Source organism: Populus trichocarpa, chromosome 11 (assembly GCF_000002775.5).
Source record: "Populus trichocarpa isolate Nisqually-1 chromosome 11, P.trichocarpa_v4.1, whole genome shotgun sequence".
Taxonomy (NCBI): Eukaryota; Viridiplantae; Streptophyta; class Magnoliopsida; order Malpighiales; family Salicaceae; genus Populus; species Populus trichocarpa.
In genome coordinates, this window is record NC_037295.2 from 9,387,696 (window position 1) to 9,459,784 (window position 72,089).

The 72,089-nt window shown below is 34.2% G+C and overlaps 2 protein-coding genes and 1 non-coding gene across 3 annotated transcripts; 1 reads left to right on the forward strand and 2 right to left on the reverse strand.

The window, feature by feature from the left end:
- Positions 1 to 672: 672 nt before the first annotated feature.
- LOC112325711 (small nucleolar RNA R71) lies at positions 673 to 779 on the reverse strand. Its single transcript, XR_002979627.1, has one exon. It is a non-coding gene; the product is annotated as a small nucleolar RNA R71 (small nucleolar RNA).
- A 35,573-nt stretch (positions 780 to 36,352) lies between these two features.
- On the forward strand, positions 36,353 to 36,961 carry LOC112325710 (outer envelope membrane protein 7). The gene has a single exon (XM_024592605.2). The coding sequence runs from the start codon at positions 36,438 to 36,440 to the stop codon at positions 36,615 to 36,617; it is 180 nt and encodes a 59-aa protein (XP_024448373.1). The 5' UTR covers positions 36,353 to 36,437; the 3' UTR covers positions 36,618 to 36,961.
- Positions 36,962 to 37,953: 992 nt separating this feature from the next.
- LOC18103242 (cullin-4) lies at positions 37,954 to 48,622 on the reverse strand. The gene is made up of 17 exons (XM_006377542.3): positions 48,275 to 48,622; positions 47,309 to 47,424; positions 46,839 to 47,185; positions 46,143 to 46,323; positions 45,874 to 45,996; positions 45,494 to 45,781; positions 41,279 to 41,404; positions 41,040 to 41,141; positions 40,899 to 40,952; positions 39,999 to 40,105; positions 39,837 to 39,897; positions 39,627 to 39,758; positions 39,361 to 39,498; positions 39,168 to 39,248; positions 38,905 to 38,985; positions 38,710 to 38,790; positions 37,954 to 38,491 (listed from the first exon to the last, which is right to left on the reverse strand). The coding sequence occupies exons 1-17, from the start codon at positions 48,576 to 48,578 to the stop codon at positions 38,378 to 38,380; spliced, it is 2,436 nt and encodes an 811-aa protein (XP_006377604.1). The 5' UTR covers positions 48,579 to 48,622; the 3' UTR covers positions 37,954 to 38,377.
- Positions 48,623 to 72,089: the final 23,467 nt, after the last annotated feature.

A 72,089-nucleotide genomic window follows, 5' to 3' on the forward strand; every position in this document is an offset into this window, starting at 1 on the left:
AGGTATCGGGATTTTGTTTCCTGAAGGGAAACGACGTTTTAAACTGGATACTGGTAAACCACTATCCCCACCCTATCGAGGCCAAATTCCGCTATTTTCTAGGGTTTTTAGGCAATTTTAGTTTTCTAGCGTAGGATTTTCGTACAATTTGTGTTTTCAATCTCTTGTGTGGTTGGTTTCTTTTGTGTTTTCTTGATGATTTATGCCTGTAACCCGTTCTACTAACCAGAGTCAAGTGCAGGTGGATCTCGAAATAGAAAACACTTTACGCAGGTTACAAAAGGAAGCTCGTGTCAACACCATGGCTGTTGCACGACAACAAACACTCAAGGAGCTTGCTGCTCCTAATGTGGAAAATCAATCATTGTGCATAAACATCGACAATAATGTAAACTTCGATCTCAAATCTGGTTTTATACATTTGCTACCAACATTCAATTGGAACTTGCTGGTGAAGATCCTCATACTCATCTCAAGGAGTTCCATATGGTTTGCATTGGCATGAAACCGAATAGAGTTGACGAAGAACATGTTAAGTTGAAAGCTTTCCCTTTCTCTTTAAAAGGGGCAGCAAAGGCATGGTTTTTCTCTATTCTCCCAGGTTCCATTGGAACGTGGAATGCCATGAAGAAGATTTTCCTTGAAAAATATTTCCCAACATCTCGAGTTGCCAACATAAGGAAAGAAATATGTGGGGTTTGACAATCTCATGGAGAGACATTTTCTGAGTATTGGGAAAGATTTGAGCAACTATGCATTCAATGCCCTCACCATCAGATACCCGATCAACTGCTCATTCAATATCTCTATGAAGGACTGATGCCTACTGACCGTAGTATCATTGATGCGGCAAGTGGTGGGGCATTGGTAGATAAGACACTCGAGGCTGCACGCCAATTGATCTCAAAGATGGCAGCCAACTCGAAACAATTTGGCACGCGAGGAGACTTTGCAAACAAATGAGTAAATGAGGTAAGTATTTCTAACCTTGAAAATAAAGTTAATGATCTTACTTCTCTTGTGCGTTCTTTGGCTTGTGGCAATGTACATCAGGTGAAAGTTTGTAGCATATGTTCCTTACAAGAACATACCTCAGATATATGCCCAACAATGCAAGAAGATTACATTGAACAGGTTTATGTAGTTGATGGAGGATTCAACGGACAGCCCCAACGTAAATATGATCCCTTTTCCAACACGTATAATCCTAGATGGAGAGATTTTCCAAACTTATGCTATGGGAAACCACCTCAACAAGGCAATCAATGACGACAGTTCCATCCCCATGGATTTCAATCCCAACAGAATTATCAAGCGAGACAGCCCCCTCCATTCACAAACTCTAATGTTATGGGGTTGTCATCCAGTGATGATCTTCGTGAAATGATGAAAACTTTGGCTTCTAACACTGTGACCTTGCAACAAAATTTCATGTCTTTTCAACAGGAAACAAGGTCAAGTATTCACAACTTGGAGAAGCAAATGGGGCAAGTAGCTTCAAGTGTGGGGAAATTGGAAGCACAAATGAATGGAAAATTGCCCTCCCAAGCATTAAATCCAATAGAGAATGTTAGTGCGATCATGCTACGAAGTGGGAATGAACTTGAAGAGAAAAGGTCGAAACAAATTGAGATGGAGAAAGAAGAAGAGATAGAAACTGAATTGAGTATAAAGAAGGAACATCCTCCTCCTCCACAAACTGAAACATCAACCAACACTCCAAAGGTAACTCACTCAATGAATTCCAATTTTAAAACAATTCCACCCTTTCCTGTAAGTTCTTCTAGGTCAAAGAAAGAGGACAAAGAAAAAGAGATTTTAGAGGTTTTCAAGAAAGTAGAACTCAACATTCCTTTGCTTAATGCTATCAAGCAAATTCCCAAGTATGCCAAATTCTTGGAGTTGTTTACTACCAAGAGAGCTTTCAAACTGAAAGGTCATGAAATGGTAAGTATGGGTGAAGTTGTATCTGCTGTTGTTCAAAAGAATATGCCTTTGAAGCAAAAAGACCCAGGTGGGTTTACTATCCCATATGTTATTGGTAATGCTAGTTTCAAAAGGGCCTTGTGCGATTTAGGTGCATCCATTAGTGTTATGCCTAAACATGTTTATGATTCTTTTAGTCTTGAGCCTTTGAATAAAACTAGCATTGTAATACAACTTGCAGATCGTAGTTTTGTTTACCCACTTGGTGGGATAGAAGATGTCCTAGTCAAGATTGATAGTTTGGTCATTCCATTCGACTTTTATATTCTTGATATGGAACATGATTCTTGTGATTCATCAAACAACACTCCTATATTGTTTGGGAGACCATTCTTGAAAACTGTCAATACAAAAATTGATTGTGGTAAGGATACTTTGTTTATGGAGTTAGGAGATGAAAAAATTGAATTTAATTTTCATGATGCAATGACATATCCTTATAGCAATGTTTATTCTATCACATGTTATGACCAAGTTAATAAGTGTGTGCAGCAAGTTTGTGATTTTGATAGTGAGGTTGGATTAAGCGTAGCTTTGAGCTATGGCTATGATTTTACCAAGATAAAAGAGATGGAGAGGCATATATGTGTTCCCCGAAACATGCATGACTCAGCATTGGATTTGCAAGCTTTACAAATTGTCCTCCATGATGCAGGAGTCATTTACCCCATCACGGACAGTGAATGGGTGGCGCCTATCCTTTTGGTGCCTAAAAAAATTAGAATTACGTTGGAAGAAATACAAAATGATGCTTATGAGAATGCAAGGATTTATAAAGAAAAGACTAAGAGTCTTCATAACCGAATGATTACAAGAAAAGAGTTTAATGTTGGAGACAAAGTCCTTCTTTATCATTCGCGTTTGAAATTTTTTCCTGGAAAGTTGCGCTCTCGTTGGATTGGACCCTTTGTTGTTTCTAATGTTTTTCTTTATTGTGCAGTTGAAATTACAAGTTTAGAAACCAACAAAGTACTCAAGGTCAATGGGCATCGCTTGAAACCTTTCTATGAAGGTTGGACGGTAGAACTCACCGCTTTTGCGGAGTTAATTGAACCAATCTATAAACAATGAGCATGCAACATTTCAAGCTAATGACTTAAAACAAGCGCTTACTGGGAGGCAACCCAGCAAAAAAAAATTCAGATTTTCTTTCTTTTTCCTTATCTTTTATTTTTCTCGTTTTACTTTATTTTTATCATTCTCTTATATTCTTTTTCTTTTATTTCAACATTGAGGACAATGTTGTGTTTTAAGTGTGGGGGTATTGGGAGAATGTTGGTTTTCTTTGTTGTTAAAAAAAAACAAATTTCTATGTTTGATCTTTTGAACTCCTATTGGTTTATAAGAATGTGAGTATTACATATGAGAATTAATTGAGATAGATGGAGATATGAATCGAATGAAGGAGTGTGCATGCAAGTTTTAAGGTTTAATTGGTTTAGGGATCGACTTTGAGAATATGCCATGTTGACTTTATAGTGTTATACCAATGCAAGCTTTTGAGCCTTCAACATTATATTCTTTGATTGTGCATTCTTTCAATGATATGTATCTCTAGAACTTGCTTCATATCTTGTTGAGATTACATTCACATTACATATATACATGAAGATGATAAAGGCATTAGGAATTTTAACCACTTGAGCCAAAAAGCCAACCTAAAGCATATTATCCTTATTGAGCCCCTTTTGAGCTTGTTTATCTTTTCTTTGCTTTATCCATGTATAAGCCTTAACTTTTTATATGTTTTCCTTTTCCCCTGGCCAAGGATTAGTAGAGCATATACTTATGATATCTCATGGAATTATGGTTGGAAATTATGTGAAAAGAAAGAAGAAGTGATGCTTCATGAAAAGATGGGCAAAGTTTATGGTAGAACATATTCATTGATTGAATTTGAGAGATTTAAACACATAAGCCTTAAACATGTGAGTGTTGGAGTGTATATCAATGAGAGGACCTATCACTTTGGCATGGCATAGATTTCATTTAAATCCCAACGATTAATTGAGTTTTGAAGTTTGCATGTAAATAAATTCATGAAAATTTATGCTCTTTTTCCTTCTTAATTGTGTTCTTGTTTATAATGCATATATTCTGGGATATTGATGGGAGATTAGAAGATTAGTCATAGTGATTTAATTTAATTTAACTTCGATTTGATTTTACCTATCCTTTCTCGAGGACGAGCAAGAGCTAAGTGTGGCGGTATTTGATGCAACCATATTTTTCAATAGTTTCACCCACATTTAACTAGTGTTTTGCCTATGTTTTATATATAAAATGCCTTGATATTCTTTGTTTTATGTTTTGAAAGCACTTTTGGATGAAAGATGCAAAAAGGAGTAAATTGGAGATAATTGACAAATTTGACCTTCAATCGATGTTTTGTGCAGAGCATGAGCTCTAGAGGTTGAAATGAAGTGATTCCAGTGGCATTAAAAAGCTAACATCCATACATTTTTGGACATCTAAGGCAAGAAAATAAAATAAGAAAGAGCATGGAAATCGCAATCTACTAGTGTTGACCTTCAGCCATTCCAACTTGAATATCTGGAGCCACATAAGTCTAATTGATGCAAACTCAATTTTGTTGGATTCCTGACTCAAAGGTCTATAAACACTCCAAAGTTCAGCAAAAAACAATGTCATATGAGGGAGATATGATTTTTCAAAGATGACATTGAATTCTGCCAACAAACAGGTTTCGTGAAGAAACGAGTCCAAATTACGTTTCGAAGCATCTAAACCGATATCCAAGTTTTTATTTCAGCAATTTAGCTCCTCTAAGTCAAAGCTTGAAGATTTCATGCAAGGCTATTTCTCTTTTTTTAGGAAAATAGTTATTGAAGTACTTAAATGTAAACAGTCTACTTAAGGAAGGACTATTTTGTAAAATAGAGACTAGGGTTTCCTAGGATATAAAAAGAATGAGAGAAGAGAAGGGGGGCAGCCAGCCAAGAGGAGAAAAATGCCCCCCTCCTCTAAGAAACTCGAAATTATGCATTCTTCCTTCTTTTTGATTAGTTGTTCAACAAACATGCAAGGCTAAACACTTTTTCTTGGTTGCAAGGACACGGAAACCTTCGGATTTCAAGAACCGTGAGATTTATTTTACCTTTTCTTTTCAGTTTATATGATGAATATGTTTGTTCTCCTATGCTTATTTTTCCTATGATTGTTTATTTTAATTGCTAGAGCGGACTCTAAGTTATTATTGTAGACAATCTATTGCTAAGTTTGATATCAAAACCAGAGTTGTGGTATATGAACTTGTGAAGCAACTGAGTTTAATAATTGTGGCAGATCTACGTTATTAATCTTAGGGAGAACATTCAATCAAATCAAACATAGATTGTGGACAGTTATGTTTTCTTAATTAATCAACTTATCTAGTTCTTAAGGCTGCCATTGAATTAAATTACTAGTGCGGACACTGTGGTTGTTTGATGGTTAGGGTTAGTTATACGACGGATCCATTAACTAACCAATGTTAAGAAGAGATAAATATTCAGACTATAAATTGATGTTTCGTTTCCATGATTAGTTCTGATTTCTGTAGGTGGATGTGTGCTTGCAACCAAGGTTTGTTCTCTTGATAATTTTCTGATTTTATTAAATTTTGTTTGATAGTTTTCTGTTTTCTTTTGCTTTAGCCTAGATAACGCCCAAACCCCCCAAATTGCATATCATCTAGCATAAAAATCTGACTTGAACCTTCCTCGTGGAATCGACCATTTGCTTGCTCTATACTATCTTGTGTGTTGTGTTTGAAGCTAGAGTAATTAATTTGTGCGACCGCGACATCGTAACAACCAAACACATGGAACTGCTTTCTGTTCAACCTCAATTTCAATCACAATTTTAACCAAACATTTAATTTTTTAAAACAAACCTCAACAAAAATGATATTTATGAACTACTTTTTTGAAACCACAACCACAGAAGCAACCACAATACTAAACACACCCTAAGATGCATAAGATGAGCCTACTATCCTTGAATCAATGTATTGATGTGATAAGTATGAACAAAACATACTTTGATCAAATTTCAATTTCTAGTCTTTGGCTTTTCTAAGAAAGGAAAAACAAGTTTCAAACTATTAATTTTTTAAATAATTCTTTCATGATTAGTTTTGTAAGGAGTAATCATGTCAATAAAAGGAGTGTCAAGAATAACTGTATGATTAATATCATTAGTAATAACAAAGAATTTTTTAAGATAAAGCCTATTATTAAAAACAGATGCTTAAGTTTTGTATTCGATAACTAATTTTGTATTATTTGTTGTAGAAAGTTTTTCAGAAGTACTTTGTAAAAATCATTTTTGGAACTATTCTTTCTTTAATACAATTCAAATTTGCACTGTATCGAATAAGACAATAGTGTCTATTTTAAAATCATTTAAAAAAATTAATGTAGTTTCTACGATATACTTTTTTTAAGTAATTTGAGTTAAAACATAAAGTTGGATGTTGCTAATAAATCAATCTAGAAAAGTTATTCAGAAATGTCTGATATACTGGATTCAGTCTCAGATGTTTCAATCAAAAGGTTTTTGGATATGGTGAATGACTTCTTTTTTCAAATTGTAGTTCATATAGTTTTTGTATTGATTCGACAAAATCTAAAGGTATGGCTTTTTTTTGCCACATTTATAACATTTAATGTTTTTGGGGTCAAATTTGGGCTTAGGTTTTGATTTTGACTTAAAAGGTTTTATGGGCTTTTAATGGTCTTTTTGTAGTACAGCTCAATTTTGGTATATAAATGTTTTCTGTATTTATGGACTATTCTTTTGTGAGGTGGCTTATTTGGTTTTGAGTTGGTGGGTTTGGAGCATGAACCATTACAGGTTGGCTTCTGTAGGGATATATCAAATTATTGAAAAAAACTACCTAGGTCTTGTCTAGTTCTTTTCATCTCTCATTTAAGGTGTTTTTGAAGTTTGAGGTCTTGACAAATCTTAAGACTTTCTTTTCGGGTAAAATTGGCAAGCTCGTCGTATGTTAATTGGTCATAAGGGATTGTTTTGGAGATAAAAGTGTCTTCAATTTTGTTCCTGATTCTTTCTTCAAGAAGGGTTGACAAACAAGCAAAGAATTTTTCTTTCCAGAAAGGTTGGTTTCAATCTTCTCAAAGCATACTCGGGTAAGTAAAGTGTTTTTGTACCATTAGAAGTCATTGAGTTTTTTACATCTAAGGTTGGAAAGAAGTTCAACAATTTTGTCTTTAAGATGGGAAGGTTCTCCTACAAAATGTATAGAAATGGTTAAAATAAAGGTTGAGACTGCATCTTAGTTATGCGTTCAGTACATTAATTCATACAAAATACATCGTGATTTAGAATGCAACTACATGATTCCTTGCAAAAGTAGGTTCCTATGTATTGGGTTTCCTAGGCACCTCGTTGGTGTGACGTCCCTGCTGCAGTACAAAATATTTATAAGAATGCAATTACTTAATAATGGTAATAATAATAAACGGTCTAGTAGTTTAATGAAACATTAACATTATCCCATGTTTGAAGCGTGACATTTATAGTTCCTTCATGTACTTAGTATAAACAACATGTAGTACATATAGATGCACTAATTATTGCAATCAGCCATAATCTTAAATCCGGCTACCCTCTCAAGGCATCATTTGCCAAGGTTAACCGTTCACTCGCCCCGACCATCCACTTCAGATGCCATCAGCCAAAGCTAATCAACTGTTTGTCCCGGTCATCCATTCGGATGCCATTAGCCGAAGCTAATCATTCATTTATCCCGGTCATCCATTCGGATGCCATTAGCCGAAGCTAATCAACCACTTGTCAACATTTAAACATTTGGCAATCTGATATTTGTACTAACACAATACAGTAACATTCATGATAAAGTATTTCATTATTCAACGTTATGAAAAAGGAAGGTGAAAGTCACCTACTTGCTCCACCTGTGGGTTGTTCTTGTCTTGACAATGGTCCGATCCTGATCGCACCACCTAAGATATCAATGGTCACAAATCAGTACATTTGTATCTTTGAATCACATTTGTCACCAAACTTATTTCAAGAGTTCATATGTTCACATTCAAGTGTTCCACATTTTACACCATCATACCATGAAATTATTACTAGCATTTAAGTCATTTCTGCCCGAGAGGCCTATTGTAGAAATTGGCAGTGAAAACTGGTTCGCTGCAGGCTGCGCAATTCGGCAGTGAAAACTATTTCGCTGTTGGCACCACAATTCCGGCAGCAAATGCTACTCCCCTACAACCAACACAATTTCAACAACGAGTCACAAATTTGCTGCAAACAATACAACTTCGGCAGCAAATCACAATTTTGTTGTAGAACACACAATTCGTGCTGAATCACACATTCGCTGCAGTCAACTTAGTTTCGATAGCGAATCACAAATTCGCTGCAGACAATTCAGTTTCGACAGCGAATCACGAATTCGCTGCAGAACACACAATTCGGCAGCGAATGCCAATTCGCTGCAGACAACTCAGTTTTGATAGCGAATCAGATTTGCTGCCGACAACTCAACTTTAGTAGCGAATCACAAATTCGCTGCCCAACACACATTTCGACACCGAATGCTAATTCTTGGAGACAACTCAGTTTTGGTAGTGAATCATAGATTCGCTGCAGACAACTCAGTTTTGATTGCGAATCATAGATTCGCTGCAGACAACTCAACTTCGGCAGCGAATCACAAATTCACTGCAACACACACATTTCAGCAGCGAATGCTAATTTGCTGCAGATAACTCAGTTTCGGCAGCGAATCTGTGATTCCCTGCAGACAACTCAACTTTAGCAGTGAATCACAAATTCGCAGCACAACACACAATTCAGCAGCGAATGCTAATTCGCTGCAAACAACTTAGTTCCGATAACAAATCACAAATTCATTGCAGACAACTCAGTTTCGGCAGCGAATCACAAATTCGCTGCAGACAACTCAACTTCAACAGCGAATCACAAATTTTGCTGCAGAACACGCACTTCGACAGCGAAAGCTAATTCGCTGCAGACAACTCACTTTCGACAACTAATAACAAATTCGCTGCAGACAACTCGACTTCGAAAGCAAATCACAAATTACACTACAGAACACACGATTCGGCAGCGAATGCTAATTCGCTACAAGCAACTCAATTTCGATAGCGAATTTCAAATTCGCTGCAGACAATACAACCTCGACAGAGAATCCCAACTTTGTTGCAGGACACACCATTCAGCAGCGAATGTTAATTTTCTGCAAACAACTCAATTTCAGCAGTGAATTTCAAATTCGCTGCAAACAATACAATTTCGGCAGCGAATCCCAAATTCGCTGCAGAACACACAATTTGGCAGCAAATGTTAATTCGCTGCAATCAACTCAATTTCAGCAGCGAATTCAAATTCGCTGTAGAACACATGCATGCATTTTCAATTCCAGCACATAATATATCATCAAATCCCAACAGGGTTACATGGTTTTAACATGAACACACACATGCATCTTCTTACACAATGCATTCCGGCCAGTCCCATTGTTGTGGTCGACCCTCTACCAAGTTTTATTCTTTCTATTTTGTTGATTATCCTTAGTTAGATGCTCTAGAATTGGTCTCATTTCATCTTTGTTGCTTGTCCTCTTAGTTGTTTTCAGTTTCCTTTACAATTAGCCTAGGGGGTTTAGGTCAATTTATCTTAGGGATCCTTCATCACTTTCAGTTCTGGGTTTGAAGAACAAGGGGGCAAAATGAGACTACATGACCCATACCTTTCAACTCTAAGTAGGTCTGGACAGTTTGGTAGTATTTCTCCTCCATCTTTCTCTTGTTTTTCCTCTTCTTCTTCCTCTCTCGGTTCTCTTTTTCTTTTTCTTTTTTTTTCCTGTCAGTTTCTTCCCACTTGTTTCAGCCCCCTTTCCTTCCCCCTAGCAGCTGCCCAACCTTCATTCACAATCTCAACTCTCTCTCACATGTTCAAGAGGTATTATTTGCTAGTTTTGGTTTGAATTTTCGTTGGGAAGAAAGTGTAAAAGAGAGACATGCAACTAAACATGCAGCTGCTGCAGACAGACATTGGGAAGAGGAAAGGTCACCTTCTCTCTCTCTCCTTGCATTTATACTTCACATAAACTGAGGTGGGGTGTTTGGGGTTGGGTTAAAGGTGTTCTTATCCGTGTTTTGGTCTGTCTAAAACAGGTTTTACCCCTCCCTCCAAGCTCCTTAAGACAATCCAATTTGTTTCCCTAACTTTTAATAAAACTACGTCGCTGCCGATTTAGGAAGCAGTGAAAACTGCGTCGTTGCCAATTCAAGAAATTGACGGTGGAGTCATCAATTATATATATATATATATACACACACACAATACAATTCAAGTTCACAAAAATAACAATGCATAATTCAATTATTACATAATATCATCATATAAACTATATCTTGCATAATAATATCATATAATGTGAATCAAGTGAATGATTCCATTTCAACTATAAACATGCATGTTTAAATATATATACTTAGAATTCCAAACATTAAATTAAAGTCATACATCAACTTTACAGGTTAAATTGATTAATACTTAAAAGTGCATTTTTATCAAGGTTTTATATCATCATTTTGCACTTGAAGTATCAATAACTCCTTAACTAGAGCATGTTTTATAATAACAAGTCTGATAATATAAGATACCTTTAATTTATCATAAATATTCATTTTAAATACAGGCCTATCACATAAATCAAAGGATTGATTGATGAGTTTAACTACTGAAATTGAGAAGACAAAGAGAGTGCTAAGCTTAGAAAAGAGATGCTGGTTGAATTCAAATTGGAACACCATTCAGTTATTGGATCATAACTGGAGCTGTAGAACTTGGATTTAGGTCTGGTTTATATGGATAGAAAGCTAAGACATATGCCTAAAACTTTCATAAGAGTCCAAGATTCAAAAGGACCATTTTCAAGTTCAAATTGTAGCAACAACAGAGAAGTCGGAATCTGCTGTCTTGCAGCCCAGACACTGTTCAGTGTTCAGCCCATATCTCGAGTTCTAGAAGTCCAAATGACCTCATTCTTGTTTTGTTGGAAAGCTGAGATATTTTCCCAGAACTTTCATACAGACTATCTATTCAAATTCTAATGTTAACAATAACGTTTTCTACAGACAAGAAGATAAGGATTGTTACCAAGTCAAGAGGTGGCCACCCACTCAATAATTAGTCATCAAATCAATAGATCCAAATTTTGTCCTATAAAAGGAGGCATTTGCCATGTATTTAGGCATCTTGGTTTTCATATCAAGATCTTGCTCTTGCTCTCTTTCTTTGTATTTTGTAATGTTCAAGTTTTATTCCATGTTATATTTTCCTTAATCTCTTGTTTATGCTTTTCATTTCCTTTACTATACTTATATAATTATATTCTTATCTTGTTTATCTATATTTCTCTTATTCATAATGTTCAACTAAGTTTATTATGTCAAGGTGAAAAGGTTATACTAATGGTATAAGAATAAGTATAGTATAAACTCAACATGGACTTTAATGTTTGATACTAACATGTTTTGTATTTATTAACTTACTCCCTCTTAATACCTTGCTTGTTAAATGGTTAATCTAGATTTGTGTTGAACAACCCTTGGTACAACAAATACTTGGCACTTTCATAGCCCAACTGTATGGTATAACCGACACCTGTGCTATGAAAGGAACTTGATTTGTTGTCAACATAAGTTATCACCATGAATACCTAACAACATTTACAAGTATTGGCATTACTCAAATAAGATAATTAATATAATCATGTTAATAAATTATAATCCGATTAGAACCTCTTTTGTGTGTGGTTTGCAGTTGAATAATAAAAAGAGTTTATATTATACTTATTTGAAATACCATTAGTGGATCCTCTAACCTTGACAATTGTTTCATATTTGTTTAAATCCTTACATCAATATCACATCTCAAAGCTCTCTTCAACTCCTTTTCTAATATTATTTATTTCTTTATTTGTAGTTTATACAGTTAACCTCCCTATTGTTCAACCTCGGTATTGCCGGGTTATTTATTACTTTGACACTCCTACACTTGGGAGAAGACACCAACTCTTTGATCGTGTCAAATATTACAATTCAAGTTTTAATAGATAAGTCTCTTGATTTACAAATAATTATATGGCCAAAAGCAAAAGGTAACTAAACTAAAATCACTCCTAACATGACCCCGATGGACCTGAAAACATAAATTAACATGTACATATAAATAAAAAAGGTAGTAACAAATAATAATAATGACAAGTAATAATTTCCATGACATTTTTTTTATACATAAAATTAGGCATAGGCCTCTTTTACAACATACATTTTCTATCTATTACCAATATCCAACTAATATCTTAACCCATTTGCCAAGAATAATTTCATCTTGAAAATCTCAACAAAACTAATGGTTTCGAACATCATCTCCTTATGAATCAATTCTCACTTGATACCAAGATATTTCTCTCTTGTTATTATTAGCTTATGTCATTCTTTTAGAATAACTAATCAATTTCTCTCCCATTTTCCAGAAGGTAATTGTCAATACTAATGAATCTTATTAGTATCATTAGTCTCCCAATACCAGGTTAGACTAATTAATTCCATTCAAGTGTCGATATCAATACAACTTATTGATATCATTAACTATTCCTACCCCAGAATAGTTAGTCAATTCTTATCCACATCTGGTTTACCATCAAAGTTGTCAATGTCAAGAACTCTTGACATCATTTACCTCCTTACCCGAAGTAGCTAATCACACCAGAAATGGTTGTCAATACCAATGTAACCCATTGATATCATTAACTATTCCTAACCTGGAATAATTAATCAACTTATCTTGTTCCCTTAATTGGGAACAACCATGCTGATATTAGTAATTTTTAATAACATCATTAGTCATCCAATTACTCGGGATCAACTAATAAATTTAAGAAATGTCGGGACCAATGGAACCCCATTGATACCATTAGCTATCCAAACCCAGATAGCTAATCAATGTCATCTCAACCTTCTATTGTAACCACGATTGCCAAGTATCATTCACACACAACCTTAGTTACCGACGCTACGGTAACTAAGCATTATTCATATAACCTTGGTCACCCTCATCATGGTGTTAAGTATCATCGTAACATATCCTTAGCCACCGACATTACGATGACCAATTATCCATCATTTCTCCTCTAGTCTCCAAGTCATTATATATACCCAATCCATACCGAGGTATATAAGATAGTCACATCTATTCCAAAATTATCATGGCTAATTCGATACTTATCAATGTATGCAAGGTATCCATACCATTATACTCGAGGTATACATGTTCATTCAAACATTATCCTAATTAATTGATCTATACCAATGTACGCAAGGTACTCATATTCATTCCAATATTTATCAAAGCAATAAAACAATAAATTCTGAAATTTATCAATAAGTTTACACAAATTAAAAAGACAAGGTACGATGCACCTACCTAGAGTATATGCACATACTGCCACTCCATGCTGTTGTCCAATCCCCACAACCTCCCCTGTACCACCTGTTGTAACCCATTTTTGGATCCCCACAAAAATAAAAAAATAATAAAAAGAAAAAAAACCAAAATAGTGTAGACAACGTTCCTCCCATGTGCATGCCGCTGCCTGAGACCCTCAGGAGTGGGGAGCAGCGCAGGCGTGGGAGCAGCGCAGGCTGTCCTGGCTTGGTGTCCCCTGCTCCCCATGCGCACGCTGCTACCCCGCTCCACTTGTGCCTATGAATACCGCTCACAATTAATTTACCAAAGGGGGAGTTTTTGAAAGGAGGGGAGAAGAGTTTTTGAAAATGGGAGAGAGGGCTGGAAAACTAAAAAAAAGGAGGGGGAAAGTTTTGAACGAAGGAGGAGGGCAGTAAAAGGAGGAAAACAGAGGGGAAGAGGAGAACGGTAACCTCTCTCTCTGCTCTCTCCCTCCACCGTTTGGAAGCACACCGCCACCTTCCTGACCACCGTGAGGCATTGTCGGCTTCCTCCCAACACCACCAGATTCTCCCCCACGATCCAGCAGCTTCTCTTAAGACCAGCCTCCACCGAACCCCACAGCAGCAGCAACCATTTTCTTCTCAGCAGTTCCTTCTCCTCCAGCGGTGCAACGAAGCAGCAGCCCACGAGAAAACAGAGAAGGAGCAGGAACAAAAACAGAGGGAAGAACGCCATTGCCAGCTCATCATTTTCTTCATCCCAGCAGCCACGCCAAGAACTGTTGAGAGGGGAATACAGAAGAGAAGAACAGGAAGGAAACGGAGAAGGGAGGAGAACATGAAAAAGAAAAAGGAACGGAGGGAGACATGAAGGGTAATTGGGCAGCGTAGGAAGAAAGAAACAGAGAGTTGGGAAACCTTTTGAAAAAAAACGAAAAGAGAGATAGACAGGGGAAGAACGTAAGGAAGCAGAAGAGATTATTGATACATAGTGAGGGAGTAATTAACAGGGGAAGAAGAGGAAGCTGACTGAACGGAAGCAGAGGACACGGCGAAGAGATATCGCAGCACCACCGTCGTCGTCGTCTTCTCAAAAACCAGCAGCCACACCAGGAGGAAGAGCAGCCGCAGCAACACCTCCAACTGCACCAGCAACTGCACAGACGAGGAGGAAAGGCAGCGCAGCAACACCATAGAGGAGGAAGAGCAGTCGCAGCAACACCACCAACCGCACCAGCTCATCATCTCTTTCGGTCTTTGCTTTCATTTTTTTTACATATAACATCTGCAGAACAGGGAAGAAGAAAGAGCAGAAAGTGACAGACGTAGAGGAAAGCAAAAACAGGAAAACAGACGCCAATACAGGACAGGAGGAAAAGATTTGAAACAGACGAACGTAGACAGCTTCTTCGTCTCCAGGTGTTCTCTTCACCCTTTGCGTGCATTTGTTTTCTTTGTATTTGCATGTTCAAGTGAATTAATTCACTTGAACAGTAACCCGCCAGCTTGGATTGAACTGTAACCTCCCGCTCTATGTAATTTTTTGCTTTGTGTTTGCACTGTTCAAGTGAAATTTAATTTACTTGAACAGTAACGTGGTCTTTTGCATGCAGTTTGCTTTGTTAATGTGAGAATAATAATTACCCGGTTACTGCATGTGCACAGTAACTGGAAAATTAATTAACGTGTTACTGTGCAGAGGAACAGTAACACGGTTACTGTACAGTGAACAGTAACCAGTCATGTGGTTTGGGCTGGGCTGAGTCCAGCCCTGTAGAAAGTAGGCCCATTTTTATTTTTGGGCTGATTTCGGCCCATTTTCCTTTTGGGCCGGGTCTGGCCCATTCAAAAAGTTTTCTTCAAAGATGTATTTAAAAAATCTGTGATTTTCTGCAAGGTTGTATTTTTGTACTATAAAGATACAAGTCCGGTATGAAAATACCTGGTTTTCGTCGAGACATCAAAAAAAAAATATAAAATGAAAAATGTTTTGTTTTCCTGCATACGGCCAATACCCTAACATTGTTTTTACTTTTTTTTTATATAAAAAACAAATATTTGAAGCTTTGAAAATGTGTTTTCGCATGGATTTCTTAAACACAACAAAAGTCATTTTTCTTGCATTTCTGGATTTTACAACATGTTTGTAAAACTCCAAAGGGTATTGGCCAATATTCCAAAAAATATAAAAATCTTATTTTGGGGGAATTCATCTATTATTCACCACTAATGTTTGGATAAAGAAATCCTTAAAGGACGAATATCCAAAATATTATTGGGAATAATTTGTTATTATTCACTGTTAATATTTGGATAAAGAAACCCGGAGTGGTAAATATCCAAAATAATTTTCTAGGAATAATAAATCCGCACAAATCCTTGAAAGAAGCCTTGATTATAATCGAGGACATTTCAATTTTTTACTCCACGGTTTACGAGACGAAAAAATAGGTTTTTAAAGCACCCTAGATTTCGTTCATCAGAGCAGACTTATCCTAGGAAACTGATGGGATTAGAGAACATCAACACCATAACATTATAAGGCAAATCAAACACCAAGCAGCTTACCTTAGGTAGGGCGTACTAGGGGTGCTAAAACCTTCCCTTTACGCAACCAGTCCCTTGCCTTAGAATCTCTGAAAGACCAGTTAGGTTTCCTAGTGACCATAATACTAGGTGGCGACTCCCTTTTTCACAACAGAAAGACCCCAACATCGAATCCCCGCTACGGAGGAAGTGTCGCCGCGATGTCGAGCTCTCGGGAGGGTGCGACACCACCAAAGATTCAGTTTTTATCAACAATACAACCAACATCACAACTTCATTTAATTCTCATTCAACTATTATTCTCAAACCAATCACAAGGAATTTCCTTAAAATCTCATACTCTTACCCATTTTCATGTTCATATTCATTCTTATAATTTTGTTGTTAAAACCATCACTCAACAACAATTCCATGAAAAGATTAAAAATTGTCTAATTCTAATCGATTTAGCTTAACCAACCCAAAACACTATCTAGTGTTTTAATCATAATTGAATTTGTAAACCTCAGTTCTAGGCGTGAGTTGTCTCTATGAAAGGCTAAAACATAGAAATACAACTTTCATGCAGAAATCAACTCCAAATTATATCATTTTAAGACTCAAAATCAGCAATCACAATAGCTCCTCTTTTACACCTAAAATTTCAGATGAGGATTTTCATCCCTTGAAAATCCTTTTCAACTTCCAACTTATTTTCATGCGTAAAAAATATTATTCGAGGTCATTTGGCATTATTAAATCATAAATTTAAACCAATTCTAAAACAAACATTCAAATAATTTCTCGACCTCTACAATATAACAAGATTCGGTCAAAATAGGAAAACTCATCCTTTTGGAATTTCTCCTTTGTTTTTTTTTAACACATACTACATACATTATAATACTTGTTTAGCATTATTAATACAACAAAACAATGAACCCTTCATATTTTTTTTTCACTTTCTCCTTATGCAATTAAACATATACACAACAAACCTTAACAATTAATGGTGTTACATCATTATCACAATAATAATTTCACTCTACTAGTTGGAATCCATGATAATTTTCATTAACTAATCAATTTGTCAAAAATATACTTATGGCCAACCTTAAATCTGTTTTATTTTCCAAATTTCTTTCATTTTAATTTCTTCATGGTTCCACCTACACATCCACACAACCAACAAGTTGGCCTTTTATTCATTCAACATGCTCATATAACAATGTTCCTTCTTATTCTTACACGATAATCATTATTCCCCTCATATAAAGAATACACAATTCATCTATAGCAATATTAATAACATGAATATATTTTACCACTACATCTTCCATAAACCATAACACCCACACAATTCTAATTTCATCAAAACATGTATTTAATCATGTTTTCTAAATATGTCAAAACTAACAATAGATTCAAAAAGCAATAAGTCATCCACCTTAGATTTTATTTTTGAACCCAACAGTCAGACTATAGAGCTTAGAGTCTGGCACAATATATCTCAAACTCAAAATGCTCCAACGGTTAAATCTTCCTAGATTGGAATAAAACCGAGCTAACCTGAAAATTAGCAAGTTATTGTTCAACATCAACAACACCTTGCCAGAAAGTGTGTTTCCAATCTTCACCATCCAGAATGAAGACAACATCCTGGTGCACCATATATCCAAAACGAGATGTGATCTAACAATGGAAGAGAGAGAGCTCAGCCGACGACCAACACTACTCTGCAGGGTGTGTTTCCTTTTGTTTTCCAGAATATTTCTGATTGTGAGTTCTATAAAATGGAAAGTGATCTTTCAAATCCCTTCAATCAGTTTGTAGAGGCGTATGAGAAGAACAATATATCCAAAAATAAGCACCATCCAATGGTTGATGCTAGATATATGACCACCGGAGCATACTGCCTTTTTTGGGTTGGCTCCTTCAAATTCTACACTTCTCTCTCGCAAGCCAAATTTTCTCTGTTGTCTATCAATTTTATTTTTGTTTTGGACTGGTAGGGCTCTTTACTGTTTTAAAGACAATTTTTCCATTAATTACAATTTTGTCCCTTATTCATATCTTTATGTATTTTATTTTATATTTCACGTTAACTATCCGGTTTTTCTGCTTAAATTGCTAGTCCTTACCGAACTCCAATTGAAATTACATCTTAAACCAAGGTAGGACAACATATTAATAGACTTCATGCAAAATTGTATCATGATTCGACGATTGGATTGAGAGCTCTGCTCTTTAACGTAAAATTAGTCAGTTCATGACTTTTCGTCAACAATTCAAATTTTCTTGTTCAATCCTCACATAAATCATATTAATTATCCTTCTAAACCTTTAGGGTCATTTTATTATTTTGGAATATATTCATTTTAAAATTTTCACCTCTATTTATTTATTAGACTTATTACCATTTCAAAGTAATGTCACTGAGTTTTAATCGGTGCTTGCACCTTTAGTCCTGCCTTTTCATTGCACTATCCTTTCTTATAATTTATTCTTTATTACCTCATTTATTCCTTAGAAACATTTTATCACTTCCTCATTATTTTATCCATCAAAACGCATTACCAATTTCTTTGTCGTTATGAATTCTAAACTAAAATTTATTTTATGGAGGTCATCCCCTCCATTATACATCACATTTATTTTTATTTTCATCATTTATCTATTATTTTTTATCTCGATTTCCATCACTCATCGAGATCTTACCACTTTCAGTCTTACATTTACACGAGGGTTTACATATCCGCATATTTAAATTATAAAATTTTGGGGTATCATAGTTCAACTATAGCTTTGTCTGAGGTTCCAATTTGGCTTTCATAGGTATTAACAGCCATGATTATTTGTTGTAAGGTGTTTAGGATATTGTATTCAGACGTTCCATCTATGTTCCATTCATAGAGGGAAGAGGCATTGAATTTGTGTTGGTTTATAATGGTTAGTTCACTATGGATGGCTATATCAGGAGCAATGGTTTTTTCCAGTTACATATGAGAATGTTGGAGAAGTTGGTGGAGAAAGTTGGTCAATGTTTGTATATAGTGGTTTAGGTACATTTGTGGTATAATCAACATTTTGGATATTGGTGCTAGGAATATCAGCGGTTGATTTCCTAGATGAGTTTGTGTGGTAGGGTATATTTATAACCGAGGGAATTTCAAAAATTCTTCTATGATTTATTGTACTAGATGTAAAAGATTCATATGAGAATTTAACTTTATCATCACTAAACTGGGTTATTTGTTTGAGTTGGATATTTGGTTGTGGTGGTTATAAGGGTTTAGGTTGGGTGGCACCTTCAAGGATCCAATCTTCTGGTAAAGTAACATCTTTCCAATTGATAGATTTGGGTACTATTATATTTGATCTAGAAAAATCTGTTTGGAGAACTAAGGTTTCTCCTATCTAGGATTTGAATTTATATTTACTGCCAAAAGCAAAATACATGGCTTTGTAATGGATCTTAAAGATTAAGGCTACAAGAATTAATCCTTCAAGCATATTGTAATTATGAGTTTTTATTTGTAATATTATACTTTATAGGACATTTTTGTCTATGAGAGACATGGTTAGATTTGGATAACAATTAAAAGAAATAGGACCACTACATAAACTAGACTCAATAAAACTAAGTAATGAATCTTGGAAGTTTTGGAATCTAACATCTCTAAAGACAACTAAGATGGAAGTTTTTAGGCCTTCTTTGGTAAGAGATTTTATTCCTACTAGTACAAGGCCAATATGGATTTGTAGTTTTTTTTTGTATGATTTTGTAGTGATTTTTGGAAAGAAGTTGGATAGTTTCCAAAAGCTTTGTAAGCTGAATATCCCGTTCTTTAGTTTTTATTGTAAAATTAGTTTTGAAAAGATTAAAAGAAGAGGTTTGATAAATCTAGTTCTTTTGAACCTTAGGAATTTTTCAATCATCAATATTTTTTGTAAAATCCTTAATTGTAATTTCTTCACTGTTTATAATTCTTTTATTTTCAAAAGAATCAGATGTAGAAGAAGATGAAATAGAAGTTGTTCTACAAAAAATAGAATCCATGGTTTAAAAAGATACTTTAGAAAACAAAAGACTTATATATATTGTAATTTAGTTGTTCTACAAAAATTTGAGAAAAAAAAATTATAATGAAGAGAAAAACAAATGACAAGTAATGAAGAAAAATAGAATGGTGCAGTTCCAATATGACTTATATATATTGTAAGTGAATGATATATGAAAATGATATTAACTGGTTAAGCAATGTGATATGAAATGATGTATAAATAATGAATAAATGAACTAGTGGTATGCCTGAGGGTTTAGATTTTATTTGTGATGCGGTTTTATACAATAAATAATGGGATAAAATTTTAGGTTCGGTCCTATATAGGGGAGACTTTGCCAAAAATTCATTAAATTCAATAAAAATCACATAAATAACTTGTTTTAAAAAGATTATGAAATGTGGAATGAATATCAAGCTCCTTAAGGGAAAAAAACCTTCCACTACGAGTCAAGCCTCCAATGTTTGCTTAAAAAACAGGTGTTAGTTATGTGTTTTGGAAGGAATACCCTTAATTATATGGCAAGATACTATAGCTCCCATTACTTACTACTTTGGGTTTGAACAAAATCATTTAGGCATCTCATTGGAAGTAAATTGTACATGGTAAACTTTTGTAATCTTGCTATATTCACCAATTACAAGTATCTCTTTGCTTGTTGCCTCTTCAATTTTAAGAGTACCTTGAGTTAACATCTATATATCACATCATTATGGAAATCTTCATATTAATCAATCATATGACTTTTTTTTATGTGATACTTGCAGAAACTCTTACTCATTAGCTCATTCTCGAACTACTATTTCTATATCTAGTTTTTTCAAGCATTTCATAGATCCCATCCAATAACACCTTCAAGGTCCTCAGGCCTCTAGTCTCTAATGCATTTACAGCTCCACTACCTGCAACATGATTAGGCAGAAGATTCGTATTCATACCAGGATCTTCTTTAAATGTTATTCATTTTACTTTGATCAATTGTAAGAGCTTGTTTTTTAATGCATTGCAAGTGTTAATGTTGTGTCCGACTATATCTACATGATATTCATAAGTTAGCTCTGGTTTATACTAATTAGGATAGGGTGGTTATACTGGTGAGAGTGGAACTAGAGCTACTTGTCCAATACTTAGTAGTTTCTCGTACATTTCACTCAAAGGTAAGGTAATGAGAGTAATTGTTCTTGGGTTTTTTGGTAGTTTCTTTTGGGTCGGTTCTTAGTTTGGTTATTAATTCGGTTATTTTTTTTTCCAGGTTTTTTAGTGGTAAAAAGTGAGTTGAAGTTGATATTGGCTATTTGAGACGAAGAGGTTTGAGTGTTGTAATTTTGGAAATTGTTCCCTTTTCTTTTATACCCACCTTTGACATTATCAACATCTTTCTTTTTTCTCCAAAACCCTTCTTCTCAGTGGGTGTAGAGGTTCTTCCACTCTATATTCCTTGTTTAAAACCCTCAGCCACTACCACAACATTAGTGAACCATTGAGTTGAGCTACCCATTACATGCTCATAGTAAGGTCCTTTGAGGGTATTAACAAACAAGGTGACCATCTCTTTATCCAAGAGTAGGGTATGTACTTTAGTGACCAAATCTCTCAATCGTTGAGCATATTCACATACAGTCTCTTTATCTCCCTTTTCCAGAAGAGACAGACAAAACGTGTCAGGAGCAATGTTCATGTTGTATTTGTAGTTCTTAATAAAAGCATCTACAAGATCCCCTAACCTCTAGATTTTCATGTTGTCTGGCCTCATGTATTAGCTTAATACAACTCCACTCAAGCTGTCTTAAAAGAAGTGCATTAACAACTTTTCATCATGCATAACCTTTATCATGTTATTATAGTAGGATTTGAGATGAGTGGAAGAGTATTGAGTTCCAATATACTTTATGAATTCAGTTACACGAGATTTCTTAACTAGGACCACATTTGGAACAAAAGCACATCTCGACAACTTGGATAGGATCATATAAGTCAATACCTTCAATTACCCCTACTCTTGCCTCTAATACCGATATCTTATCATACTCGACATCCTCAGAGTATTTTATCTTGTGAGATTCATTAGCAGATGCATCCATAACTATTGGGGCTGGTGCAAGTATAGTTAGCTGCATGAATGCCATATTGTGGTGGGATTCTTGACCTTGGCCACCTATCCCTTCTTCAGGTTAGATTGTAGCATAAGCTTAGGCAAAGGTTGAAGGCCAATTAAAAGGGCCTTCACTAGAGATATTCTTAAGCGCCTACTTGAATAGGCTGGTAATGCAAGCCATATTGAGTTTAAGGAGTCCAATTTCTCTTGAAAATGAGCATCACGATGGGCACGTTCCTCATCTTTCATTTTTCTTCATTGAAGTCTAGTATTATAGATTCTACAGGTTTGCATTTTATAGGGACCTATATTTTAACATGTACATGCACACATGACATTTAAAATCTCAAAGCATGTATGATATGAATGAGAGTATATGTACACGTATAACAAATATTTAGCCATTTCAAAAAGCTAATCCATGACTTTTTTGTTGAATACAGGAAAAATTTATAGTCTGATGATTCTGAAGAGATCTTTTTCTAAGTCCTCAACTCGATTAAATCCTATACACATAGAAGAGTACAATACAAAAAGGTAAGTCCAAGCCCATTTCATTCAATAAAGACAAATAGTTTTTACATATGGTGAGGACTTTTCACATGTGAAGGGATAATATTCCTATACATCTCTATTCATTCTAAAAAGCAATACCCCTATTGGCTACATTTCTAATGAAAATTAAAAAACATCATTCAAGTATTCCCGGTATCTGCTAGCAGTGTTCCTGATCAGAGAGGCCTTTACTCACAGTTCATTCACCTTTCAAGCCACCCTATCAATTAAATTGTTTATCTGTTCTAATTTGTAATGGAAAAAAGTATTGTCTTAGAGTAGCGCACTATTACTTGTGGCCAGTGACTCATTGTTTCTATTTAGTATCTGAATTGTTTCTTTCCAACTGTTGGATATGGTCTCTAGCCTTTTGATGTTTTTCTCATTCAACATAAAGTTTAGTTATCTTTGTGTTCATTTGGAGATCAAATTTGATGATGTAATCTTGACATTCATCAAATTTCTACTTTAGTTCATTTATCTCTTCCTCAGTGATTAGTACTTAAAAGTGTATTTTTATCAAGGTTTTATATCATCATATTGCACTTAAAGTATAATTAAATTCCCTAACTTAAGCATGTTTTATAATAAAAAATTTGATAACATATGTAAATCCCGAGAAAATCAAGGCTGGATTAAATTAAAGAAAATAAACTAAACTAAAAAGAAGTGGCGGCAAAATGAATACATTTAAAGAAAATGGGGCCTAAATTCAAATAAGAATAATTATAGAGCATAAATACTACTCTTCTTACCAAAAACAAATCTGCAACTATCGTGAAGAAAGAAGAGAGGGAGTTTTGGTATCTATTTTTACAGATCAAGAGAGAAACACCAAATTTCAAGAACCCATCCAAGATTAAGGGTTATAGGTAAAATAAACACTGGTGGGCAAGGGATTAACAAGAAAAATTGAACAAAAAGAGAATAGGGGAGGGCCGGCTGTCATTAGAAAGAAAATGAGGGATCGAGACCTTGATTCGTACCGGGTAAGATATTTTAAACATGGTCTTGTGAGTTGTTTTAAAGTCGATTATGAATTGATGCATGGATGTTAAATTATAGATTTGAGTTCTATAACTCCAGATATAGTTAAAAATCTGAGGAGAGGTCAGACAGTAACAATTCAAAAACGAGACAGTAAAAGTTGGAGAGTAATAGTCCAAGTGTTTGTTGATGAGCAATTTTGACTATCTTAGAGGCAGAAATGGGTTCTCCTTAATTCATAGAACTTGTAGCCTCATCTCTTAGCTTTCCAACGAGACTAATCTCGAATGAATCAGAGTTCTATAACTCCAGATATAGTGAAAAATTTAAGGAGAGGTCAAACAGTAATAGTTCAAAAACGAGACAGTAACAGTTGAACAGTAACAGTCCAAATATGAAGAAAGGAATGATAACTGGGGTTGGACAAAGAACGACAATATTAATGGGTGAAATGATAAAAAAATAAAATATTAAGAAATGACTGAAAGAAAGACTTATTGGTTGTTGATACGGTTATTATAAAACATATCCTTGGGTGAGGAAAATTTATGAGATAAACCTGTGATTTGCAGGAGGGACCACAGGCGTGGTGCAACAGCAGCAGCAGGGGAGCACGAGTAGAGCTTCTTTTGCATGTAGGTGAATCGCATCTATACCTTCTAGTTAAATTCCATGATTTAATATATATTACTAATGTGAAATGTGAATTACTGAATGTATGTGTATTCAAGGGGAAAGGTTGTTATGTGAATTGCTAAGTGATGAAACTATCACTGACAAAGGAAATATGAGAAGTGTGATTTGAGGCGTAAATTAGCATACATTTAGTGTATGTTAGGATCCCGGGTAAGGGGATCGCCACGTTTGGACTAACATACATTTAATGTATGTTAGGATCCCGGGTAAAGGGATCACCATGTATTGGCTGGCATACATTTAGTGTATGTTAGGATCCCGGGTAAGGGGATCACCTTGCATGGACTCCTACGGGGTGATGCTGATGATACTAGTGAAATTGGTATCGGTAATGTGTTAAACAAAAATAATCATGTTTGAACTTATAAAGTCTGGAATAGAGGTTAATAGTGGTAGAGGGCACGATTACTAATAGTTGAATAAGGAAGAGATTCAAATGAGAACCAGAAGGGAGAAGTGAACAAAATATGAATGCATGTTACCCTGTTGATATTGTTAGATATTTGTGTTGTTATATTTATGTGATATTCACCTTTCAATAATATGTATTTCATTTCAGGATCATTGCATGCACGACAAGAGTAGATCCTAGTTTATGTTCCCTTTTTATAATTTAGATTCTAGGGGGTATACCCTTGTATTTTGTAAACATGAAAATGTTTGTGTAACTTAATTTGTATAATTAATGTTTAAACTTGATTGAATGAACTTAACTTTGTAGTTCATATAACCATATTTCATGTCTATGTATTTATTTATTTTTTTATCCATCCATAATGATATTTTGTTATATAATGTATATCATAAATATTGTGGATGATAGGTGTGAGGATATTTGTGGAAATTGAAACCCAGGATGATTCGGTCGGGATTTAAGTTATGAGATGCGAGTTATTAGAAGTGTAAACAGGTTACATGTCGATAACTTGGGACCTTCCGGTATAGGGAGGACTCCGTTGAAATTTCGGTAGATTTTAATACGAAAACCATGATATATATATATATATTAATTACTCTGTTTTTCAGTGGATATGAGATTGTTGTTTTTATCCTGGAATGGGGGATGTTACAGTTTTGGTATCAAAGCTCAGGTTGCTATTCCAGGGACAGGAATGATTATATGATTTTGAAATCTATTGCAAGATGGTAAGAACAAGGGAAGGAGCCAGGACTGATCCATCCCAGTTCGGGGAAGTGACAAGAGTTTTGAAATGAAAGTGATCCAGACTTGGATCCTTTGGCAGACACCTCCTCTCATATACCTGGAACATCAGTGTACTCTGAAGGTGGCGAGTCAGTGAGACTTCGAGATGATTCGTTGTCCCGTCAGGCCGATGTGTCCATGCCTGAGGTATCAGACAGACATGGGGGAGATAATATACCCCCACCAGTGGAACCGGTAGTTGTATCAAACCCATTTTCAGATCCTGCTTTTATGGAACATATAGTGAGAGCTGTAGCAGCGGAAATGGTAGCGGGAGCCTCCAATACAGCTCCTAGATCAGGGGGAGTAGTCACCATAGTGCAATGGGTGAAGGGTATGAGAGAGATGGGTTGTATGACTTACCGTGGCGAAGAGGATGCTGAGGTTGCTAGGCATTGGCTGAGGAAAGTGGAAAGAGTTATAAATCAGATGCAGGTGCCAGGGGAGCTACGGGTGGATTGCGTGACTCAGTTATTAGTTGATAGTGCCCACTCTTGGTGGGAGACCATTATAGAGAGGAGATCAGGGGAGGTATTGAGATGGAGGGACTTTCATGAAGAGTTTGAGGAGAGCTACTATTCTTGGGAGCATAGGAGGGAGAAAGAACATGAGTTTTTGGATTTGAGCCAGGGACATTTGACAGTTCTGGAGTATGAGAGGAGATTTCAGGACTTAGCAGCTTTTGCCTCCACTTACCTTCCCACAGAGCGCTACAGGGTGGAGAGGTTCCGTGATGGACTGAGGTGGGAACTGAGGATGATATTGATAGCCATGCAGTTTCAGTCTGTGCGGGAATTGGTACGGGCAGCTTAGGATATGGAGAGGGTAATAAGGGATACCTTGAAACCAGTGGTCGAGCAGAGTCAGGTAATTAGAGCTAAGAGGAGAGATTTTGAGTTTTTGACTGGGAGACCTCCTCTCCCAAAGAAAGAGAAGAGCGGGCAATCATCAAGTTACTTCCAGAGAAGAGGCGGGAGTTTCATCCCAGGAGGACAGTCTAGACAGGGAGTCAAAAACTGTTGGAGGGTCTACAGAGCAAAAGGGACTAGTATATCCATTTTGTTAGAGGTGTGAGCAGCGACACCCTAGAGATTGCTCTGCGATGCCGGGGAGATGTTATATTTGTAGAGGTGAGGGGCATCGATGGAAAGAGTGCCCACATGTAGGCAGAGGCTGTTACTATTGTAAGGACACAAGTCATAGGAAGAAGGATTGTCCTCGTAGAACTACCGAGGGAGCCCATGGTCAAAGGATTGAGGTTCAGAGCTAGCAGCAATCGGTGACAGTCAATCATCCTATCAGGCCTACCCAGTCAGGGACAAGTGCTACTCGTGGGAGGCCCAGAAATCAGGAGGGGAGGACTTAGGGTTAGGTATATCACATGACCTACGAGGATGTGGAGCTGTACCTGATGTGGTGACAGGTACTTTATAGTTAGATACGATGCAAGTTTATGCTTTAATTGATCCTGGAGCTAGTCATTCCTTTGTATCTTATAGAATTGTGAATAACTTGCATGTGTTATCTAGTAACTTGGGTGTAGGAGTGACGGTTAGTACACCTCTAGGGGAGAATATACATATTGATGATATTTATAAAGGGGTAAGACTATATATTTGAGGGTTAGAATTGAGGGTAGATCTTATGCCGTTAGAGCTATATGATTTTGATGTAATTTTAGGCATGGATTGGCTAAGTAAACATAAGGCACAAGTGGATTGTTTCACCAAGAAAGTGACAATCCAAGGAATAGGTGATAAAAGAGTAGTGTTTAAAGGGGAAAGAAAAGTAATTCCAAGTTGTGTAATCTTAGTCTTGGTGGCTAGAAAATTACTGAGGAAGGGTTGTTCTGCTTGGTTAGCCCATGTAACAGAGCTGGAAAAGGGTAGCATAGATTTGGCTAGTATTCTTGTTGTAAGAGAGTTTCGAGATGTATTCCCAAAAGAGTTGCCTGGATTACCTCCAATTAGAGGAATTGAAGTTTCCATAGAAACTATTCCAGGAGTTTCTCCTGTAGCCCATTCTCCTTATAGGATGGCACCTATGGAATTGGCGGAACTGAAGGTCCAGCTTTAGGAATTGTTAGATAAAGGCTTCATCCGACATAGTAACTCGCCCTGGGGAGCTCCAGTATTATTTGTAAAGAAGAAGGATGGCACCCTTCATTTGTGCATCGACTATCGTCAATTGAATAAAGTGACGGTGAAGAACAGGTATCCACTTCCACAAATAGATGACTTGTTTGATCAGTTGAAGGGTGTTAGGGTGTTCTCTAAGATAGATCTAAGATCTGAATACCACCAGTTGAGAATCAAGGAATAAGACATACAAAAGACTGCATTCTGAACCCGTTATGGGCATTACGAGTTTTTAGTGATGCCTTTCGGGTTAACCAATGCTCCGACCATGTTTATGGACTTGATGAATCAGGTGTTTCAGCCTTACCTAGACCAATATGTGGTTGCATTTATTGACGATATCTTGGTGTATTCAAACTCTCACTTGGACCATGAACAACATCTAAGGGTTGTGCTACAGACCTTAAGGGAGAATCAATTATATGCCAAGCTGGATAAGTGTGAGTTTTGGCTCCAGGAAGTGGTATTTTTGGGCCATGTAATATCCGCAGAAGGAATACTTGTGGATCCAAGAAAGGTTGAGGCCGTATTAAAATGGGAAAGGCCTACAATGTGACTAAAATCCGGAGCTTCTTGGGCCTTGCTGGATATTACCGGAGGTTTATTGAGGGGTTCTCCACCATAGCATCACCTTTAACTAAGCTGACCCACAAGGAAGTCAGGTTTGTTTGGTCGGAAGAGTGTGAAGCAAGCTTTCGAGAACTGAAGGAGAGGCTCACTTCTGCTCCTATGTTGGCCCTTCCATCGAGGACAGAAGGGTTTGTGGTATATAGTGATGTCTCAAAAAGGGGTCTGGGATGTGTATTGATGCAACACGGGCGTGTGATTGCTTATGCATCAAGATAGTTAAAGTCGCATGAGCTGAATTACCCGGTTCATGACCTAGAACTTGTAGTGGTGGTGTTTGCCTTAAGAGTATGGAGACATTATTTGTATGGGACACAAGTTCAAATCTTTACAAACCATAAAAGTTTGAAGTATTTGATGTCACAGAAGGAGTTGAACTTGCGGCAGAGAAGATGGGTAGAGTTAATAAAAGATTACGATTGCGTTATTGACTACCATCCTGGTAAGGCTAATGTAGTAGCCGATGCCTTGAGTAGGAAGGGAAAAACAGTGATGAATGATACGGAGCTTAAGGAACAGGAAAGTATAGTGGAATTAAAGAAAATGGGCTTGTGACTAAGTGTAGGGCCTAAGGATCACTGTTAGCTCAGTTAAAGATCTGATCTATGCTTCGAGACAATGTCTTGGTGGCTCAACAAGCAGATGGGAAAGTAAAAGAGATCAAGGAGAGGGTAAACAAGGGTATAGAGACATCATTTCAAATGTTATCTGATGGGCTAATAGCTATGGGTAGGCGAATTTATTTGCCTGAGGATAAGACTTTGAAAGATGAAGTATTAAGAGAAGCGCATGAATCTCGATTTGCTACTCATCCTGGGAGTACAAAGATGTATAGGGATTTAAAGGAATACTACTGGTGGCCAAATATGAAGAGGGAAATGGCAGAATTTGTGTCGAACTATGGGATTTGTCAACAAGTAAAGATAGAACACCAGAAACCTGCAGGGAAATTACAGTCATTATCAATTCCAGAATGGAAATGGGAGGATATTTCTATGGATTTTGTGATGAGATTACCCAGGGGAAAGAAGGGGAATGATGTCATATCGGTGGTCGTGGATCGACTAACAAAATCTGCTTTGTTTTTGCCTATGAAGATGACTGATTCGGTGGATAAGTTGGCAAAATTGTATGTAAATGAAGTAATCAGACTTCATGGAGTGCCAGTTTCAATTATATCGGATCGGGATCCAAGGTTCACAGATCGGAATCCAAGGTTCACATCGAGGTTGTGGCCTAGCTTACAACAGGCAATGGGGACAAAGTTGAATCTGAGCACGACATTTCATCCTCAAACGGATGGTTAATCTGAAAGGACCATTCAAACTCTGGAAGATCTCCTGAGGTCCTGTGTGCTGGAGTTTAGAGGGAATTGGGAGGATTTTCTGCCATTGGTGGAGTTTACTTATAATAATAGCCATCAAACTACTATTGGTATTGCTCCATATGAAGCATTGTATGGAAGGAAATGTCGTACCCCAATTTGTTGGGAGGAAGTAGGAGAAAGGAAGCTTTTGGGACCTGAAATGGTGCAACTGACAACTGACAAGGTGAGGGTGATCAAAAAGAGGATGAAGGAAGCCCAGGATAGACAAAAAAGTTACGCAGATCGCCGAAGAAGGCCCTTGGAATTCCAAGTGGGGGATAAAGTATTTTTGAAGGTGGCTCCTTGGAAAGGCATCATTCGATTTGGAGTAAAAGGGAAATTAGCCCCGAGATATATTGGCCCTTTTGAGATTAAGGAAAGAATCGGGCCCGTTGCTTATCAATTAGAATTGCCTGTATATTTGGATAAGATTCACAATATGTTTCATGTGTCATTGCTGCGAAAGGCCAAGATAGACCCCTCACGGGTATTGCCACAGGTTCCTTTGAAGATTAAAGGGGATCTAACCATGAAAACTAAGCCCGTCAAGATCTTAGATCGAGATGAGAAGTTGTTGAGGAATAAGAGAGTTCCCTTGGTGCGAGTATTATGGAGAAGCTATCGAATAGAAGAAGAAACATGGGAAAGAGAATCCGAGATGAAGGAGAAGTTTCCGCACTTATTCTCCGACATAGGTACGTAACTTGAATTTCGAGGACTAATTTTTTTTATTAAGAGGGGAGAATGTACATCCCGAGAAAATCAAGGCTGGATTAAATTAAAGAAAATAAACTAAACTAAAAAGAAGTGGGGGCAAAATGAATACACTTAAAGAAAATGGGGCCTAAATGCAAATAAGAATAATTATAGAGCATAAATACTACTCTTCTTACCAAAAACAAATCTGCAACTATCGTGAAGAAAGAAGAGAGGGAGTTTTGGTATCTATTTTTACAAATCAAGAGAGAAACACCAAATTTCAAGAACTCATCCAAGATTAAGGGTTATAGGTAAAATAAACACTGGTGGGCAAGGGATTAACAAGAAAAATTGAACAAGAAGAGAAGAGGGGAGGGTCGGCTGTCATTATAAAGAAAAGGAGGGATCGAGACCTTGATTCGTACCGTGTAAGATATTATAAACATGGTCTTATGAGTTGTTTTAAAGTCGATTATGAATTGATGCATGGATGTTAAATTATAGATTTGAGTTCTATAACTCCAGATATAGTTAAAAATCTGAGGAGAGGTCAGACAGTAACAATTCAAAAACGAGACAGTAAAAGTTGGACAGTAACAGTCCAAGTGTTTGTTGATGAGCAATTTTGACTATCTTAGATGCAGAACTGGGTTCTCCTTAATTCATAGAACTTGTAGCCTCATATCTTAGCTTTCCAACGAGACTAATCTCTCTTGAATTTGAGTTCTATAACTCCATATATAGTTAAAAATCTGAGGAGAGGTCAGACAATAACAGTTCAAAAAGGAGACAGTAACAATTGGACAGTAACAATCCAAGGTTTGTTGATGAGCAATTTTGACTATCTTAGAGGCAGAACTGGGTTCTCCATAATTCATAGAACTTGTAGCCTCATGTCTTAGCTTTCCAACGAGACTAATCTCGTATGAATCAGAGTTCTATAACTCCAGATATAGTGAAAAATTTAAGGAGAGGTCAAACAGTAACAGTTCAAAAACGAGACAGTAACAGTTGAACAGTAACAGTCCAAATATGAAGAAAGGAATGATAACTGGGGTTGGACAAAGAACGACAATATTAATGGGTGAAATGATAAAAACATAAAATATTAAGAAATGACTGAAAGAAAGACTTATTGGTTGCTGATACGGTTATTATAAAACATATCCTTGGGTGAGGAAAATTTATGAGATAAACCTGTGATTTGCAAGAGGGACCACAGGCGTGGTGCAACAGCAGCAGCAGGGGAGCACGAGTAGAGCTTCTTTTGCATGTAGGTGAATCGCACCTATACCTTCTAGTTAAATTCCATGATTTAATATATATTACCAATGTGAAATGTGAATTACTGAATGTATGTGTATTCAAGGGGAAAGGTTGTTATGTGAATTGCTAAGTGATGAAACTATCACTGACAAAGAAAATATGAGAAGTGTGATTTGAGGCGTAAATTAGCATACATTTAGTGTATGTTAGGATCCCGGGTAAGGGGATCACCATGTATTGGCTAGCATACATTTAGTGTATGTTAGGATCCCGGGTAAGGGGATCACCATATAAAAAAAAAAAAGATAATCATCCCAACCCAAGAAAGTTAACCTTAAACATTAGAATAAAATTTTGTTTTCTTCCAAGTAAAGCCTCATAACTATGTGTTGATATATTGAGCACAAAAGACAAAAGAAAGGTTTATTAATATCTTGGTAAAGAGGTATTGAGCAGACATATAAATCGAATGAGTTTGTATCTGAATAGATTAATGGAAGTTGAATGATGAATGTCTTGCTTTGTGGAACTTGCAAATTGTTTTTCTATTTTAACGCTATGATTACTAGGGACTAGTAATAAGCTAGTTGGGGGGTGTGATTAGTACTTAAAAGTGCATTTTTATCAAGGTTTTATATCATCATTTTGCACTTGAAGTATTAATAACTCCTTAACTAGAGCATGTTTTACAATAACATGTCTAATAATATAAGATACCTTTAATTTATGGTAAATGTTCATCTTAAATGCAGGCCTATCACATAAATCAAATGCTTGATTGATGAGTTTAACTACTGAAATTGAGAAGACAAAGAGGGCTAAGCTTAGAAAATAGATGCTGGTAGAATTCAAATTGGAACACCATTCATTTATTGGATCATAATTGGAGTTGTAGAACTTGGATTTAGGTCTGGTTTATTTGGATAGAAAGTAAGACATAGGCCTAAAACTTTCATGAAGAGTCCAAGATTTAAAAGTACCATTTTCGAGTTCAAATGGTAGCAACAACGGAGAAGTCGGAATTTGTCCTACAACCTAGACATTGTTCACTATTCAGCCCATATCTCGAGTTCTAGAAGTCCAAATGACCTCATTCTTGTTTTTGTTGGAAAGCTGAGACAATTTCCCAGAACTTTCATGAAGACTATCTGTTCAAATTTTGATGTTAGCAATAACGTTTTCTGCAGACAAAAAGATAAGGATTGTTACCAAGTCAAGAGGTGGCCACCCACTCAACAATTAGTCATCAAATCAATAGTTCTGAATTTTAGCCTATAAAAGGAGGCATTTGGCATGCATTTAGGCATCTTGGTTTTCAGATTAAGATCATGTTCTTGCTCTCTTTCTTTATATTTTTGTAATGCTTAAGTTTTTCTTTCATTAATCTCTTGTTTATGCCTTTCATTTCCTTTACTATACTTATATAATCATGTTCTCCTCTTGTTTATTTATGTTTCTCTTCTTCATTATGTTTAGCTAAGTTTATTATGTCAAGGTAAAAAGGTTTCATTAATGGTGTTAGTATAATAAATATAATATAAACTCAATATGGACTTCAATGATTATATCCTAAACAACTTGCTATTAACATGTCTTATCATTTTTATCTTATTAATTCGTAATACCTTGCTTGTTAAATGGTTAATCTAAATTTGTGTTGTATAACACTTGATACAACAAATGCTTGGCACTTTCATAGCCAACCGTATGGTATAACCTACACCTGTGCTATGAAAGGAACTTGATTTGTTGTTAACATAAGTTAGCATCATGAATTCCTGATAATATTTAAAAGTTTAGTGTTACTTAAATAAGATAATTAATATGATCATGTTAATAATTTATAATGAGCTATTAATGACAAATCATCCGATTAGAACCTTCTTTGTGTGTGGTTTCTAGTTAAGTAATAAAAAGAGTTTATATTATACTTATTTGAAATATCATTGGTGGATCCTCTAATCTTGACAACTGTTTTTATCATTGTTTAATTTTCACATTAATCTTACATCTCAAAGTCCTCTTTAACTCATCATCATCATCATCATCTTCATCATCTTATTATTATTATTATTATTATTATTATTATTATATAGTTAACCTCTCTGTGGTTCGACCCCGGTCTTGTCGGGTTATTTATTACTTCGACACTCCTACACTTGGGAGAAGACATCAATCTTTTGGTCGTGTCACTTCAGGACCAACCAGACCACCAACTAGGTACTCCGATGCTAGATAATTTTCTTCTCTCCTTGCGTTGAAACCATGGTCATTGCATGCAGAACATGAATTCATATTGCATATAGCGCAAGATTCAATTAAGCATGATCATTAGGCCAGTGACCATGCAATGATGGACTGGACCCATTCCAGCCCAGATGGTTGGGCCAAGTCCAGCCCAACACTTAAAAAAGGGCAAGTTTGTTGTCGGCCCAACCCAACCTAGATTGTTAGGCTGGCCCAGCCCAATATATTTAATAATAATATAATAAAATAATGAAAAAAATCAAATTTTTCAAGGGCCATTTTAAAAATATTTGTGGGCCCCTCGCATGTTTTCCTAAAATTACGCTTTGGTTAAAAAAAAAAATTAAGGCTGCATGCAAAGGTATTTTTATCTTTTTCATATGGTTTTGTTGTAAATCTGAATTAGGGTCAAGGGTAATTAGGTGTGTGTGTGTATTCAAAAATGGTTGGCGCGTGTCAGACACATGCTAGCAAGTGGGAGTCACCCGCGCTGTTCTGATGGTGCATGCGATGTTCGATACGCCTCACCACCCCCATCACGATGATGAGGTGCGTGTGCAAAGACGGCACGTGGAGGAGCTACAACTTGGGTTTTTTCCCTCCCTCCCTCTTTCTCCTCTCTCCTCCTAGAAAACCGTGTGACCATTGTAAAAAAACAAAAAAGTCTATCAGTTTGTTTGTTAAGTCAAATTAGTTTCTCATTCTATTGATTGCAATACATTTGGCCTTGAATTATTTATTGAGTTAATTTATTTTTTTAATTTCATCATTTCACACTTAATTTTTATATCAGATTTGGTCCTTATTTTTTTAATTGCAATGTATTTGGTCTTAAATCATTTATCAAGTTTTTTTTCAAATTCATCCCCTTACACTTGATTTTTATATTAGATTTGGTACTCATTCTTTTAATTGTGATGTATATGGTCTTGAATCTTTTTATTGAATTAATTTGTCTTTTAATTTCATCTCTTGATATTTTATTTTTATATCAAATATGATCCATATTATTTTGATTGTTATTTGTAGTTGTTCTTATTCTTTTTTTTTTATTGAAATTGTTTTTCAATTTCATCCCTTATAATTTAGTTTTGTTTTTGTTTTTTTTTCAAATTTGGTTGTCTTTCTTTTTAAATCTATATTTTTTAAATCACTTTTTTTTTAAGTGTATCCCTAATTATTTTGGTTAGTTAGGAACTTTACATTATTATTTTTTCAAGTTTGACTTTAATGTTGTGATACGACCTCATGATCTGTGTCATAAATTCTGAAAGTTGGGTCAGGTTAGCTTCAGTTATTTTTAATTATTTTTAAAAAATTTCATCCATCATCATTGAGTTTGTTGGAAATTGGTATTCTTTGTTTTTTTATTTTTTTAGATTCATTTGTTAATTTGATTTGTTTTCAATTTTGCCCTTCAATTAAAAAATTTTGTTTGTCCTCTCAATTTTTTTTTTCTAGTGAGGTATTTATTATCTTAATTGCTATTTCTCTATCTTTCAATATTTTTTATTTTATCATTCAACATTTCATTTATTAAGATTTGATTTCCTAGGTTTTTCTGATTGTTTATAGGCCCTACTCAAGAGTCAATATAGGACAATTTACGGGTCGCGAGTTTAGTAGTTTGGCTAGAGTTAACTTAAACCAACCAAATCTTTTTGTTTTATAAAAAAATCAAAATGATACAATTTTGAAAAAAAATAGAGAAAGGAAAATAGTCAAGGGATTTTGAACCTGTTTTGACTTGATTTTTCCCGCGTTAACCGAAACATGGGTTAGCCCGAGTTGTTGACCTTCTTACACTTGATCAATTCTCCTCTAATTTTTTTGAAACTTGGCCTGGTCTAAGCTGAGGGTCACGGGTCAACTCATCGGGTCGAGCCAGGTTTTAAAATAGTTACTTTTCAAATATGATGCTTCCAGATTAGTCAGTACCTAGGGTTATGGGTTTAAAAATGTTATATGGATTGATGTCGTTTTTTTTCTCAATTACATAATTTGAAGTTGTTCGTTTTAAAAATAGAGCTTCGTTATTTTCTTTGGTTTTCTTTTCAATCAGGTTATTTCTATCTCATGATCTAGGTGGGAGGTTTATCTGGGTGGCTAGGGTTTTTTTGAAGTCGTTTTTTTATTCTTTTTGATTTTATCCTTTAAAATTTAATTCTTTTTAAATTTTTTTTTTTATTAGATTATCCTATCCACATGATCCTACTCACGGGTTTTGGATAATCTCATTTAGTTTTGCACTATTAACAATTGTTATTTTTTTTTAGTTTTTTTTATGATTTCATGGAGTTTATTTTTTTATTTTTTAAAATATAATTACAATACTTCAATATTTGTTTTTTTAAAAAAATTAATCAATCCACGTCAAAACACGTGCCATCTATAAAAATTATGTATATATATCCTCTCTCCGGCAAGAAATTGTGGAGAGAGAGAAGAAAAGTGGGCAGGACAGGAGCAGAGAAAATCAATGGCTGCAGTGACAAGTGCATTGATAGCAATAGCAGGAGTGGTTCTGGGTTGGATAGCAATAGAGATTGCTTGCAAGCCATGTCTCGAGAAGGGCCGTGAAGCCATCGATCGATCTCTCAATCCTGATTATGACCCTGACGATGATGAGATTCGCGTCCCAATTAACCCACCAAACTGATCTCCAACAACAACCGAATCCACGGCCCGACCTTGATTCCCCCATCGCCTCGGTTTCTTCAGCAGCAAAACCAGCAATCAAGGCTGTCTGATTCTTAGTTTTAAAAGTCTTTTCTTGGATTGCCGTTATTTGAAAATATTTTTGTCTTTCTTTTCGGCTTTTTCTACGGGACTGACTCTGTGATCCAGTTTGGTATTGTGGTGTGCCTGAGTAATTTGAAGTTTTTTCTTTTGTGTTAAATTAATTTTATTAGTAATCGTAGATTGTTGTTTTTTTCAGTGATTTTAGATTGTTTGGATATTAATGTAAAAGATAAATTTTAATAAAAAAATATTATTCTAATATATATATATATATAATATCCGTGTTATTTGCTTTGCTGTACAGTTGTTGGAAAACTACCAGTAAAAGAAGCACATATGCTTCAAAGAAGATTTTAGATCAAATCTACAAGTGGGACTTGTTGAAGAAGATTTAGTCGAGAAAATCATACCTTTACACTACCTCTGATACTTCGCGTTCGACTCGTGTAATCCAAGCTCCATCTACTCAATTTATCACTCAACTTTAACACCTTGACACACTATACAAGGAAAACATATCCGTAGATGACCATAAGAATTGGAATTTTTCCTCAATGAACAAACTAAAACATGATCAATCACGTAAATTCAAAGCAAACTCACAAAACCTAGAAGAAAATGGAAACTGTTCATTCTGCATGGTGCTATGGCTTAGAAATTTAACGCTCGGAGGACATAAAATCGGCAGATATCTTGCGTCCATCTTTTTTTTCCTTCAAAAATAACCTTAATTTAGGCACAAACATATATGTTCACATCTTGTTGTGTCAAACGTAGTTAATTTTCTGCATAAATAAAAATGCAGTTAATTTTATTATATTCAATTACCAAAATAACAATCTAAAACATTTTTTACTTAGAAATATATTAAAATAAAAAAATATATTTTTTAAAAATCATATTTACATCAAAACAATCTGAAAATAAAAAAAATTATTTTAAACAAAAATAAATTTAAAAATTTAAAAAAACATAGTTTACATCTCATTTTCAAACACACTCTAAATTGCATGTCACAACTGGTTGAGTTTGCTTCAGAGCCTTTCTGAGGAATCAACGAGCACAGAAAATGTGCAAATTAATTAGATTGAATCGATCAGTAACAATTGTACAAGGTTTGGGACTATATTGGTAATAGGATTTATACGGGTGAAGTTACCTATAAAATTTGAGATGAAAATAAAAGAACCAAAGTAGTAAAATCAGAACAAAGGGCAACATGAGAACTATGCCTTCAAATGCAACAACAGCCGTTGAATAAGAATAAAACTATGAGCTCGATTTGAACATGAATTGTAAAGTTCGAGGTGTAAGTAAACATGCATCATCCCCAGTCCTATTAAAGCTCCATCATTCTTATTATGGCTGGTGAAAATGCCAGTTTGCTTTTCTCACCTCTCCTGTCTCTCGCATAAGCCACTCCTGGGAGCGGAGCTTAATTTCCCCTTTTCTTTTGAATCAAATTCCCCCCTTTACCTCAGGCGACTCAGAGAACATATAACAGCAGAGAAAGTAATGGACTGAGGCAGAATACGCTTTACAACTACAGTGTTGATTGCAGCAAAAATAAACAACTACATACTGTACATTAATCTGACCACAATGGAACACCTGCCTCTTGGATGGGACAGAAGTTTCCCGTGCCATTTACAAGGACACAATTGGTGTGGCAGTGTGTTAAGCCAAGTAATTGTATATCTGAGGGTTGTTCTTGTCTCGCTCCAGGTATTCCCTGTCGATAAGACTTTCTATCCTTTTCTTCAAATCAGCCGGCTTTATAGGAAACTTCAGCTGTTTGCAACATAAAATATTTGTTTCATGAATATCAATATCCAGCAAGAAAGTTTCAGAACTGGGTAAAGTTTGCCTCCCAATTTCATTCATCTACCAAAGTGACAAATCACAGTACATTTGGGTGACATTTCATAAAGTAAAACGAAGAGATGATCAAGAACCCACAAAGTCTGGATTCATCCCTACTCACGAAAAATAAAATGAAGCAGATTTACCTGCTGGAATAGTTCAGTTATAAGAAGCGTGTGACTTAGCACTTTCCTTGTCTTCATTATCCGAACAATCGCAGCATCGACCTGTAACATATTAGGCAATATCACAAATATTACATCCAGCAATTTCACATCTTTGTTGAATTTTCATTACAAGAAACTGATTTTATTAAAAATGGAACTTGAGTGAAGGTTAACCTGGTATTGACGATCCTGAAACACTCTCTCAGTGGTGCTTGTGTTCTCTTCTACAGTTTCCTTCATCTGGATTGCATTGACCTGCATCCCAAAACAAGTGTTGCCTCAAAGATCCAAAATACGACTGGCAAAGAAAAATCATGGAAGTACCTTAATAATTATAAAAGCACTTTACTTCACAAGGTCAACTCTTCGCATTAGCCATGCTCATGCAAGTAGAAAAAAAAAGCTATTTTGACTGTAGATAGATATGAAACTGATACCTTTATTCGATAGAGTGGAGCTGTAAATCCTTCATTGAACACAAAGGAATCATCCTCCTCCACATCCCTCCCTTTGGGCAGCTGTAAACCATAATTTTATAATAAGGAAAAAAGGGATGAGCAAAACCCAACATTAAACAATTTTATCAGCATTTGTAAGATCACACACGCGATACAGTTAATCATCGCCTACCTTTTGCAGAACCCGAACTTTTCCACATGCCAGAGACTGCAAAGTTCTTCTAAGCTCCTTGTCTTCTATGCCAGTAGAGTCTTTGATATCTTGAAAACTAAGCTTTTGGGCATCATTAAACAGCATCAGAACGACAGTCTGGAGTAGAAGGCATGAGATGGTCAACAATTAGAAGATGTCCACTAACACAGGTCGCATCCATAAAAACAAATGAACAGTAAGAGACAATGTAAAGGGCTATGCATTGAAAACTAAAAAAGACCAACCTGAAATAGAGAAACTGCCAGCTCCTTTTTACCTTTTGGAAACTCAGCTTTCAATACACAATGACCCAATGAGTTTTGCCACATTAAGCGCCTTCCACTATACTTGCTTAAGTAGAATTCTTTGAATATATCCTATATATAAGGCAATTGTTTATTCAATATTTTAGTGGCTGTAGATGTGGGAGAAACATCAGGTCTTTTGCAAAATACCTGATAAACATTCAGCTCATGAGGAAGCCTAACATCCATGGGTGGATATGTGGGCCAGTACCTGCAGTCCAGCCAACCAAATAAATTAAATTTCTGTAGGAATTAAGGAACTAAATATACAAATTTTACATCAAATACAAACAAAAAGGATCCAAAACCAACCCAGTGGTTAAAACATGTACACTCATTTCAATCCCTGATGGAAGTTTTGTCCTGGCCTGAGATGATTGTCGGAAGGACTCATTTATCTCCTTTGATAGTTCAATATCCTGAAAAAGCACCACCAAGACAAAGAAAACGATAAAAATAAGCCATCTTCATCACTGGTAATCCATATGAAGTTACTAAATGAAAGAAAGAGGATATTAGGATTTAATAGATACAATGGCATATAGAACCTCAATTCTAAATCTAAGAAATTCAAAGCAATGGTTACTTCCCAAAAATAAAATTCAATAAACAAAAATCCATGTATGAAACCAGCATCAAGAATATGCATTTTTTTTCCTCAGGGAAACAATTTTATCATTGTACATGCATGTTACTGAGTTCAAACTTTAATTTCTTCTAACATTTCAACTACCTTCAAGAAATGACAACCCTGTGTCACTCACGGAGTCCAATCAAGAACCATTTCAACAGACATGTTATATTATGTATATATAAACCACACATTCAGCGGTCAAGAAATGTGTTTACAGACATTGAGAATCAAAGTTTACATTTACTTTTTATCTTTATCATTATTTCTGTTTTAGGTGCACATGCATGCAATGTTGTAGGGATTGGGAGTTGGAGGCAAAAGTAGCACATGCACTCATGTAATGTGGGAAAACTGAAAATGGGTGAGAGGGATATAAAGTTTCTCCGTGTTAATCTGAGCTTCATCCAATTAATATTGCCACCTCTGTTAGTGTATTTGGCATGAAAGCATTGCCGGGGGCATGAGAGCTTCACAAAATTTATGTTGTATAACAATAAATTACCATCCTCCAATTAGTAGTTAGTGAGAAAAGTAGAACAAAGACGAGTCGTTGATGAACTTGTATAAATAGTGCAGACCTTAAACATTCCTTCAAGCTTGTTTGTAAACTGGCTACCACATTCAGTTTTCAGCTGCAATGACAACACAAACATATTGATTTCATTGATAGAAGAAAAGGACTCGGAAAACATTTACTCATAAAAGTTGTTGTGGTTAACCTTAGATATCATAGATTTCTCTGCATCAATAGAAGCGCTTTTTCCCAACAGCAGTCTTTTTGCAAGATCCTTCTTATAAAATGCTTCAAAGACATCCTTACCCTTCATAAAACAAAAGAAACGGAAGATGCACGTATCTCAGCATCATTTTGTTTTGTACAACACCAAAAATATGATAGTAAGGAAAAACCTGGTGAGCTAGTAGTGAAAATACTGACTTCTTTAACACATAAGATTACCTGAATAAACCTGAATAAAACCAAAACTTTATCAAGTGTACCCTCCAACTCTTCCTCGGATGTACCCTTATTCCCAGCACGAAGCTTCTCGTCCAAAAACTTTGCAATCAGCTCAGCAGGACGGTTCTATCAAATGGAGAACAAAATTAGAAATTTAGGAAGTCAAAAACAACACTATAGAATGAGTATTGACAGCCAACTAATAAAAACTCATAGAACAATGAAAAACAACAATTTATGGGATTTCATCATCTACAGTTCACAAACTATTAGATATCATGTGTGCACCAAAATCTTTCGCCAATAAACAGAGACGTACAAGATTAAATTGTATTCCCATGACGAAATCAACTATCACCAGAAACTAGTAAAAAAACAACATAGAAAGCACCCTCAAGTATATACATTTGTTTTGGCATGGGTGTGAGGTTGTGTTATTTCTGATGTCTTCCAAATGGAATCAACACATTGCATCATATAACTTTATATTTTAGTCCTATTGCAAACCATAAGAAATCACTAGTATTTTCTGACGTCAATTAATGATCATAAAAGCATAGGGAAAGCGTGCGACCTCCTTGCACCAAAAGAATACAAGTCACATGGAATATCATTACTGGGGTTTTTGCGAATATACAAACATCTAATAATATGAACCGGAACAAAGAAGAAGAAGAAGAGCATTAAGAAAAAAAAGAGGGAAAAGAACGGTAATCTTCAAGAGCCCAATGACCACCCCACTAATAATCTATTATTGCCTAAATACACATTTCTGTAAATTCCAACAGATACATCATGAAATTCTTTTCAAATTACAACCTAATACCGAGGAGGATTTTTTCAGTTGGTCATTGACTTAGCAGCTGCCTAGCCTTGTTACATGCTTGGGCCCAAATAGGTGTGAAAATAGCAGTCCTTATCATGCTTAAAGATATTTTATCTCACAAAAGAAACTAAAAGCTGATTTAAGCAAAAAAATATATCAAGTAAAAGAAAACGCTTGACGAATGTTTTTTTCCATGGCTATCTTGTGATTACTACACAGCAAAATGAATATTCTTCCAATGCGATATGCTTGGCTGATCATTAAACATGTAAATTGTAGAACTCAAAAAACTCAATTTATTGAATACGTAATTTCCCACAATAAAGAAATCAGACAGCTTTGTCCTCCTCTCCACCTCCCCTTCTCCCCAAAGAAAAGAATGCCACAAATAGTAACATAGATTCATGGATGAGGATGAAAATAACAAGGACAAAGCACTTAACCCAAACAGTTTAGTGTTTCTTTATTTCTTTTTCTTTTTTTCTGCACAGTATTTAGGTATATATCCAAATTCAATGATGGATTATGTACGCATATCCTCTAGCAACGATATGGGAGCTATGCATCAGGGAGGCTTTCCCAAGGGATTAAAAAACATACAGGAAAAACTTATAGGAAACTTTGTCTCTTTCATTCCTAATTAGAAATGCTGGAAGGACATTACAGAGCGAGAGATCATGAAGAACAAGCATAGGAAAAACACTCGGAAGAAATACACAATAGACAAGAACATTTTATTTTATTAGTTAAAGAAAGAAAGGTAAACACACATGTAAGAAGACTGATGACCCATTTGGCTTACTACTTAAAAAGCCACATTACAATTTGATGAAATTATAAGTGACTTGGGCAACTGGCCAACTGTAACTTGTTCTGAACTAATAAATTATACATAACATCTTCAATGGAATTTCTGACACTGATAAATATTTGCTTCATGCAAGACCCAATTTTGTCTCTAACCCATAGCTTTTTTATAACCCGATCACTTTATTTTGAGAGCCCCTTAGTCAAAATCAAAACCTGGAAATTCTATATTTTCCCATAACCTAGCCCCAGTGCTGTTACAAGGTGCACCGCACCTTAGGTGCTAAGCACAAAACTAAAACACTTTTCAAACCCTAGGGGAGGCACCATAAACAAGGAACAAGGGTCTGCTAAAAACACTCCGGGAAAAAAAATAAAAAGTAAAAAAATAACATTTGCTAGATGAAGATGTCATCTATTTCTTTTTCATATCAAGTTTTATAAGGTTATGTGAATGATATTTAGAAGTTTAGGTGATATTAGTTATGATCTACAGTGGTTTCTACCAAGAAAAAAAAGACTTTTCAGCCACATTCTTATGGCCACACAAGTTTTACCGGGGATATTTTGTAAGCAGAGGAAAGATTCGATTTATGATTCCCCCACCCCAAAAACAAAAAAACTAACGAGAGAGAGAAGAGAAAAACCATCATATATTAGGTATTATAGGCCTTGCTTTGCTCAAGTGTACAACTAGGCTCCAAGAGCCCTTAGCACTTACCTGACAAAGTGCTATTTCTGACATAGCTTAACCAATAAATAAGCAGTTGTAACACCTGTTCAGTATTGATGTGTAGGGATGTGCCTTGCTTTGCTCAAGTGTACAACTAGGCTCCAAGAGCCCTTAGCACTTACCTGACAAAGTGCTATTTCTGACACGGCTTAACCAATAAATAAGCAGTTGTAACACCTGTTCAGTATTGATGTGTAGGGATGTGCAGCTGCAGCTGCTGAGCTACAGTTTGAAATGAAAGTAGCACTAGTAGAAACAATGTTAGGTAACTAACTACTGCAGTTTTAAAAAATTATATTTTTACTTGATAGACTTGACTACAAGTTCCTTTGTTTTTGGTTGAACACAGGTACCTTATTTTGATCCAAAAACAAAGCAATTCCTTTATAAGAGGTTAATGTTTCTTTTTTTTTCAAGACAGATCACCTTAACCAGTGCCCATTTCATACCGGAGAAGCCAATGTATGAACAAGGATTAATTTTACATCCCCACTAGCTACTCTAGGTTGGAGGGTGGGTCATGGCATGGAAGTTATATGCACCTTTCCATACTTTGAATCAGGTGTGCTTCACATAATTTCCTCTGCAATATTGGGCTTTGATGTTATTTATCATGCACTTCTAGGACCCAAGACTCTTGAAGAATCTTTACCATTTTTTTGTTATGTATGGTAAGATAGAAATTAAAATGACAACAATTTTAGGTGTTCACATAATCTTGCCAGGTATAGGTGCTTTTCTTCAATTATTCAAAGCTCTATACTTTTAAGAAACAAAAGTGGCTAAAAGAAGCTGAGAGCAATAGCAACCAAACTACTTTTTCTCTCTCCATCAAATTACCCGGAGAATCCCACACTACGATTTTCTCAGGAAAGATATTGCATGATAAATTGTACCACAGGACATTTTCTTAATGTGTTACTTTTGGTAGAAAACTAGCATATGATCCCAATATCAATTTTGATTGAACAGTAGTCTGATTCTATCAATAAAAGATGTGCCATTTTGTTGAATAACACTGCAAATGCAAATCACTGCATTAATTTAAAGCTAAATTAATCTAACTTTCACCACTCTAATATTGTCCATTTATATTGCAAATTCTACCATTAACCACTTCAGATATGTCAGTATGTATGCTGTAAATTTAACAATTAAAATACTTCAGACATGTCTGAAGCCCAGAAAAGTTTTACCTTAGCCTCACCAGATCTGCAAACTAAGAGTCATTTGGTGACATTTCTTTAACAATTACATTTAAGCCTGCCTTTATGGCATTTAAAGTGTTTTAAGAAAACATGTTAGAACATTCATGGAAAAGTTCAATAGCTCTTTTTTCCTCTCTTACCAGCATTAACTTTTTAGGTACCACTAATTACTTTTTAACCAAAAAAAAATATATATCCATGCATAATCAGTAGACATAAGTATGGAGCAAAAGGTTGAAAATACCTATCATTTGCTGGAAAATTTCATTCATATTTTTATCTCCAATTTAGTATTTCTAAAAGGTAAGTGTCGCTGTTCATTTGATTGTTGTTTACTTTCCTAACTCCTCATTTACCTTTTATTTTACTTGTCTTTCCATTTTCTTTCAACATGACAATGGTGAAAACTTGTAAAGATTTGAACTCAACATTTTGTGGGGTTTGATTATCAGAATTTACTGTAAATTGTATGTGAAAAGGTATCATTTTTTTCTCTTATTCTTTTAGAAAATTTTCAAGAACATTTATAGCTATTGCAAACATTTTGTAGTAATCTCATGCAGCACACAGGTGATAAGCTTGTTGAATACGATAAAATTTTGCAACCAATTAAGATCGGACCAACAAAGCAATAGACTAACCTGGCGAAGATTAATTAGATGCTCAAATGCATCCTTTATGGTGATGCAGAATCCTTCATTCTTGGAGAAGCTTTCTTCCCATATTGAGTCAAGAGAAGCCTTAAATTCTAACAGGGAGGAAACCATATCTTTGTCCTTCTCTTCATCCATGACAATGCCCTGCCCGGTTCTTCTGATGTACATGCTAAGGGCCTGCCTTAATGACTCAAGGGCATTGACCCTTAAAAACAATGAGTACATTGTCTGAAGGTCCTTAATCCGATGTCCATCCATCAGCATCATGAACCCCTGGACAGAAGAGAGAAACAAATGATTATTCAAGCAATGAAAATAGATTGCACTTTTGAAGGAAGCTATGTATAACTAAAGGGCATTTGCACCTTATCAAGAATCGCGGATATATGGCGTTCAAGTAGCTGCGTTTCTGCAGTTGCTATTAGTGGCTTTTTAGTGCTTGCATCAATGTAAATATTACATCGATCTTGTTCTTCATTCAATCTTGACTGCAGGAATATGTAACCCACCAAATGTTCCAAGGGCAAACAAATATTAAGTAAAAGAACTAAAATAAAAGCTGCAGATAAAAGCAAAAGTGATTTTCATATTCCACTTTAATCCCAGATAATATCAGAGGAAAAACAAAAGGCACCTCCACGTGCTTCAAGTAATCTGGAACATCCGATTGCTGCATGTATTTCATGCCTTCAGCAGCATAGAATTCAGATGTGCACTCAAGGAAAGGTCTTTCAAAACTTTCTGCATAAATTCCTAGTGAAGTGAACATCTTCAAGAGATGGTCAAGGAGAGATCTATCAGCTGATTCACCTAATCTGCAATCACAGAAAAAGGATCTCTATGAAGTGTCCAAGAAGTAAACTATAATACTTCAAAATACTCCAATAATCTAATGTCACAAAGTTCTCAATTGCAAGATTTGTGACCACTCCATAAATTGATCTCCTATATACTAGAAACAAGTTTCCTTTTTCCAATCTGTGGGAAAGGGAGTGGAACGATTTACTTCCAAGGTTTGCAGATATTTAGTTTTCATTTATTGGCAATTCATTCTGTCACTAAATGTTTAATAATCAAATTGGAGAATGAAAGCATGTCTTCATGTTACAACTTGCAAGTAGTCTGTGTTCCAGTCAAGTATTGATACCAGTTCATCAAACTCAACTCTTATTAGCACCTATGTTATTAGTAGAAATAGTTTTGAAAGAAATTTAAAGAACAAATACACATACAGGACACAGAAGTTGTCAGGATAGATGTGAAACCCATTGACAGAAAACCAGAAATCTGAAACATATGCTAGACTAAATATTTTAGTTTACAGAAGTACCTTTCCCTCTCAATCATTCGCAAGATGCCAGTGACAGTTTTGTGCTCAACTTCAGGAGACAAAGAAAGATGTTTGCGGAAAAGCTGCAAGCCCATGTCCCACAATGAACGCACATTTGGGGTTTGTTTCACATATGTTCTGTCCAGATACAAGGCTATGCCACGGATCATCAACATCTGGTCACAGAGATCCTTCCAGCACGTTGCAACAAGTTTTAAGAAAACCTCCAAATCTGGGCTTTGACCAACTAAGGATTGTAAAGCTGCAGATATATGTGCTTCACACTCCTTTTCAATTCGTAGATAAAGATTCCCCCCCATCTTATGCAGGCACAGATCATTGACAGCCTAATGACAACGCCATGGTTCATCCCAAAATCAACCAAAAACACATCAGAGTAGAAAAATTACTAAGTTGAGTTGAAACAAGGATAGGATGAAACAATGAGAAATAAATTGTAGCAGTCATACCTGATAAAGCTTCTCTAAGTCACAAAGAGCTGGTTGTTTCAAGAATATAGCCTTAATAGCTGACTGCAGCTTTGCCCATGTATCCTCCTCAAAATTTGTGGGCAGAGTTGGTTTAGCTTCAGTAAACACAATAATCAGTTAAAGGTGACATATCTGGCTAAATTTTTACAAGGAACTGTAATTTCATAATCTAGATTTCACTGCTACTACTAAATTCAATGGATTCAATTCATTCATAATCATAACAAAATTGGAAGCAGAAGAAAATAGCTCATTAATGAAGAATGAAACACCAATTCATCAACTAGAATCTACTGTATTAATGTTTACAAATCATTCCCTAAGAATTCATTCATTCCACGGTGTACCAAAGCACTTGCCCCATCGTCATGCACGATAACGAGGTGTTACAATTGACCTTGAAGAGTTTGGGCTCAAAAAGAAGTGTTAACAGGAAGTGCTAAGTTAATGAGAAATAGAAGACATGTTAGAAAGACATATAATCGAACGAAAAACAATCATAGCTATTTCCAAGCTTTTGGATAGTATATATAGAAACTAACATTGATGAACATAGAATTATTATGAAGAAAAAAGAATTCATGTAAACAAGGAGTAAATACTTAGCAGCAAATTGAATAGATAACAAATTCTGAAAAACGAAAGCCCAAAAGAAGCTACGAGGTCTAACAGAACTGCAATCAATTTCCCAGATCAAAAATTGAAAGTTATCATATGTTTTTCTCATAAAATTTGTATTTATAATAATCAAAACACTGAAATCAATAGCTCAGTTCACTCCTAAGATGAAATCACACCAACATGTTAAGCTAAGCAGCAACGAGATCCCAATATCCAAAAAAAAATTCTACACTGCACAACCCATCATGTTAATCACACCAAAAACCCACATTAATTTTGTAATATATAAGTAAAACCCATGATTGAGCAGTTGTTAGTAGTTACCCTTGACGAGCTTGATGACGAGCTTCTTAGCGGGCTGTGGAAGAGTAGCTTTTTTGCGAGACAAATTAGCGGCGGCGGGAGGAGGGCGGTAGTCGACGAGCTTGGGATCGTCGTCGAGAGACATGGAGGAAGGATCGAAGACGACGTCATCGGAGTGATGGAGGCCGTTTTTGTTGTAGTCGAGAGGTGAGCAGGCAGAGGCGGCCTGACACTTGGCCTTCTTCATTGGAGGGTAAGTATTAGAGGTGGAAGTACCGGCGGTGCTAGTGGTGGCTGTGGCTGAGCGTTTGGTGGGGAGAGACATTAACAAAATAAAGTGATCTGTGTGTGTTATTAAGAGGGCATCGTATTAAAATGAAGATTTGAGAAAGAAAATAGAGAGTTTTGATAAAGACATCCTCTCGGTAACTCATTTTTATTTTACCCTTGGTGCTAGTGCGTGTATTGTTTTTTACTATAGCTCTTCTGTTTTACTACTTATTTGCTGCTTCTAATGAGTAAATTTTTTATTTTACATTTTGTTTTTTTAACTATGCTTCTTGCCTAAAATGTCGTCACAGTATTAAAAATTAAATTAAAAAAAAAACCAAGACTCCACTTCTAATATAATGATTATTTTATCATTCTTATCATTATTTAATTAATTTAGATAAATTAACTTTATTATATTTTTTTAGCAAGATAAAAAAAAATTAATTATTCTTGAAAGAAAAAATAATAACATGAAGGGGCTATTTTGTCCTTTGAATTTCTTAATCATAGTGAAATGATTAAGTTGCCTTTAATACTAAAATTTTGTGGTGTTTAAGAGTTTTTTTATATATATTTTTTTTTGTTAAAATCAGGTTCGTTTAAAGCTATTTGATAGGGGTGAGCAAATTCGGTTCAGTTCGGTTTTTATCTAAAAAACTAACCAAAATCAAATTTTGAAAAACTTAAAAATTTAAACCGGAACCGGTTCAAACCGACCGGTTTCGATTCGGTTTTTTAACAGAAAAACCGGAAAACCTGTATTATTTTTTTGGGCTTTTTTGGGCTTTTTAATGGGTTTTCTGATGGGCTTGTAATTAATGTAAATATTATCTAATTTTGTTACAAAATTCTATAATATTTTTAATATTTTTTGTCACTAAATATTCATTTATATTAAATTATTAGTGCTAATATTATGTTTAATATGTTGCAAGTCTTTCTAATATTTTATGTTTTGGAGTTTGAACGCCTCATGCATCAAAGTTTAAATAACACACACACCAAATTAAAATTAAAATTACAAAGCATTGCCTTCAAAAGGGCTTAAAAAAACAACAAATAACATTGTCATAAAAAATAAAATACTTCATGCAAAAAATATAAATCTTCATTGTGCACATCATCTCAATCAAAAAGCACATCAAGATGACAAAAACATTGCACTTTGATTCCGTAATACCATTGACATCAAAACCTGAAAATCAAGATCTAAAATTATAACATGATAAAATAAATTAGAATATGTAAAAATAAAAAGTAGTATTTTACAAATCAAAGTAACTTTTGAACTAATTATCATCCGTTACTAAAAGTAACTTTCCACCAAATTCTACAAAATAAAAAATTAGACATGTTAGATGATTGCAAACAATTTAATTAATAAATAACAAAATAAAAGGTGCAAGTTTCTAAAAAACATTACCTGACTTAAGGTTTTCGTAGGTTTCAAGATCATTTATCAAGCTTCTAATATCAATTGGAATTGATCCATGATGCAACCAATTTTGACAACAAATGAGTGCTTGAACAGTTGCTGGAGATGGAGAACTTCGAAATTGATCAAGTACACGACCACCTGTGCTAAATGCTGATTCAAAAGCCACTGTGGATATAGAAATAGCCAGAACATGTTGTGCAACCTTTGAAAGTGTCTTATATTTCAAAGCATTACTTTTCCACCAACCCAAAATATCTAACTTATCATCATTATGATCCTCACAACCTTCAATCAAATACCTCTCAACCTCATTTTTATTTTCCACACTATCCACCTCCAACAAATGTCTTTTGAATCGAGCCAAAGTGTTAACATCTACCTCCATATCATTAATAGTATTAACATCCTGTTTATGCATATTATTATCCACCACTTCATCAATTTTCAAATAAAACTCATACAAGCTCACCAAAGTATCTTTCACCTTATTTGTTAGCAATTGTGCTTTGTCATAATCATACAAATCACCAAAACAAAATTTCACATATTTCAACTTCAAACATGGATCTAAGACATTAACCACATATAACAAAAAATTATGATTTACTTCACACCCCCAATACTTCTCAAACTTTAACATCATATTCATCGTCATTCCACTTAAAATACTATCTTTATTTTTACACAATTACAACAAGTTTGTATGCATGTAAATCAATTCATTGAAGAAAGAATTTAATGTGACATGCAATGAGCCAGAAAATCTCAATGTAATCATATAAAAGATCTTTAAGAACTTAACCAAAGTTCTTGCATTTTCCCAATCCTCCAAATCAGGTGGCCCTATGTTTTTTTTATTCCCCTTTGAATCAACCTCTAAAAAGTAACTCATATACCTAAGTTCTTTTTCACCTAACCTCACAAACACCTTTTCAAACTTTTCAACAGCTTCTAGCATAAGATAAGTTGAATTCCATCGAGTTGCAACATCTAAACACAATGATTTCTTACACTCTATATGCAACTTTTCAGCACACTTCTTAAATGCATGATGCCTCGACGGTGAAGATCTCACAAACCTAATGGCATTTCGAATCTTAACAACTGAATCATTAATCTCTTTCAAGCCATCACACACAATGAGATTTATAATGTGTGCACAACATCTAACATGCAAGTGCTTATTTGACAATATATTAGTTGGTCAATCTTTCATCACATTCTTTAAATATGAAATGGTCACATTATTAGAGCTTGCATTGTCTAATGTAATATTCAACAGTTTATCAATCCCCCACTCCAACAAACAATTCTCAATAACTTGGCTAATTGTCTCACCCATATAATTGGAAACTTGACAAAAATTAAGATTCTTTTACGCAAATTCCAGTCATTATCAATCCAATGAGTTGTTAAACACATATAGTTAATATTTTGGATTGATGTCCATGTATCTGTTGTCAAGCACAATCGTTGACCCCTAAGAGCTGTCCTCAATCTTCTCTTCAACATAAAGTTTCAAACAATCTCTCATAATTGTAAAACGAGAAGGAATGTCAAATCTAGGTTGCATAGTCCTAGCAAACAATTTAAATCCCCGACCCTCCACAAAATTAAAAGGCAACTCATCAATTATAACCATCTTTGCTAGTGTTTGTCTACATTCATCATAATTATAACCTATTGCCTTAAGACTTCCCACATTTTGTTCTCCCAATTCACCCTTCTCTATCTTAGGTTCTAATACCAAAACCTTTTGTTTCTTATCAACCACAAAAGGGAACTTCTTGCACACTTTTAAATGACTTCACATATTACTTGTGCCATTAACAATAGTATGACATGCATAATATTTTCCACAATAATTACATTCAGCTCTAAGGGCTTTAGGATCAACATCAAGTTTTGTAAAGTGATCCCAAATTTGTGACTTCTTTTTATCATCAGCATTTCTTTTCCTAGATGTAAGGACTTGAGGTTGTTTACCTTTTGTATCTGTGGTGGATCCTACATTGGTTGATTCTGCGTTAGGTTTTAAAGTTGGAGAAGTAGTTGATATTGGTGTAGTGCCCGTGGATGAATCATTTTGAATTTAAGTAGTTTCCATCTGTTATTACATAATAAAAACATGTTAAAAACCAATAATTTATAATGGATTAACAATAGTATGACATGCATAAGTTCAACTGTATTTTTAAAGATTATTTTCACAAGTTAAGTTCTTTTATTTTGGTTGATATGTTGTAAAAACAATTATGCTGCTGAGTGTTGAGATTGTATTTTGTAATTTCAATAGACAATAAAACAATACAATATATATATATATACACACACACACACATTATTCTCTGTTTTTTTAGCACACAACACACCATAATAATGGATTAGCAATGATATTTAAAACAAATGCCTCTCGGGGAAACTGTCTTTTCCCATTTTTCTCCCTAATGTAATAACATCAGGCTCATAATACCAATTCACTACATTGGTATTGCAAGCTTTTATCATTTGTTTAGTATTATTTTCTTCTTCAGTCGCTTGGCTATTGACATAATGAGATAATTTTTCTAATCTTTTACCAGTACTCCACCTCAGAGTATGAGTGGAATTCGATCTCTAATCTCTAGTTAAAACGGCACAAAGAGGTTTCTTTAGTAATGATCAAGTTTTACCACTACCAGTGCCAATTATTCCCATTTCTTTCAGTGATGTGTTGTTAGCTTTAGCATTTGGAACAATCAATCTGCGTTTTGTATATTAAATTAACATGCAAGAGTTTGTAAATTAAATTAACCCTCATTCCGATATTAATCTAGATTCCATTGTTTTTTCATTGCTATTCATGACCTTAATAAAACACGAATTCATTAACATATTGTCTTTCTCAACAAAGAAAAACACATTGTCTCTGTCATAAATTTTTCTTAAGAAGTTTATTAAAAAATAAACAGAATCACAGAGCATATGTTCAAAAAAAAAATAGAGATTGATAGAAAAAAGAAACCATACCTGGTGTGACACGATTCAAGGTCGGGTGTGAGAGAGGGAGGTGACTGCCTGACTGGATCTGGAGTTGGACTTTGGAGGTTCGGTGAGTCGGTGTGGTGTGTGTCCTATGATTCAAGATCGGGTGTGATCGTGTGAGAGAGGGACGTGGCTGACTGGGGTTTGAAATGAAGATGGTGGCCGGTGGGAGAGGGATGTGGCTGACTGGCGTTTGAAGATGAAGATGCTGGGAGAGGGATGTGGCTGGCTGTGGTCCAGTAGATGAAGATGGATTGATTTCGTTACAGATGTGAAATTATGAATTGTGAGTTGAGGGAACGGCTCAAGAGCAAGGAGAAGGACGGTTGGAGCAGGAGTATGGATGCTAGGGTTAAGAAAAATAACGCGATTTGTTTTTGTATTTATAGTACCCCTTAAACCGAACCGGTTCGGTTTGGTTGAGGTTTTTCTGGTTTCAGGTTTCTGAAACCGAAACCGAACCGAACCGAAAATTTTTGCAAAAAATTTAATCGGTTTTTTTGGTTATTTTTTTCTCAGTTTTCTCGGTTTATTCGGTTTCTCGGTTTTTTTGCTCACCCCTACTATTTGATAATTTATCAGAAAAATATTATTAAAAAAAGATGTTTGACACGTGCGTTACACCCATGTGGTCAACAGTAACCAAATGTTGCATTCAGTGGTGGCATCTAAATCCTCTCTGCGACCCCTCCACTCATAAGTGGTGCATGTGGTCAATTAATTTTTAGTTTGGTGTCAACAACCTCTTTTTCTTTTTCTTTTTTTTTCTATCTCATCCTTGATTTTCTCATAGCAATCCTTCAATTTGTTTTTTCTTCAAATTTTATCTATATTCTTTTAATTACTATTTGTTTTATATGAAATAATTTATAAAATTGGAATTTTTTCAATTTCATCCTCCTTTAATTTTTTCACGTGTCAGATTTGGTCATCATTCTTTTTATTATTAAAAAAAATAATAAAGTTTTTCGCGGCTACCCCATTAAGTTATATGTAGGGTAATTCACGGCTACCCCATTAAGTTTACACAATAAGCCTCATATCTTGCATTAACACAACTCCTATACTTATACCTGAAGCATCACATTCAACTTCAAAAGCTCTCGTAAAGTATGGCAAAGCTAAAACAGGCGTCAAACAAAGTTTATTTTTCAACAAATTAAAAGCCTTATCTTGTTCATCATTCCATTTAAATCCAACAGACTTTTTCACAATTTTAGTTAAAGGTAAAGCAATAGTACTAAAATCCTTCACAAACCTTCTATAAAAACTAGCAAGTCCATGAAAACTCCTTACCTCACTTACCAATTTTGGTGTAGGCCAATCTCGAATGGCCTTAACTTTCTCCCCATCCATCTCAATACCCATGTAATTACGACATAGCTAAGAAACACAATTTTCTCTATGTAAAAGGTACACTTTTTAAGATTAGCATACAATTGCTCACTACACAATACACTAAGTACATTACGCAAATGATCAAGATGCTCATTTAAGTTATTGTTATAGATCAAAATGTCATCAAAATACACAACAACAAACTTACCTATAAACACACGCAATACATGATTCATTAAACACATAAATGTACTAGACACATTTGTAAGTCCAAACAACATGACTAACCATTCATACAAACCATGCTTAGTCTTAAATGCAGTTTTTCACTCATCACCTTTTTTAATCCTAATTTGATGGTACCCACTTTTCAAGTCAATTTTAGAGAAAATACATGATCCATGTAACTCATCTAGCATGTCATCAAGCCTGGGAATAAGATGTCGATACTTTACTGTTATGTTGTTGACGACACGATAGTTAGCACATATCCTCCATGTTCCATCCTTTTTAGGCACAAGTAATACTAGCACGACATAAGGGCTCATACTTTCACGAATGTACCCCTTCATCATCAACTCATCTACTTGCCTTTGAAGCTCATTCGTCTCTTCGGGGTTGCCTCTATAGGCTGGATGGTTAGGAATGGAAGCTTTAAGTACAAGATCAATCCGATGTTCATTTCCCCTTAATGGTGGTGATCCACTAGGGATGTCTTCAGAAATACATCATCAAACTCCTGCAACAAAGAAACAATCACAATAGGAATAATAGAATCAAGGTCGTTAGTGTTAAAATAAGCCTAATTTAAATTTGTCATTCAACATTGAGTTGTTTGATAATTGAGCTTTATGATTTTATTCAATTTGCTTTTGACAGAGTTACCCTAGTGTCACAACCAAGTTGCATATTTGACGTGCTAACCTAGATGGGCTTGGGTTAGATTTTTTTTGCCTTTTTTCGCTGTCATTTTTTTTAGTTTATTTACCATCATTGTATTTTTTTATTCATTTTATTAAATAAATCAATCTTATTAAAATCAATCAAGTCAAACCCGAATCTCAATTTGTTTTTGCATTTTTAGAAATATTTAAATTGTCTTAGCATTTTTTTTACGTTGAAAAAAAAAATGCAGGCCACTTATCTATTTTTTTTTTATCAAATGTAAAAAATTGTATAGATCAAAAGTGAAACAAAGCTGGAAACCAGCAAGTCAAAATATACATGCATGTACATACAAGCGAACAAAGAGAACATGCTCCCTTGAATAAGCGCTAAAAAGGAAACAAGCTCCCTAAACAAAGATAACAAAACTAACAAGCTGTACAAAATCAGCAAACAGGTGCCAAAAAGCCATTAATTTAAAAACCAACAATGCATTCAGCAACAAACCAATCAAACAGTTCACAACTAAAGCTATAAACAACATCAACCTAAAGCTAAAGAGGGAAGCCCACTCCAGTAGCTATGGCCAGCCCTAAGGGGCCCTCAAATAATAGATTCACAATCTGTAATAGACCTGCAGAAATGGACAAACCAACAACAAAAACTCCAACATACCAACGCTGCAATAAACATCAACCATTCTTCAACAAACCAACACAACAACCAAAGGCAATACAGTGTAGTAAGCCAAATAACACCAGCAAACCAACATTCCACAACAAACCAGCAGAACAAGGTAGTAGCAAACAAGCATGAAGTCTTTTAACTCCAGCATACCAAGCATGACAGTCAGAACAACTTGAGAGTCTAGCAACTAGTTTTCAAGAAGCATAGCAAACTAAACTGCAAAGAGCAGCAGTATAAAGCCCAAGAGACCAAGGCACCACAGGACAAGCTCCATTGAGCACCCCTCCACTGAAAAGCAATCAGCCACGAGGAAAAATGCTACCTGCAACACAACAGATAACCAGCAGTAGGAACATAGTAGCCTAGCCAGCTGCTCTGGACGCATGAACTCAAACTGTATAAGCTTCCTTTAGTAGTTGAGCAACATAGCAAAAGGTACCCAACAAAGCAGAAGCCAACTTGTAGAATTGACCAACCTAGTAGAGACTCACCAAGCCGACCCTAAAACGCAAGATAATAGTTAAGCACATTGTAGGATGAAGAAACCACAACATCCTAACAGGAAGAAAACCATAGAGCATTTAGCTCTAAAATACAACCAACACAGACAGCAAACACAAGCTAACCCTAACTCAGACGATTAACTTGCGAGACAGATAGTAACCACAATAGGCAATAACACTAACCCGACACCACAGCAAGCAGCAACATTAAGCAACCAAACAACATGAGGTTGAAAGCCTTATGTTAATTCAGAGGGTATGAAGCCCTTGTCAAACCAAGACCATTCCAACAATAAGATGAAGTAGCAAACAGACGAATATAAGTAGCTGTAATCTGCATATCCAACAATAGGGGAAAATGCAGAGGGGGAAAGACCCCTAAGTAATAGGGACCAAGGTTGTTAAAAACGTATTTTTAACATGACACGGAAAATGTAAAATAAACTCGGATCGTAAAATCATAAGTAATTTTTTTTTCATACATAGTTTAAGCACCTTAAAATACATGATTCAAATAAAAATCCATACATAGTTCAAGTATCTTAAAATACATGGTCCAAATAAAAATTCATACATAATTTAAGTAACTTTTCATTAATTAACAATTAACAAACTTAAAACAAACAATCTGCTGGTGTGTCAAGTAGACTAAAATTAACTACATTGCCTCACTATTCCTAAGACATTCATCAATGTTATTATCATAAATTTTTGTTAAAAAAGAAGTACCATAATACATGTGTTATACATAACAATTCTTATAATCCATAAGCATGCATGAAGAACTCGCAAAGCTAAAGCAATACGATGATAAGATTATATAATAAATAAGAATATGGCAACAGAAGCATGCATCCATACTACTCTTTTGGGGACATGAGTAGAGATCACAACAGCATATCAACATTAAAAAATCTTACACTAGTAGATATGAATATGACAAGGGCATTTTGATTTTAAAAGTTAGAATATGGTGTCTTGCTTGGTATGTTAAGCACATATATCATCAAGACAATGAAAAACAATTAGTTAAGAGCAACTCTGAAATATAATGTAGAGGAGCACCAAAGGCTATCAAATACAAATAAAGAGCTGCAACATCAGAGTTCAACACAACAATGATTTCCTTTTGATAACTTTAATCCACGTGTTCATTAATTGACTACAGGATATATGAAAAGCCAAAGAAACAATAGCCACTTTAAAAATAAGTTTAGGTTAGAAAATATAATAAAATTTGATAAAGCAAAATACATAAATAGAAATGGAGGATAAAGGCATCTTTTGAATTGGAAAAATAAAATTCTAATATAAAAGTGATATCCCATCGTGTTGAATATCATTCAAATATATCCCTAGAAAATCTCCAATGCAAACCATAGGTTTTGGATCTTAAACCTAGCAAACTCTACAGCATTTAAGGAAGTTTTGTAGGCATCATACACAAATTGAATCTTTATGTCATTGAAAAGTAAATGGGCAAAATTTCCAAGTTGCTCAACCCCATGCCTTATAAAGATTTAGAATAAACTTACTATTTGAACGTTTCATGTTCCTGCAGAACTTACTGCCACATCGGCATGGGAATACCTCCACAGGTTGATCAGTATCATCAAAATCAATACCATAATCCTGTAGCCACATCAGCCATCAATTCTTAAGAGTACAAAATGATTGCACATATGATATAAATTTTAAAATTGAAGAGCAAGGGGCAAGTAATTTCTTGATTGAGGTTTCAAAACTTGGTACATTGATATACATTTCAAAAACATTCATCACACAAGGTATTAAGAGCAATACATAGTAAGTCTGTGTAGATACTTCTTAAAAAGAAAATGGTGCAAACATGAAAAACACAAACAATCAGAACAGCTCAGCCAAAACAAAAGGAACCAATTTGAATAAAACTACCTCTGCCCTTTTTTTTTATCACCAAGTTGAGAGCAAATTTCTGCAACAAGATTTTCATCTGTGTTGCTGTATGCATAAACATTGATGAGAATCAATCGTATATCAAGCAACAATGGCAAAAGAAAAACCAATTACTTACTTTTGAAACCTCAAAATATAAAAATACCAATGGATCCCAGGAACAAAAAAAAAAAACAGGTGTTGCGTAAAAGAATCAAAATGGTCTAGCACTTTTTGGTATTATGGGCATGAATCGCATGATTTAGAAATATACCCATAAAGGGAAGAAAAAATTCTCACTGGAAACTGAGAAAAAGTAACAAAATTGGTATAATGGGCATGAATTGCATGACTCCCCGGCTCCCCCTTAATTAGTTTCCCAACCAAGAAAACTAATTCAAAAGCTCCATATACAAAAAAAAAAAAAAACCTTAAGGTTACAGATCACTTACCAGTAGGTAGATTGTACAAAAGTGGAATTTGGAAATTGGTAAATGGTAAGTTACGGAGAGATGGAAATTAGAGAGATGGAACACTGGATCTGGATGGTAAGTTACTTAAATGTTGCAGAGATGGTTTGTTTTGAATTTGGAAATTGGAAGTTTGGAACACTAGAACTGGAAGGACTTTGAGAAAGAGAGGCGGCTGGCGCTAGGAAGCTAGGTTTTTACCTTTTGGTGCAGTTACTGCAGTGTAGTAAACAGTATATATATATTTCTTTTAAACACATAAAACAGGGTGCAAAATCATGATTTTACACGATTTCAACCGATTTCAGCGTTTTCATACGATTTTACTACGATTTTATGGCTTTTCGAGTTTTCAAGCCAATTTAACATATTAAGCATATATTGACTCGTAAAATGTATAAATCGTGATTTTAACAACCTTAATAGGGACATCAATCACCAATCCAAGGAATAGCCTCATTTCACCAATAGCTAATTCAATACAGTAGGAAGGAGATATCAAACCAGAATCCAACAAGGGAACCAGAGACCATACACAAAGGCAACCCATTTGCTCTAGCACAACAACAGGCAGCTTGAAACCAATAGGAGAGAGCTGTAGCAACTAGATTTTAAAGAGTGTTATTTATTCTTTGTTACATACTTCTTCACATAAATGCTACAAGCCTTTATACCCGTGCTTTGCTGTAGGTAAAGGTTGACAGTGGTTGTCTCAAATTTGTAGCATACAAGTTATGGTCTAACCAATTTATGCAATTGGGCTAAATTTTTTTTTTGGGTTATTACAATTTAAATAAGCTTCAGTTTTAGTTTCACTCCTAATTGTTGTTATTTATCAAGTTTGTTTTACACTTTTTAAGTTTGTAAATTTTAAAAACAACTTAATTATAAAACAATATGTGCATATGTATAACAAAACAAACCTAATACGACTTTGTTTATGGAGTATTTGGCAATTAAATTATAAACCTTTTATTTTTATTTAACCGTTGTTTTTTTTTCACTTGCTCTCTAAACACTAACCGATTATAACTAAATTGCTAACATTTTTGTGATGGTTTGTAATTGTCAGTTCCTCATCTAATGTGGTTTGTAATATCCAATATTAATAGTTAAGTATAACAAAAAATGTCATTCTATTTTAACTTTTAAGGTGGCATCAATAACACCTTATTATAGATCTTTTAAAGCCTATTTTACAAACTTTCCACCCTGCTAAATTATGGCTTTCAACCCATGTTGTGATTTATTTTTACTTTTAACCTATTATAGACACTAGCAAGTAAAAAGACATTACATTTTATGATCTATTAAAATGTCATACTAAATATTACATATGTTGTCTCGGTTATAGTTTTCATTAAAAGGGTTTTAACTATAAAAATAATATGTAAAAGTCCGTTGTTTTTATATTTTAAAAATATTTTAAAAATTTTTATTTTTTATTTTTTATTCTTTTGTTTCAAATTATTTTTTATGGTATTTTTAGATCATTTTGATGTATTGATGTTAAATATAAATTTTAAAAAACTAAAAAAATATTATTTTGATACATTTCTAAATAAAAAACACTTTGAAAAAGCAATCACTCCACTGTACCAAACGGGCTCTAAGTGTAAATCCCGAGATAATCAAGGCTGAATTAAATTAAAGAAAATAAACTAAACTAAAAGGAAGTGGGGGCAAAACGAATACATTTAAAAAAAATGGGGTCTAAATGCAAATAAGAATAATTATAGAGCATAAATACTATTCTTCTTACCAAAAACAGATCTGCAACTATCATGAAGAAAGAAGAGAGGGAGTTTTGGTATCTATTTTTACAAATCAAGAGAGAAACACCAAATTTCAAGAACCTATCCAAGATTAAGGGTTATAGGTAAAAATAAACAATGGTAGGCAAGGGATTAACAAGAAAAAAATTGAATAAGAAGAGAAGAGGGGAGGGTCGACTATCATTAGAAAGAAAAAGAGGGATCGAGACCTTGATTCGTATCGGGTAAGATATTCTAAACATGGTCTTTTGAGTTGTTTTAAAGTCGATTATGAATTGATGCCTGGATGTTAAATTATAGATTTGAGTTCTATAACTCCAGATATACTTAAAAATCTGAGGAGAGGTCAGACAGTAACAGTTCAAAAACGGACAGTAACAGTCCAAGTGTTTGTTGATGAGCGATTTTGATTATCTTAGAGGCAGAACTGGGTTCTCCTTAAATCATAGAACTTGTAGCCTCATGTCTTAGCTTTTCAATGACATAAATTTCGCTTGAATCGGAGTTTTATAACTCCAGATATAGTTAAAAATCTGAGGAGAGGTCAGACAGTAACAGTTCAAAAATGAGGCAGTAACAGTTGGACAGTGACAGTCCAAATATAAAGAAAGGAATGATAACTAGGATTGGACAAAGAACGACAATAATAATGAGTGAAATGAGAAAAACATAAAGTACTAAGAAATGACTGAAAGAAAGACTTATTGGTTGTTGATATGGTTATTATAAAACATATTCTTGAGTGAGGAAAATTTATGAGATAAACCTGTGATTTGCAGGAGGGACCACAGGCGTGGTGCAACAGCAGCAGCAGGGGAGCACGAGTAGAGCTTCTATTGCAGGTAGGTGAATCACACCTTTACCTTCTACATAAATTCCATGTTTTAATATATATTACTGATGTGAAATGTGAATTACCGAATGTATGTGTACTCAAGGGGAAAGGTTGTTGTGCGAATTGCTAAGTGATGAAATTATCACTAACAAATGAAATATAAGAAGTGTGATTTGAGGCGTAAACTAGCATACATTTAGTGTATGTTAGGATCCCGGGTTAGGGGATTGCCATGGTTGGACTAGCATACATTTAGTGTATGTTAGGATGTCGGGTAAGGGGATCACCATGGTTGGACTAGCATACATTCAGTGTATATTAGGATCCTGGGTAAGGGGATCGCCATGTTTTGGCTAGCATACATTCAGTGTATGTTAGGATCCCGGGTAAGGGGATCACCCTGCATCGACTCCTATGGGATGATGATGATGATACTAGTGAAAGGGGTATCGAAAATGGGTTAAATGAAGATAATCATGTTTGATCTTATAAATTCTGGAATGGAGGTTAATAGTGGAAGAGGGAACAATTATTAATAGTTTGAATAAGGAAGAGATTATAATGAAAACCAAAAAGGAGAAGGGAACAAAATATGAATGCATGTTACCCTTTTAAAATTGCTTGATATTCGTGTTGTTATTTTTTTTATGTGATAGTCACCTTTCAATAATATGTATTTTGTTTCAGGAACATCACATGCACGACAGAAGTAGATCCTAGCTTATGTTTCCCTTCTTGTAATTTAGGTTATAGGGGGTATACCCTTATATTTTGTAAACATGAAAATGTTTATATAACTTCATTTGTATAATTAATGTTTAAACTTGATTGAATGAACTTAATCTCTGTAGTTCATGTAACCATCTTTCATCTCTAAGTATTTACCTTTATTTTCATCCATAATAATATTTTGTTATATAATGTATATCATGAATATCGTGCTAGATATGTATATGGAAGCGAAATGCGAAGTTAACCTCTTTGTAAGACATGTGGGGGTTTTGAGTGCACAATGCCAATCTTAGACGGTATGTCTAATATCATTAATAATCTTAGTTATTTACAGAAAAGAGCATAAAAAAGAGAGGCATGTGAATAATAGGAATGAATTAATAGATGTCCAACTATTTGCAAGGTCACAGGCTAACATCAGAATGGCCTAGTACCAGGTTTGGCTATTCCTAATAGACCAACCTATAGAAGTAATTTTAAGGAAACAAAGGAGCTTCAAAGGTAAATAAAGGAGTTAATGTCAAAGGTGTACATTCAAGAGAGCATGAGTACATATATTGTTCCCACTTTTAGTACCTAAGAAAGATGGTACTTAGAGAATGTTTGTTGATTGTAGAGCAATAAATAACACAACGATAAGTATAGACATCTTATCCCTAGATTAAATGATATGCTTGATGAATTGCACGAATCTTGTTTGTTTTTAAAAACTAATCTTAAAAGTGGATATCATCATATTAGAATGAAAGAAAGTGATGAATGAAAAATTGCTTTTAAAAATAAATATAGTTTGTATGAGTGGTTAGTCATGTCTTTTGTACTTACTAATGCACCTAGTACTTTTATGAGATTGATGAACTATATATTGTATACATTAATTGGTAGGTTCATAGTTATTTATTTTGATGATATATTGATTTATAGTAAATGATTATATAAGCATATAGATAATTTAAGACATGTACTTAATGTGCTTAGAAAGGAAAGTTTATATGCTAATCTAAAGAAATATGAGTTTTGCATGGAAAATATTAATTTTTCTTGGATATGTTGTTAGTGCAAAAAGTATTAAGATGGATGAGGCTAAGGTTAAGACTATAAAAGAGTGGCCTACACCTAAGACGATAAGCTAGGTAAGAAGTTTTCATAGATTGGGTAGTTTCTATAGAAGATTTGTGAAAGATTTTAGTCCAACAATTGCTCCATTAACTAAAATTGTAAAGAAGACAATAAGTTTTAAATAAGAAATTCAACAAGAGAATGCTTTTAATTTGTTAAAAGAAAAGCTTATTTCGGCCCTATTACTTGTTTTTCCTAACTTTACAAAAACTATCGAGATTGAATGTGATGCTTCAGGTATATATGTATTGAAGTTGTTTTAATATAGGATAAAAGACCATAGTCTATTTCAATGAAAAGCTTATTGGTGCAACTTTAAACTATCCAATATATGATAAAAAAAAATTATATGCATTAGTTGAAAACTTGATAACATTACCTTTAGTCTGAGGAGTTTGTGATTCATACCGATCACCAATCTTTGAGACACCTGAAAAGTCAAGGTAAGTTGAATTGTAGACATGCCAAGTGGGTAGAATTTATTGAGACATTCCCATATGTCATCAAATACAAGCAATGTAAGGAAAATATAGCTATAGATGCATTATTATGAAGGTATGTTCTTCTTAATACTTTGAATACTAGACTTTTAAGATTTAAGTATTTGAAAGAATTATATCCTAACGATATTGATTTCGATGAAATTTATTTCCAATATGAACTTGTGACAACTAATGGATTTTTTAGGCATCCTAGATTTTTATTTAAAGATAAAAGATTGTATGCGCTTCATTGTTTAATGCGTATATTGCTTATAAGGGAAGTTTATGGTGGCATATTAATGGGACACTTTAGGATTACTAAGACTTTAAAAGTTTTACATTAACATTTTTATTGGCCTAACATGAAAAGAGATGTGTAAAGAATTTGTGACAGGTGCATAACATATAAATAAGCTAAGTCTAAAGTGATTTTTATTGGGTTATATACACCTTTACCTATTCTTAAGGAGCATTGAGTTGATATTTCTATGAACTTTATTTTGGGTGTACTTAGGTCATTGAAAGGAAGAGAATTCATATTTGTTGTTGTAGATATATTTTCTAAGATGGAACATTTCATATCTTGCCATAAAACTGATGATGCAATGAATATAACGAATCTATTCTTTAAAGAGGTAGTTCGGTTACATGGTGTTCCAAGGAGTATTGTGCCTGATCGAGATGTTAAGTTTTTGAATTACTTTTAGAAGGTTATGTGGGGTAATTTAAGAGCTAAATTTTCTCTCTCTACTATTTGTTATCCACAAATAGATGGTCAAACTAAAGTAGTAAATAAATATTTTACTCAATTATTAAGAGTATCATTCAAAAAAATCTTAAAAATTAGAAAGATTGTTTGTCATTTATTGAATTTGCATATAATCATAGTGTGCATTCTACCACTGATTATTCACTATTTGAGATTGTTTATTATTTTAATTATTTAACACCATTAGACTTGATTCATTTACCTGTTGATGAAAGGGTTAGTCTTGATGGTAATAAAAATACATAGGTGGTGAAAGACTTACATGTAAAGTTACAACAACAAATAGAGAAAAAGAATAAACAACATGCATTCAAGGCTAATAGAGGACACAAATTAGTAAGGTTCGAACCAGGATATTGAGTTTGGATGCATATGAGGAAGGAAAGATTTCTTGAACAAAGAAGATCAAAATTCATGTCTCAAGGAGATGATTAATGACAATATCTACAAAATGGATTTACCAAGTGAGTATAGTGTTAGTGCTAAATTCAATGTTTCTGATCTTTCTTTATTTGATGTAGATGATGATTTAAAAATGAATTCTTTTAAGGAGAGAGGGAATGATGCAATCCAAGCAACACCAAGAGATTTGTTAGAAGTTCCAGTTGGTTTAGAGACAAGACTTAAGGCTAAGAGGTTCAAAAAGACTTTTAATGGACTTCTTCAAGACACATGGGCCAAGGTGGACTTTAAGAAGATATTAAATAATAAAGAACAAGTCTTGATGAATTTAATTCATGTTCAATAAGGACTTGTTGGTGGGCATTCAGACATTACAAAAAAGATTGGAATAAGAAGACTCAAATATACCAATTTTGACCTTTTGCTACTATTATGTCATAATGAGAGCTATAAAAGGCATTTTAATGTTATTTTAGTTGCATTGTAAAGAAGACATTCATACATTTCCATTGATATATGATACACCTTCTAATGCATTAAAACGAGAGAGAACCATGCATTTAAAGTTGGTCTTTGATTTTACCAGCAAATTACAAAAACAACTTTAGTCTTATTTAAATTAGTTGGACTATTGCTTTATTTATCTTTTAGTTATTATAAGTCTTTTAGAGATATTAGGGCCTTTATCTAAATTTAAGTTCATTAAATTATTATTATTATTAGATTGTTTCATATTCATTAGGGATATCCTATTAGAATTAGGATTCTTTCTAATATAAATACTCTTTTGTAAAGACTTTTTAGAGGTTAGACTATTTTTAATAAAGAAATTATTATTATTATTATTATTATTATTATTTATGTGGTTGAGTGATTCTCATACTAAGTTCTTGGTTGAACTTGCAAACTCTTCGAGTAATTGATTAACTTCATTATAATTTTATACTACCCGTTCACCTCATTTGTAAAGACTTGCAACGAAAAATTAAAATGGAACACGGATGTGTATGTGCGAACATGTAGATATGATGTGTATGAATATACGTATATGGTATTCTTCTTATAAGGATGTTATGCTGTCAAATTACATGAGGTCAAGGTAATGAAAGTACTAGTTGTGTATCTTGTCATTCAGCACTTTTGTATGAACTCGTGATGATAACGAGACTACAATAGGAATGTGAATTTATGAGTATGTCAATATGATGTAATGTAAGACTATGAGTATGGAGATATAATATTATGGGCATGTGTATTGCGAATCCGTTTTATGGGAATGTTGATTTACGTGATACTACGTGGATTATGCGTTGTTATTGAATGGAATGCAATTATAAATCTGTAGATTGATACGGTGAAAAACATCAAGAACCGGACCCCAAAAAAATAATTCCATTGATTTTGGCATTGAAAAAGCCGAGTCGTTACAGTATTGAGTTACTTTATGTAGGTTCATATCTCTTCCAAAGTGTACAATTAGATACACTTGTGAGAAAAAACATATGAAAATGACGTGGCCTAATTGATTTATGAAACAAAAAGAGAAATGGTTAGTCTAAGGAGTCGAAATCTTTTTCATCACACTAACGTGTCATCTTAAGAAAGATTATAGGTGCATATCACAAAGCTTGTGTGAGCGAGAATAAGAGAAAAACAATTTTTTCAGAGCTGAATTAATGGTTTTGTTTATCAAAATATGCAATCATCATTATCTCTCACTCTATCTCTTTGTTTTTTTTTTTAAGGCACTCACCATGAAAGTTTCCAAGAAAATATCTTCATCTTTACTTAACATCTTTTGATAAATACAAAAACAACTTCTGAGATAAAACATTTGCTCATCCATTCTATCTTGCATTTCACCTTTCTGCAAAAATGGTAAGGATATTCTATCTTGATTTGAAATTTCTTAAAAAGATTATTAAAAAGAATAAAGACACATTTGCATAACACTTTTTTTTTAAAAAAAATGGCTAATGCATTTTCCTGTTGAAGGGACATTATAAAGTAAAAGCTAAGAAGAAACCTGAAACCCTTTATTTCAAACTCTTTCGATGAGGAAGAAAAAGAGACCTCATCTCCAGAAAAGACTTCAGTCCAACCCTCTAAGATTCAAAGGATAGAAGAAAAGGGCAAAACAGTGACTAGTTCCTCTAAATCTATAGCACAATCTGGAAAACCTAATTGCTCCATTTCTCCTAATACATAGATGGCAAAAAATAACTCCTCCAAGAGTATCGTACTAGGTGAAAGAGAAGTTTCGGTAAGTGATCTTTCTGACCTTATATTTACATTCATAAAAGACATCTTTAAGAAAAGACAATGGGGGTAAACTGACTGAAAAAGCATATGTTTCATGTGTTGAAGTAGTTAAGGAGTTTTATGCCAATTATGAGTCTTTCAATCTTGATGACCACTCTATTACTTTCATTGTTAGAGGTTAAACTCTTGAGTTGTCTTTTACTGTCATTAAGAAGTTATATGAGCTACCTGAAGTCACAAATACTAGCTTTCTGTATAAAGGAATATGAGCTCCAACAAAGATTGAGATGAGTAACCTATTTGTTGGCCCTAAAGGACTAAAATAGTTTGCCAAAGCACATAAACTTCCTATATACATTATACCACCTCCTTACCGATTATTAGCAAAAATTATATTAACAAATCTCTAGCATGTTAGAAGACATACTAAGCTGATATTTGAGAAAACTCAGTTCATGTATGCTATTGCTACTGATGTTCTTATCGACCTAGCCACTCACTTTATTGATGTCATATAAAAAGCTACAACTAAGAAATAAGTGAGTCTACCTTTTGGTGGGTTAATATCTAGGGTACCAATCATGGCCAAAGTACTCTTGTGTGACATTGAGCCAACAATCAAGATTTATGGAAAACTCTTAGCCATAAATATTGTTAAATCTAAAGTTATGATTTATAAAAAAATGTCACATCCTGAAAAGTCTACCTCATCTTAGCCCAAAACTCCTCAAACCAGCCCCTTACTCCCTCTTTGATAATTATGGTCTTTGTCTCTAAAGTTGTGGTCTGTTGTCAATTGAATAATTGCAAGTACTATCAAACAAGTTTGATAATTTGACTGGGGTAAGTGGGAATAAAAGATTGATGTTGTTGACAAGATGTTAATAGATATGCAATAAGATATTGTGTAGGTTAATTACAGACTTGTTCAACTCGGCTTGGATGTCTAAGAAGTATATTAGTCTATTGTTGGTGAAGATGAGGACTATGATTAATGTCAAACCAAGGGGGAGACAAGGATGTATGAAAGAGATGTAAAGAAAGACAAGGATAAAGCAAACAACCAACTAGATGTCATATTTTTTTTTTGCTTTTCTAGAATTTTATCGAGTTTTAATTAGTAATGAATATTTAATATTTAATATTGATTATTCTAGTCTATAATAACTAGGATATATTTTTTTTAAGCATAGGAACCTCTATGTTGAATGCTTGATACATTTTGGACTTGATGCATGTAGTATTTGCATAACAATATTTGATGCATGATAATTTTTGAACATATTATGAACTATTAGGATGTAATATGCTACATAAAGTATTCTTTGAATATGTTATGAACTATTTGCATGAAACATGTAGGAACTATTAGGATGTTGTTGCAAAAATATTATTAATTGTTCTCATGCTGCATAACACAGTTTCAATTGTGCTTACATGTATACTTTAATGAAGTATCTATTTATGATTGAACTATCAAAACTACTTGCATGCTAATTCAACTTTATTGTGTTTTGCCACAAATCAGGTAAAGGAGGAGATTGTAAATGTTAAAATGATCAACTTTGACTAGTAAAGAATTATTTGCGTTGATGAAGATGAATTTATTTAGATTGGTAGTTTATCCAAATTAGAAAAAAGATTAGTCAAGTTTATCTTACAGGATATAGTGTGATTATTTATGTAATTATCTAGTTTGTTTTGATAAATTATATAGAAAGTTTAGATAAGTTTTATAAAAAAAAGATAAATACAAGTTATCTGAAGATAAATATCTAAGAAGTGTTTTTGCGAAACATGTTAGTAGTCTGTTAAGAACGAAACAGACTAAGAAGCTTGTAAATAATGTTCATCAAATATTCTTATCCTTATCACATGAATATGTATACAAGGAAAGACAATCAAAAGCATTTGGTAGTGTAGCACTTGCAGCGAAGCAAAAGTGTCTAACCAACTAAAGAGTTACACAGAGTTTTTCAACATATACTCTTGACACACGAGTGAAGTGTGAAGAAAATTGTCAAGAAGAATTGTTCGCTGAAGAGTTAGAGAGCTTACAAACTCCTAGGGGAGTTCCTGTATTAATTATGAGCATCTGGATGTTTCAGTTAGGATGCTAAAAGTTTGAAGATCATTAAGTGTTCTGGTAAGCTACTGCTGTAGAAGACAAAATAGAGTGTTTGTCTTGACAAGAAATGAGGATTTGTAGTTGAAAATAATCCTCTTGTAATATTCTAAACTAGTAAAAGTTGTTTATCATTGGTTTTGAAAAGTTCTTCAAAAGATTTTCTCTTTGTAACCAAATAACTTATTCATTTAAGTTTTTCACACTTAAATTTATTTGGTTATTGATCAATGTTTGCTAAGTGTTAGCAAATTTCTTCTTAACATATAAGGAATATAAATAGGACTTTCACATAACAATTAATCAAACCAAATTAATTCTCCACATTGACCCCTAGGCCAAAACTTTACACTAAAGGAGGAACACGATTTTCTTCAAATTGTCCACAATTCTCATATTAATAATTAGTTTTTGATGTTTAAGAACACAATTCTAAAAACTGAACACCATTATTCTCAATCTTTTTGATACAATTTTTGATTAATTCCCTTTTCAATAATGTCAAAAATGAGGTAATTATTTTCTAAAATGTATTTTCTACTGAAATCTCGGCAGAGTTTCCCCTATAAATTCAAAATACCAAGTTGTTGACATTATAATTTGTAATATAATACTCAAAATTCTCAAGCACAACTCAATCTTTTTGGACCTTATCCTTTTTATTCAACCAAATCAATCACATATTCTTTTCATTCACATCACCATAATTAAAAGACAATATAATAGAATTGTAGAATTTGAATTATATTAGACTATCATACACCATCATGTAATTTAAAGAAATGAAGTAAATAAAGGAAATACACGTAATAACTAAAGACTTGCTAATATGTTTAAACTTTCATCTTAATCAAATAAGGGTGAGATTATATTGCATCTTAAATTCTTCAATTTATACAAGTATCATCCTAAATACAATTAAAACACAATAATAAGATATATTACAAAACATTCCTTTAATATAGACAAAAAGGACACTAGGTATATCTATTGCTCTACTTGGGTATGTGAAGGACCTGACAATTTAAATCATTCATTATATTATAAAATTTAAACAACAACTTGAATAAATTAGAATAAAATTCATTATTTAATTTCAAAACCAACTTTGAAAATTTTACAAATCACATACCTATTCTCAAAAGCATATAAAGATTTAATGTTCCGGTCATCTGTCAAATAGATGCCACTAGCTTTAGCTAGTCTAATCTAATATACTAGTTGACTGAACACAAACTCCACTAGCCTCAACTAGTCTAAATATAATATCCTTGTCGCATGAACACAAACACCATTAGCCATAGCTAGTCTAAAATAATTTTTTTTGCTCTTTTTGCATAATTTACATTAATAAGAAATGATACACATTTAATGAAATTACAGTAAATAAATCTATAAATTCCTAAAGTGTTCAAGTGTAGAACACTTACCTGATGTCTGTGATTTAGTTATAGTCCCTTGATGTTGAACAGATCTTGTGGCCTCTCCTGTACCATAAATTTACAACATCATAAACTAACACAAGAATTTCACTAAAATTTTGAATCATCACCAATAATTCCTTACATAACAATTTCAGGCAATCATTAAGAAATTCATAAAATCTCATATTTTCCATTTTCTTACCCTTAATGGCCGGCACCACAACCTCTTTTAATACCATGACCCATTTTCAATTCTTAATCAAAATATTCCTTTACATGCGAAATCAAGCACAATACAACAATTTTAGCTTTACATTCAATATTCTTCCTCAAGAATTATAATTTGTAACTACAAAAAAATTCAATCGTTTAATACAAAACTAAATTTATTTATAATCATCTTCCAAGCAAATTTATGCATTAATCTAACACAATTCTATTGAACCATATGATTTTTTCTTCATGATTTCTTTCTAATTTCCCTTCCATTATAATCTATTCTACTCCAATCTCTATCATCATAACAAATTTTACATTTTCCCCAAATTCTTATCATGAACCCTAGGCTAAAATTCACAAATCTGGCATCTATCCTTTTCCTTTTTAATTGAGCTTGTAGAGTTAGGTTTAAAACCCCTTACTTGATAATAAAATGAGTTAGTTTACCTTTTCTCTTTCTTGATTCTCTCTTATTTTGGTAGTTAATGTACTTAAACCCCTACTCCCTTTTTAATTAAAGCCTTAAATCATGAATCCTCCTAAGGTTTTTGGTGTGGGACTCTCTAATTTTCTTTTCTCCTCCTCCCTCTCTTTACAAATTCTTGCAGGAAATATATAAAGGAAAAATAAATGAATTTTTCAATTTTTTCCTTTTATTTACAAAAATGTTATTAATGAGTTTCTATTTTACTTTTCTATCCAACTTTCGATAGTTTCTTATGGCCTTCCTGAAGTCTGATCGTCTAAAAATTTTACCCAAAGATAAAAAAATATTTTAGGAGACTTATCGTAAAATTTCAGTCTAATCCGATGATTAGATTGGAACTTATGCTTATTAGCATAAACCTAGTTAGTAAGTGATTTAAAAAAAAAATCCAATTTTCTCATGTCATCCTTACATGAACCATATTAATTTTTCAACTAAGTCCTAGGGAATATTTTATCATTCCACATATATCCATATTGCATTTTTATCCTTTATTTCATATACAAGTTTATTACCATCCCACGGTAACATTATTAGTTTCATTTGGGTTTACATTAAAACTTTTTCATGTGTTTCCTTGTTTTATTTATGATTTATTATAAATTTTCAACTTTCAGAGGCTTACATTCTTCCCTCTTAAATAAATTTCATCCCCGAAAACAAGCTTGAGTAC

Coding starts and splice junctions, on each gene's coding strand:
- LOC112325710 (XM_024592605.2), top strand. CDS start 36,438: ATGGCTGCAGTGACAAGTGCATTGATAGCAATAGCAGGAGTGGTTCTG.
- LOC18103242 (XM_006377542.3), bottom strand. CDS start 48,578: ATGTCTCTCCCCACCAAACGCTCAGCCACAGCCACCACTAGCACCGCC. Junction 47,425..48,274: donor CGTCATCAAGCTCGTCAAGG/GTAACTACTAAC, acceptor TGTTTACTGAAG/CTAAACCAACTCTGCCCACA. Junction 38,492..38,709: donor TAACTGAACTATTCCAGCAG/GTAAATCTGCTT, acceptor TGTTGCAAACAG/CTGAAGTTTCCTATAAAGCC.